General features: G+C 42.4%; 1 protein-coding gene and 1 long non-coding RNA gene across 4 annotated transcripts; one reads left to right on the top strand and one right to left on the bottom strand.

Annotated features, from left to right (window-relative positions):
* The first annotated feature begins 13879 nt into the window (after window positions 1-13879).
* LOC124007633 (protein NDRG2-like) lies at window positions 13880-50809 on the top strand. 3 transcript variants are annotated; one of them, XM_046318283.1, is made up of 16 exons: window positions 13880-14354; window positions 37419-37512; window positions 39592-39633; window positions 39767-39872; window positions 40135-40255; window positions 40380-40442; window positions 40694-40754; window positions 42401-42487; window positions 43587-43643; window positions 45208-45311; window positions 45856-45894; window positions 46046-46097; window positions 46203-46250; window positions 46869-46904; window positions 47020-47071; window positions 47490-50809. In XM_046318283.1, the coding sequence occupies exons 2-16, from the start codon at window positions 37438-37440 to the stop codon at window positions 47651-47653; spliced, it is 1107 nt and encodes a 368-aa protein (XP_046174239.1). In that variant the 5' UTR covers window positions 13880-14354; window positions 37419-37437; the 3' UTR covers window positions 47654-50809. The 3 variants fall into 3 exon arrangements, with proteins under 3 accessions (XP_046174239.1, XP_046174241.1, XP_046174240.1); XM_046318285.1 differs by lacking the exon at window positions 13880-14354 and adding an exon at window positions 23004-23192; XM_046318284.1 differs by lacking the exon at window positions 13880-14354 and adding an exon at window positions 32912-33044.
* Window positions 50810-64180: 13371 nt separating this feature from the next.
* LOC124007641 lies at window positions 64181-70643 on the bottom strand. Its single transcript, XR_006833982.1, has 3 exons — window positions 70505-70643; window positions 66230-66336; window positions 64181-65714 (listed from the first exon to the last, which is right to left on the bottom strand). It is a non-coding gene; the product is annotated as an uncharacterized LOC124007641 (long non-coding RNA).
* Window positions 70644-72089: the final 1446 nt, after the last annotated feature.

Below are 72089 nucleotides of genomic sequence, written 5' to 3'. Positions count from 1 at the left end.
GAGAGAGGGGCACAAAGAGAGAGGGAGGGGCACAGAGAGAGGGGGAGGGGCACAGAGAGAGAGGGAGGGGCACAGAGAGAGAGGGAGGGGCACAGAGAGAGAGGGAGGGGCACAGAGAGAGAGGGAGGGGCACAGAGAGAGAGAGAGAGGGGCACAAAGAGAGGGAGGGGCACAGAGGAGGGGGGCACAGAGAGAGAGGGAGGGGCACAGAGAGAGAGAGAGAGGGGGCACAAAGAGAGAGGGAGGGGCACAGAGAGAGAGGGAGGTGGGAGCAAGAGAGAGAGTGCAAAGCAGCGATAGGGACAGATATGTGAAAAAAGAAAGATTAACAGAGCAATGGAGACGAAGAGAGAGATTGAGGGACAGAGAGAGAGAGAGAGAGAGAGTGGGAAAGATGGAGCGAGGGGCAGTGAAAGACAGCCCTGATGTCATAGTGACTGCCTCTGCTTTAAGTAGGTCAGGCAGGATGTTGTGATGTCACTCCCAATCACAGTGGAGCAGGGACACACCCCCTAGCTGCCACTTCCTCAAGAAAACAAACACACCAGACACTCCCCCCTCTCTCCCTCCTTCCCTTCTCCTCTACACTTCCTCCTCTCCTCCCAATGTTATGCAGCTGTCTCAACAACACAAATCAAATGAAATGTTATTTTGTCACATGCGCAGGTGTAGACCTTACAGTGAAATGTTTACTGACAAGCACTTAACCAACAATGCAGTTTGAAGAAAAATAAGTGTTAAGTAAAAAATAGAAGAGCAGCAGTAAAATAACAGTAGCGAGGCGATATACAGGGGGTACCAGTACAGTCAATGTGGAGGCTATATACAGGGGGTACCGGAACAGTCAATGTGGAGGCTATATACAGGGGGTACCGGAACAGTCAATGTGGAGGCTATATACAGGGGGTACCGGAACTCCTTCAACTGGAGCTGTAAAGATCCCTGTGACAGAGAGAGAGAGAGAGAGAGAGAGAGAGAGAGAGAGAGAGAGAGAGAGAGACGAATTGGCGCGGGCACTAGAAAAGTCTGCAGCACCTGGCCTCCCCCTGCTAGAATCCGAAGTCAAATGTCTGCTGTTTGCTGATGATCTGGTGCTTCTGTCACCAACAAAAGAGGGCCTACAGCAGCACCTAGATCTTATGCACAGATTCTGTCAGAACTGGGCCCTGACAGTAAATCTCAGTAAGACCAAAATAATGGTGTTCCAAAAAAGGTCCAGTCACCAGGACCACAAATACAAATTCCATCTAGACACTGTTGCCCTAGAGCACACAAAAAACTATACATACCTTGGCCTAAACATCAGCGCCACAGGTAACTTCCACAAAGCTGTGAACGATCTGAGAGACAAGGCAAGAAGGGCATTCTTTGCCATCAAAAGAAACATAAATTTCAACATACCAATTAGGATTTGGCTAAAAATACTTGAATCAGTCATAGAGCCCATTGCCCTTTATGGTTGTGAGGTCTGGGGTCCGCTCACCAACCAAGACTTCACAAAATGGGACAAACACCAAATTGAGACTCTGCACGCAGAATTCTGCAAAAATATCCTCAGTGTACAACGTAAAACACCAAATAATGCATGCAGTGCAGAATTAGGCCGATACCCACTAATTATCAAAATCCAGAAAAGAGCCGTTAAATTCTACAACCACCTAAAAGGAAGCGATTCACAAACCTTCCATAACAAAGCCATCACCTACAGAGAGATGAACCTGGAGAAGAGTCCCCTAAGCAAGCTGGTCCCGGGGCTCTGTTCACAAACACAAACACACCCTACAGAGCCCCAGGACAACAGCACAATTAGACCCAACCAAATCACGAGAAAACAAAAAGATAATTACTTAACACATTGGAAAGAATTAACAAAAAAAACAGAGCAAACTAGAATGCTATTTGGCCCTACACAGAGAGTACACAGCGGCAGAATACCTGACCACTGTGACTGACCCAAAATTAAGGAAAGCTTTGACTATGTACAGACTCAGTGAGCATAGCCTTGCTATTGAGAAAGGCCGCCATAGGCAGACATGGCTCTCAAGAGAAGACAGGCTATGTGCTCACTGCCCACAAAATGAGGTGGAAACTGAGCTGCACTTCCTAACTTCCTGCCCAATGTATGACCATATTAGAGAGACATATTTCCCCCAGATTACACAGATCCACAAAGAATTCGAAAACAAATCCAATTTTGAAAAACTCCCATATCTTTTGGGTGAAATTCCACAGTGTTCCATCACAGCAGCAAGATTTGTGACCTGTTGCCACAAGAAAAGGGCAACCAGTGAAGAACAAACACCATTGTAAATACAACCCATATTTATGCCTATTCATTTTATCTTGTGTCCTTTAACTATTTGTACATTGTATATATATATATAATATGACATTTGTAATGTCTTTACTGTTTTTAAACTTCTGTATGTGTAATGTTTACTGTTAATTTTTGTTGTTTTTCACTTTATATATTCACCTTGTATGTTGTCTACCTCACTTGCTTTGGCAATGTTAACACATGTTTCCCATGCCAATAAAGCCCTTGAATTGAATTGAATTGAGAGAGAGAGAGCGGGGGAGAGTGGGAGGAAAGCGAGGGAGAGAAAGAGCAAGGGAGAGAGGAGAGCGAGGGAGAGTGAGGAAAGACAAATGTGGATAAGGGAAAGCATATTTTTTTATTAAATAACAATGAGAGAATTTTTTTTTTTTTTTAAATAAAATAAAAAGTACCTGTGTTTGTATCCGTTGCCAATGTCTATATTGACTTTCGTCTAGACGAATATGATTGTGGTGTCATGTGGCCCAAGAGTTTCACCTTGAAGTCCAACTGAAAAAGCTCCCTTTGTAGGTATAAGAGACAAGAACAGGAAACAAAATGTGTTTGTAGCTTACTGGTACCTACTGTTCACAAGGTGGAGACAACTGCACAAATAAGACTATTTTACATTTTCAGCACATTTTAATTCTGAAATTATGATAATGGAAACCGTGCTTCACATTTTTGTCATCTTGTGATTCCAATGTCTTTCTGCAGCTGGTCTCTCTGGTTCTCTACAGCTTTCATCTGGTTCTCTACAGCTTTCATCTGGTTCTCTACAGCTTTCATCTGGTTCTCTACAGCTTTCATCTGGTTCTCTACAGCTTTCATCTGGTTCTCTACACCTTTCATCTGGTTCTCTACAGCTTTCATCTGGTTCTCTACTCCTTTCATCTGGTTCTCTACAGCTTTCATCTGGTTCTCTACACCTTTCATCTGGTTCTCTACACCTTTCATCTGGTTCTCTACAGCTTTCATCTGGTTCTCTACAGCTTTCATCTGGTTCTCTACAGCTTTCATCTGGTTCTCTACAGCTTTCATCTGGTTCTCTACAGCTTTCATCTGGTTCTCTACACCTTTCATCTGGTTCTCTACAGCTTTCATCTGGTTCTCTACACCTTTCATCTGGTTCTCTACAACTTTCATCTGCTTCTCTACAACTTTCATCTGCTTCTCTACAGCTTTCATCTGGTTCTCTACAGCTTTCATCTGGTTCTCTACAACTTTCATCTGGTTCTCTACAGCTTTCATCTGGTTCTCTATAGCTTTCATCTGGTTCTCTACAGCTTTCATCTGGTTCTCTACAGCTTTCATCTGGTTCTCTACAACTTTCATCTGGTTCTCTACAGCTTTCATCTGGTTCTCTATAGCACCTTTCATCTGGTTCTCTACAGCTTTCATCTGGTTCTCTACACCTTTCATCTGGTTCTCTACAGCTTTCATCTGGTTCTCTATAGCTTTCATCTGGTTCTCTACAGCTTTCATCTGGTTCTCTACACCTTTCATCTGGTTCTCTACAGCTTTCATCTGGTTCTCTACAGCTTTCATCTGGTTCTCTACAGCTTTCATCTGGTTCTCTACAGCTTTCATCTGGTTCTCTACAGCTTTCATCTGGTTCTCTACACCTTTCATCTGGTTCTCTACAGCTTTCATCTGGTTCTCTACAGCTTTCATCTGGTTCTCTATAGCTTTCATCTGGTTCTCTACACCTTTCATCTGGTTCTCTATAGCTTTCATCTGGTTCTCTACACCTTTCATCTGGTTCTCTACAGCTTTCATCTGCTTCTCTACAACTTTCATCTGCTTCTCTACAACTTTCATCTGCTTCTCTACAGCTTTCATCTGGTTCTCTACACCTTTCATCTGGTTCTCTACAACTTTCATCTGGTTCTCTACAGCTTTCATCTGGTTCTCTATAGCTTTCATCTGGTTCTTTTTCATCTGGTTCTCTACAGCTTTCATCTGGTTCTCTACAGCTTTCATCTGGTTCTCTACACCTTTCATCTGGTTCTCTACACCTTTCATCTGGTTCTCTACACCTTTCATCTGGTTCTCTACACCTTTCATCTGGTTCTCTATAGCTTTCATCTGGTTCTCTACAGCTTTCATCTGGTTCTCTACACCTTTCATCTGGTTCTCTACAGCTTTCAACGTCGATGCTTGAGCTGTAATAAAATTAACAGCAAAAGGTCAATAACTTTTCAACCTTTTTTTATTTAACCTTTATTTAACTAGGCAAGTCAGTTAATTAAGAACAAATCATTATTTGCAATGACAGTCTACCCCAGCCAAACCCGGACAACGCTTGTCCAATTTTTTCCGCCCTATGGGGACTCCAAATCACAGCCCATTCGAACCAGGGACTGTGGTGACGCCTCTTGCATTGAGATGCAGTGCCTTAGACCGCTGCGCCACTTGGTAAGAAAGCTCAGCAATGCAACCGCGACAACGGCCATTATTTTTGTTGTTGTTGTTGTTGTTGTTGTTGCGGTGTCTGTCCTTTCTTTTATACTTTGTTGGAGTTGCTGAGTTTGTAAATTTTCCTGTAAAATTATATTTGATCTATTTATTTTAACAAATGTAGAAGGTGGATGTCCATAAAAAAATATCTTAGATGAGGAGAAAGTCAGGAAGGTAATCAGCGATTTCTGCAAAGTAATGCTAACTGGTTTTTCTCGTAACACATCTTTAAGGCTCACATCTTAAATAAAACAACTTCATTCAATTCATTTCAATACAAATAACTTGAAATTCCTGAGAAACCCCATAGACAAACCCCAAAGACCTTCAGATAATACAACAACCATACTGGAGTTAAAGCCTCTGACAGTACTGTGGTCCCAAACAGAACATCATATGAGCCATTTGGGTTGAGAGAGGGAGAAAGCTGTAGAGTGGTGAGTGGGCCTGGATCATTACCATTCAGTTGTTTCCTGTTGCTTTCCCCTTTCTGTGGAACTACAGATGCAGGATCTTCATTTGATCACTCTTATGTTGCTGAGAATAGGAAAAGCAAATGTATAGTGTATTTAGTTTACAAAAATGCCTCTAAAGTTTGTAATTTCCACTTTGCAATTCCAGACTTGATTTTCCCTAACGAAAAATACATCAACTCCCTACAAAAATGTCCATTCATTATAATCCACATAATAATTCACATTTCCTGTTGCTGCAGGATTATTTTCCTTCTTTAGCAAACTGGCTCAAATTAAGATCCTACATATGTACATTAACCCCGTTTCTCTGTAACAAGGACAGCAGGAACAGAGTGAAGCACGGGGAGGTTAAATGGCGATGGGGTAGGATGGAGCCGAGGGAGGTGGGCAAGGGGTGGTAGCGGGGTTGAACTAAACAGATTAACAGGAGCCTGCAGTTGATCAGGGGCATCAGAGAATGAGTGGAGCAAAGCAATCAGTCTGAAACACCACATCCAGAACATCTTCATCAACAATCCTTTGAGGTAGAGGAGGCAATATTCTGAAGATCTAAGAAACCATCAGGGCAAAAACACCAGGAGAGAGGGAGAGGGAGAGAGAAACGACCACGACGGGAAAATTAGGAGTCAGTTAAACGGATTAAACTGGGAACTTGCAACAAGATCAGGGATCAAGTGGAACAAAGCTCAGAGTAAGAGAAGAGGCAATATTCAAACACAATGATGATGAAGGAGATTGTCACGCTTAGGCCCAAAGTCCTGGTGATCATCATGTGGAACAAAGAATAAGAATTCACTGACTGAGTTTGCTGTGATCATCTGAAGGACAAAAAGAGAGAGGGTGTGAGTGAGAACTTTTGTGAGTGTAATGTTTACTGTACATTTGTTATTGTTTATTTCACTTTAGCTTTTTATCTATTGCCCTTGCTTGGCAATGTAAACATATGTTTCCCATGCTAATAAAGCACCTTAAATTAAAATGTAATTGAGAGAGAGAGAGAGAGAGAGAGAGAGAGAGAGAGAGAGAGAGAGAGAGAGAGAGAGAGAGAGAGAGAGAGAGACCAGAAGGATATCTGCCTGAAAGACTGGGATGGAGGGACATTGTGAACAGCTGGGATGAGATTTCTGACTATTCACTTGGCAGAAGAAGGACATGTTGTTATGAGGCTGGGTTAGATGGAAACATATATCATCAGTCAGACTGAAACAGGACTCTTCTTTGTTAGACAGAAGTCTAACAACAGCTCCAATCTCATCATCACTACACTATAATTGACTACAGCCCTGTCCAGCAGGCAAACCTGGGTTCAAATAGTATTCATAATATTTCAAAATGCTTTGAGTGTTGGATTAATCTGGAATGACAGACGTGCGGGTGGATGATTTTCTCTTTTGGGAATGTTACATTGGTTCCACTGTGCCAGGCAAAGCTTTATCAAGCACAGCGGAGGATTTGTACGATTTCTAATATTGTATGAACCAATGACTGGTGGATCAATACTGTGTGAGGACTGTTATTTGATCAGCACACATTCAGATAATGAAGTGGGGAGGTTGGGGGTGGGGAAATGAACTACATGGACACATGGATGGACTGCTCAAAAAGCTAACAGTTGAATAATTGATCAACGGTTTGATGTTTTTTAAAGTCCTGCACATGTTTTTTAAAGCCGAGCACGCATGCACACACACACACATTACTCGTTATATATTGCTGTACTGTCGGAACTAGAAGCACAAGCATTTCGCTACACTCGCAATAACATCTGCTAACCATGTGTATGTGACCAATCCAAATAGATTTGAAGCACACAGTGCTTTGCTTCTCAGTGCCAAAACAATTCCTACATTGTTTCATTTTCACTTCAGGTGGCTTTGTTCCTGGCTCAACAGTTGGTCTGCGACATCCTTATCAACAAAATAAATGAAACACCTTTTATTTCCCTGCTCTAAAGCCAACGGCTGTTCCTGTATTTCATTGTGTGATTAAGTAAGCTATGGTACCTCGTCAAATTGGACTGTTGATGATAATGTATTATCTTCTTGACTGTAACTAACACGGCTCATTTGTTGACATGAAGAGTTATACACTGACTTGGCAAACTGCGCTCTAAACTGAACTGGCATGTTTTCCATTGGGAGTTTCCATGGTTGACTTTCAAACCGTTTCCTGTGAATGATATATGACCTGTCCATGTCATAGTGACCTCTGTGGGATGGGACTCTAAAAACCACCTTCTGACACACGGTCAAGATCACTGTATTCATTTTGATGGGATGTTGAACGGTTCGAAGGATTTAGGTTTCCACTATCTGTGTGTCTTCGAGGTCGATCACGTTAACTGCCTACAAATTCTAATGCATCGATATGTCTCATGGATGTCACTGTTCAAATGAAGGATGGATTAGGCAGTCTATTTCCCAATCTTAATCGACCCCTAAGCCCTTTCAACCGAGTCGTGGCTGCTTGAGGCTGTTAAGACCAGTTGAATGGTTCTTGTGAGTTTACAACTGTAAATGATTGTGTGTTAGATGTTTTTTATAGCTTTTTTTTTTTTTTTTTTTTTTTTGAGAACTGAAATGATGTCTCATCAGATGCTGCTGTTGACTGGAGTTGGAGGTAACTGGAGGGAGACTGGGAGAGGTGTTTGTGGTGCGTCATGGCAACAGAAATGAGTGGTGTGTCACTGTAACTTAATGGGGATCTGTGTGTGTGTGAGAGAGACCGTGAGAGAGAGAGAGGGAGAGAGAGAGGGAGGAGAGAGAGAGAGAGAGAGAGAGAGAGAGAGAGAGAGAGAGAGAGAGAGAGGGCAACACAATTAGACCCAACCAAATCAAGAGAAAGCAAAAAGATCATTACTTGACAAATTGGCAAGAATTAACCAAAAAACTGAACAAACTGGAATGCTATTTCGACCTAAACAGAGTACACAGTGGCAGAATAACTGACCACCGTGACTGACCCAAAATGAAAAAAAGCTTTGACTATGTACAGACTCAGTGACAATATCCCTGTTATTGAGAGGCCGCCGTAGGCAGACCTGGCTCTCAAGAGAAGACAGGCTACGTGCACACTGCCCACAAAATGAGGTAAAAACTGAGCTGTACTTCCTAACCTCCTGCCAAATGTATGACCATATAAAATACACATATTCCCTCAGATTACACAGACCCACAAGGAAATTGAAAACAAATCCAATTTTGATGAACTCCCATATCTATTGGGTGAAATATCATAGTGTGCCATCATAGCAGCAAGATGTGTGACTTTCCACCTTAAGAAAAGTTGCCTGGCTACCCAGACTCCTTGCTCCGGCCACGCCCACAGACGTTAGTTTCTTCTCCGCAATGAGTCTGGATCTGATTCCCTCCCTGACCCTTCACCGAATTCGAACCCATTCGGGGCCATCTGATAGGTCCAGAAACCATTGGGTTGGGCCAGAGCCAGACCACACGTGGAAGCATCAGTGACTAGATCAATAGAAAAGTGGTCAGATGAAGCAGATGCTAAGCTACAGGACTGTTTTGCTAGCACAGACTGGAATATGTACCGGGATTCCTCCAATGGCATTGAGGAGCACACCACATCGATGACATCGTCCCCACAGTGACTGTACGTACATACCCCCAACCAGAAGCCATGGATTACAGGAAGCATCCACACTGAGCTAAAGGCTAGAACTGCTGCTTTCAAGAAGCTTATAAGAAATCCCGCTATGCCCTCTGACAAACCATCAAACAGGCAAAGCATCAATACAGGACAAAGATCGAGTCGTACTACACTGGCTCCGACGCTCGTCGGATGTAGCAGGGCCTGCAAACCATTACAGACTACAAAGGGAAGCACAGCCGAGAGCTGCCCAGCGACATGAGCCTACCCGAAGAGCTTAACTACTTCTATGCTCACCTCGAGGCAAATAACACTGAGAGTACCAGCTGTATCGGAAGACTGTGTGATCACGCTCTCCGCAGCCGATGTGAGTAAGACCTTTAGACAGGTCAACATTCACAAGGCCGCAGGACCAGACAGATTACAAGGACAGTGACCAACTGGCAAGTGTCTTCACTGACATTTTCAACCTCTCCCTGTCCGAGTCTGTAGTACCTACATGTTTTAAGCAGACCACCATAGTACCTGTGCCCAAGTACACTAAGGTAACCTGCCTAAATGACTACCGACCCATAGCACTCACGTCTGTAGCCATGAAGTGCTTTGAAAGGCTGGTCATGGCTCATATCAACACCATCATCCCAGAAACCCTAGACCCACAACAATTTGCATACCGCCCCAACCGAGCCACAGATGATGCAGTCTCTATTGCACTCCACACTGCCCTTTCCCACCTGGACAAAAGGAACACCTATGTGAGAATGCTATTCATTGACAACAGCTCAGCGTTCAACATCATAGTGCCCACAAAGCTCATCCCTAAACTAAGGACCCTGGGACTAAACACCTCCCTCGGCAACTGGATCCTGGACTTCCTGACGGGCCACCCCAGGTGGTAAGGGTAAGTAACAACACATCTGCCACGCTGATCCTCAACAAGGGGCCCCTCAGGGGTGCGTGCTCAGCCCCCTCCTGTACTCCCTGTTCACTCATGACTGCACGGCCAGACACGACTCCAACACCATCATTAAATTTGCCGATGACACAACAGTGGTAGGCCTGATCACCGACAACAACGAGACAGCCTATAGGGAGGAGGTCAGAGACCTGGCCGTGTGGTGCCAGGACAACAACCTCTCCCTCAACGTGATCAAGACAACGAAGATGATTGTGGACTGCAGGAAAAAGAGGACCGAGCATGCCCCCATTCTCATCGACATGGAGCAGGTTGAGAGCTTCAAGTTCCTTGGTGTCCACATCACCAACAAACTAACATGGTCCATGCATACCATGACAGTCGTGAAGCGGACATGACAAAACCTATTCCCCCTCAGGAGACTGAAAAGATTTGGCATGGGTCCTCAGATCCTCAAAAGATTCTACAGCTGCACCATCCTGACTGGTTGCATCACTGCCTGGTTTGGAAACTGCTCGGCCTCCGACCGCAAGGCACTACAGAGGGTAGTGCGAACAGCCCAGTACATCACTGGGGCCAAGCTTCCTGTCATCCAGGAACTCTATACCAGGCAGTGTCAGAGGAAGGCCCTAAAAATGGTCAAAGACTCCAGCCACCCTAGTCATAGACTGTTCTCTCTGCTACCACATGACAAGCGGTCCTGGAGAACCAAGTCTAGGTCCAAGAGGCTTCTAAACAGCTTCTACCCCCAAGCCATAAGATTGAACATCTAGTCAAATGGCTACCCAGACTATTCGCATCCCCCCCTCCCCACCACTGCCACTCTGTGTTGTCATCATTGCATAGTCACTTTTACCTACATGTACATACTACCTCAACTAACTGGTGCTTTGTAATTCAACATTGTACCGGTACTGGTGCCCCCGCACATATGGACCTTGCATTGTGCACGGGGGCATTGTCATGCTAAAAGAGGAAAGGGCCTTCCCCAAACTCTTGTCTCAAAGTTGGAAGCACAGAATCGTCTAGAACGTCATTGTATGCTATAAACCTTCTTAGGGATTAGGTATCCCATCAACAGGATGGCAGGTAGCCTAGTGGTTAGAGAGTTGGACTAGTAACCAGAAGGTTGCAAGATCGAATCCCTAAGCTGACAAGGTAAAAATCTGCCGTTCTGCCCCTGAACAAAGCAGTTAACACACTGTTCCTAGGATGTCATTGTAAATAAGAACTTGTTCTTAACTGACTTTCCTAGTTGAGTGACGGTAAAAACAGGACAGTTGTAAATCATGCAGCGCTGTGTCGTGATCGCAAATTTTACAGAAACAACAGTGTCTTATATTGGCTGAAAGCTTAACTTATTGTTAATTTAACTGCACTGTCCAATTTACAGTAGCTATTACTGTGAAAAAATGCCATGCTATTGTTTGTAGGAGAGCTCCTAACAACAGAACACTTTTTTCTTAGCGATAGCTTTGATAAATTTACCTCTGAAGGTGAAACGTGTACTTACATTCTGAAATCTTGCTCTGATTTATTATCCAAAGGGTCCCAGAAAAAAGATGAAGTGTCGTTTTGTTAGATAAAATCATTTTTCATATCATAAAAAGGTCCATATAGCATGCAAGATCGATTTTGTATTTCCACTCGTTCAATTTGCAAAGAAAGGAATATGTGAAAATCTAACCCTAAACGTTGTTTCAACCAGTCAAATCACGTTCGTAATTATTCCTTGGAGATCCTAAAACGTAACAAGACTTCACTATATCATTAGGATTGTAGTGTGTATCCTATAGGACACCAAATTTGGTCAGAGAGCGACGCCTTCATGGAGTGCCGATGACACGGGCTGTCTTCACTTGATTAACTTCGTCAAATAAGCACCAATCGGGGTCAAACAATGCTAGCTAGATAGCCAATGAGCTGGGCTTTACGGGAGTAAACATTTGCTAACCTTGTGTGACAGTAAGCCTTTTTGTTTTGGATAAAAATGACAAGAATAAGGAGACGTATGAATTTATGAAAACTGGGTGTTTTGCAAATGTTGAACTTACAATATGGCTACTAATACTGGAAAAGCTAAATCAAAGTCCAAGTATACAGATTTGACGATATCCTTGTAGAAAAATGTCATGTAAATGTCTCCTTTAAGATTTGCCCAAATGTACCTGGGTGACTTCACACTAAATGTCATGGAGCTTGCTCATACTACAGGTTATCAGTCTGAAACTTTGCACATCCACTTTGTGGACACCATCGGACACCATCGAATTACAACCAGAGTGGTAGATGGATATGGGACTTTTTTGTTGCATTTCAAAGATGGTGTTTTTTTTTAAGTTGTTTTTTTCTTCTACCAGATCTACTGTCTTATATACTCCTACGTTCAATTCACATTTCCACAAACTTCAAAATGTTTCCTTTCAAATGGTACCAAGAACATGTATATCCTTGCAACAGGGCCGGAGCTACAGGCAGTTAGATTTGGGTATGTCATTTTCGGGCGAAAATTGAAAAAAAGGGGGCTATCCCTAAGAGGTTTTAAGATTTGCCTTCATTGGAACTAAGGGGCATGGCTAGAATCATGACAAAGATCCCCAGATCATTATTCCTCATCCACCAAACTTTACTGTTGGTACTATGCTTTGGGGCAGGTTGAGTTCTCCTGGCATCTGCCAAACCCAGATTCGTCTGTTGGATTGCCAGATGGTGAAGCGTGATTCATCACTCCAGAGAACGCTTTTCCACTGATCCAGAGTCCAATGGTGGTGAGCTTTACACTACTCCAGCTGACACTTGGCATTGCACATGGTAATCTTAGGCTTGTGTGCAGCTGCTTGGCCATGGAAACCCATTTCACAAAGCTCCCGATGAACAGTTCTTATGCTGACATTGCTTCCAGAAGCAGTTTGGAAGGCGGCAGTGAGTGTTGCAACCAAGGATAGACGATTTTTACGCTCCACGTGCTTCATCATTCTACGGTCCAGTTTTGTGAGCTTACCACCTCGTGGCTGAGCCGATGTTTCCACTTCACAATAACAGCACTTACAGTTGACGAGGGCAGCTGTAGCAGGGTAGAAATTTGACAAACTGACTTGTTGGGAAGGTGGCATCCTATGACAGTGGCACGTTGAAAGTCACTGACCTCTTCAGTTAGGCCATTCTACTGACAATGTTTGTCTATGGAGATTGCATGGCGGTGTACCCGATTTTATACAACGATCAGCAACAGGTGTGCCTGAAATAGCTGAATCAACGAATTTATTGGGGTTTCCACATACTTGGTATATATAGTGTATATTATGGACATTTTCTGAAATTGCAATGTAAAAATGTTAAATGAAATCCTGTGTAGCACCTTTAAAAATTGTGAAATTCTCAGACTTAAGTATGTAGAGCAAGACAGAGCAGCAGAAGAATTGTGCGACTTGTCAAGCTACAAGAAAATGGCAACCAGTGAGGCACAAACACCATTGTATATACAACCCAAATGTATCGGTTTATTTTTTCCGTTTTGTAATTCAACATTGTTACAACACTGTACACAGCCATTTCAAATGTCTCTTTTAAAAGTTGTTTAGTGTAATGTTTACTTGTCGTTTATTTCACCTTTGTTTATGATCCATTTCACTTGCTTTGGCAACGTAAACATATGTGAATTGAGATTGGGATAGAGAAAGATTTATTGGGTATTGTATACCCAACATGTCACACCCCAATCACATAAAATCGAACAAAACAAAATAGCGTCATGTTTTAACACTCCAATGATCGAAAAGTTTAGTAGCGTTCAGTTAATCCGTTTATATCAAACCATTCCGACACAACACTTCTGTACTAAGCTTTCTAGGACCCAAACACCATTCCCTGCCTCGCTTTCCTACCCGGTAGCTTACCCCTTTGACATCCTTCACAAAAACATCCTTTGCCATTTCTCTGTTTTACTTTGAGGTGTGTATATTTGTTATATTTGCACATCTCCAATAGCACTGTTTTTCGAATAATCGTATTCACCTCAGAGCTGTAACCAGAACCTTGGAATGCGTGGGCGTTTTGTTCCACAAGCTATTTCAACAACGGGCGCCTACCATCACCCGTGAGAGGGGGGGAGCCGAGAGTTAGACGAAGAGCTTTCGCCAATATCACATCGCCATTTAGTCGTTAAATAACCATTGTAGTTGTCAGTTTAGGATAGTTTTGCTATTTGAACGCTTTTATTAAATATATACGAAATATTGACCTCCTAACGGATACTTTACATAAAAGCATAGTTGTCCCTCCCCTAAATCGTAGTAAAGTAACGTTATCCGTGTCTCTTGATTGACGGGTCCATATTTATTTTCCTGAAAGAACGGTAAAAAACATTTTTTTATTTTAAATAAAGCCCTGTGAAACTGAAGAACGGTCAGCGAAAAATAACGGAGGTGGAAAAAATTGAAATATCAAGAAAGATTGTTGGGAGCATCCGAGGGACAAGTGTGAAAGCAAGAAATCACTGAAAAAGAGACAAGAGTTGTGGCATTTGCATATTTCTTTAGACGTCCTTATTTTGTCAGAATTTGTTTGTTGACTTAGGGTGAGTACACTATTGTTATTTCACTAAATAATTGTTAATAACATAGTGTTAGTGTTTCGTTTTCTCGTGTCATTTTAGGCAAGTCTTTTGTCATAATTTTCAAATAACATCAACAGTCGTGCAGCAATGCAAGTAAAAAACAACCATTTAGGACAAAAGATTTTGATGGGCAGAGTGAGAACATGCCATTTATTCACCAAATTCGTACATAAATGCATATTATTTTACATTCTGCAACAGTGTGCATGATGAGAATAGTGTTAGTTTGTTATGATCATTTGAGCTGTGACCCCAGTCTTTACCCCGCTGTGTCAAAACATCCACTGGTATAGGCCAGCAATGCAAATAAAAAACAACCATTTAGGACAAAAGGTTTTGATGGACGGAGCGAGAACATGCCATTTATTCACCAAATTCGGGTATATAAATGCATTTTTTTCATATTCTGCAACAGTGTGCATGCTGAGAATAATGTTAGTTTGTTATGATCATTTGAGCTGTGACCCCAGTCTTTACCCCGCTGAGTCAAAACATGCACTGGTATAGGCTACTTGTAAACAGTGCCTGGTTTAGCATGGCGCTCTGTTTATTTTCACAAACAAAGGGATATAGGGATAAATGTCATATTTTCACGACGGCTCGAAGGGATAGGTGTGTGTGCGCGCGCACTTGTGGCGTTGCCATTGACGGTCTTTGTTCAGTGTTTTCACTCCCCAGACAGAAATAACCCCCACCCCCCCCCCCCATATAATATGGTTATACCTTCTGTTTTTGTCTGTGTATTTGTGTGTCTCGGGCTGGGGGATGGGGATAGACCCGCGCGAGGCTCTATGCGCGCAGTGTGTGTGCGAACCACAGGGGAAATGTGTGTCAATGTCAAATGGAGGTGTGTCGCGCTCTGCTCGCCCAGCATGAAGACTCATGTGCGTTCATGTTAATTTTCGGACCTTTCAGAGATTTGACATAGTTAGATTACAGCAAATTAATATATATGTGCTGCAGCCACAAACCATTGCATTGGCATGACGAAAATCAAAGTGTTTTGATTCAAAGAATGACACAGGCAATAGGGCAGGCTTCAGTTGTGCGTGCACATCTAGGCCTATAGGCTGCCTCCTTGCTCTGCTCACGGCAGCCACAGCACAGGCTTCCACAAGCATACACGCACACACGCGCACGCACACGCAATGTGTCATACAGCATTTAAAGACATATTCAATGTTGTTCACACACACACCACACACACACTTGCTTGCAAACATATTTGGCATAGAGATATTGAGACATTGGCATTCCCAGCAGTGTGTAGTGGGTGGGGTAGGTAGGCTACCTAAGGTCCATTTGGAGCGACTTATTTTTGTCTATATTGGGGTAGGCTATGTGTCTAGATCGGGGTAGCCTATGTGTCTAGATCAGGGTGTTGACTGTGTCAGTGTACATTAACTGTCTCTTAACTGTGTTCCCTGCTAGCTGTGTTGACAGTCAGTGAGTTTTCTGTCTGTATCCATGTGCAGTAGTGCATATCTCAGTATTTACACTGTGTTCCCTGTGGCCCAGGGCCAGACACAGATAGGCCAACCAGTATAATACCCTGTCTGTTCCCACACACACACACACACACGCTGCTCCTACAGCCACTCAACACAATCCTATTTATAACCATCACAATCCACCATGCTTCCCTCCTTCATTCATGTTTCCCGTGCTGGGTCCATTTGGCTATGGGTTGTAGGGTTGGATCTTGTGTTGTTTTCGTGCTGCCCTCAGGTGTGTGTGAGGGGGAGAGTGTGTTTGTGTTAGGGGGAGAGTGTGAGGGTGAGAGTGTGTATGTGTGTTAGGGGGAGAGTGTGTGTGTGAGAGAGAGAGACACGTGGTGTTTGTGTGGGACTGAGGCTGGTGTGTGTGTGTGTGGTGTGTGTGGATCCATTTTAGACCCCCCCCCCCAATGTATCTAATGATCTCTTTCACAACTCCTATTGACTCATGTTTTGTAATCCAGTCTCAACATGTCATGGCATTTTGAAAACACCATAACAGTTTAACTAAGGTTTTTTACAAAATAGCACCACATTAGGCTGCTGTAACAACACCCATTAGTTCCTGTATGGATGCATCCCAAAGAGCATACTAAGAGTTCCCTACACAGTCCCACAGGGCTCTGGTCAAATGTATGGGATGTGTTATATGAGTTTTGGTATTCCAGCCACACAATCTGTTATTCAGACAATCATATCTCCTTTTCATTTACATGTCATTTTACATAACCAACCCATCTCCAGCACATGAATCTCTGTATTGTTAATTTAGAGGCTTTACTGGTAATTGGTGTCCATAACTACACACACACACACACACACACACACACACACACACACACACACACACACACACACACACACACACACACACACACACACACACACACACACACACACACACACACACACACACACACACACACACACACACACACACACACACACACACACACACACACACACACACACACACGACTGGTTGAATTAACAGCATGAATGTAGATGGTTGCCATCCAGAACAAGACAACAACAGCAACTCAGTACTCCAACTCCCCGAACTAAAGCGTTCAGAGGGTACTCTGTGTGAAAGTAAAACAGGTGTTGTCGGTGCCTCTGCTAGTCTATAGACAGTAAGGCAAAATGAGAAAGGGAGACTCCTTCCTATTTAGAGAACAGTAATATGTTCCACATATCCTCTCAGAAAAAGGATGCAACGGCTAACAAATTACTCTGATTTAAAATTAAATAAAATGTTATTTGTCACATGCGCTGAATACAACAGGTGTAGACCTTACAGTGAAATGCTTACTTACCAGCCCTTAACCAACAATGCAGTTTGAAGAAAAGTACTAACAAAAAAATTAAATAAAAGTAAAAATAATTAAATAGCAGCAGTAAAATAACAATAGCAAGGCTATGTATAGGGGGTACCGGTACAGAGTCAATGTGCGGGGGCACCGGTTAGTCGAGGTAATATGTACATGTAGGTAGAGTTATTAAAGTGACTATGCATAGATAATACAACAGAGAGTCGCAGCAGCATAAAAGAGGGGGGTTGCAAATAGTCTGGGTAGTCATTTGATTAGATATTCAGGAGTCTTATGGCTTGGGGGTAGAAGATGTTTAGAAGCATCTTGGACCTAGACTTGACTTTCCGGTACTGCTTGCCTTGCTGTAGCAGATTGAACCGTCTATGACTAGGGTGGCTGGAGTCTTTGACATTTTTTTAGGGCCTTCCTCTGACACCGCCTGGTATAGAGGTCCTGGATGGCAGGGAGCTTGGCCCAAGTGATGTACTGGGCTGTTCGCACTACCCTCTGTAGTGCCTTGCGATCGGAGGCCGAGCAGTTGCCATACCAGGCAGTGATGCTCTCGATGGTGCAGCTGTAGAACTTTTTGAGGATTCGATGTCCAGATAAGCTCTCTATTTATTCTCTACGTGCATGGTGGATACCCTACGCTCCTGTGACCGTCCGGGATTTGAACCCCGGGCCTGTGTTGGCCCACTGAGCAAAAGCCTCCCATCAATTTTCTCAATGTACTATCAGTCCATAATCACAGCTCTCTACATTTTTTTTTACTGTCTAGTCAGTAGCTATCAAGCCCTATCAGTAGATTACAGATCACATTGCCGTTGCTCATTTCTGAAAACGTTGTTGTGATGCCACTGTCTGATGTAAGCTACAGTCAAATTTGTAGAGATCTGATGGAAATTGTGGTTTAAAGGTAAATGGTTTCTGTTGCGATCAGCTATATATATATATTTTATAAGCGATTGGACTTCACGGTGTTGTTTACACTGTAGGTATTAAGTATTAATTTCAAGCTTTCATAACAATTGGTAATCGGCATTTTTGGACACCGATCATGGCCGATTAAATTGCACTCAAAAAAAGACTGCGTGGCAGGCTGACTACCTGTTATGCGAGTGCAGCAAGGAGCCAAGGTAAGGTGCTAGCTAGCATTAAACTTATCTTATAAAAAACATTAAATCTTAACATAATCACTAGTTAACTACACATGCTTGATGATATTACTCGTTTATCCAGCTTGTCCTGCGTTGCATATAATCGATGCGGTGCCTGTTAATTTATCATTGAATCACACCCTACTTCGCCAAACGGGTGATTTAACCTTTTAAGGCTAGGGGTCAGTATTCGGATGTTTGGGTGACTGCGGTGCCCAAAGTAAACTGCCTGTTACTCAGGCCCAGAACTTAGGATATGCATATGCATGGTGGTATTGGATAAAAAACAGTCTAACGTTTATATAACTGTTAAAAGAATGTCTGAGTATAAAATAATTGATTTGGCAGGCAAAACCCAGAGGACAATCCATCCAGGAACTTTTCTTTTTGAGGTCATTGGACTTTTCAATGCTTTTCTATGGGAAAGTCTAATAATTAGGACCCAAATTGCAGTTCCTATGGCTTCCAATAGATGTCAACAGTCTTTAGAAATTGTTTCATGTTTGTTTTTTGAAAAATGAAGAAGTATTCGTATTCTTTCTAAGTTTCCCTCAGAAGGACTCTTGTCTATTGGCGCGCATGAATGAGTGTGCGCTCCTCGTTCTTTTTCTCCTGGATTGAACACCGTATATTCTGTCTTAAATTTTATCGATTATTTACACATTAGGGTACCTGAGGTTGGTTTAGAAATGTTGTTTGAATTGTTTGGACGAAGTTTACAGGTAACTTTTTAGATTCCTTTGTAGGCATGTTGGGCGAGTTGGGACAGGTGAATTTATAAATCACACACCAAATAAACTGACATTTGGGATATAAAGAATGACTTTATCGAGCTAAACAACCATTCATTGTGTAACTGGGACCCTTTGGATTGCAAAAAGATGAAGATCTTCAAAGGTAAGTGATTTACTTTATCACTATTTTTGAGTTTTGCGACACCTGTGCAGTTTATGAATTCATGTTAATGCAGGAAGTGGGTGAGGCTCTGTCCTCAGACGATCAAATGCTATGATTTCGCCGTAAAGCCTAGTGTAAATCGGACTAAGAGGTTCGATTACCAAGATTCTAAGCTAAAGAATGGTGTATAACACTTATATTTTTATGAATGTTTAATAATACTACTTTTGTATTTTAAATTACGCGCTCTGCAATTTCACCGTATATTGTCGAGGTGGGACGCTAGCCTCCCAATGATCCGAATGAAGTTAAACTTTTTTACATGGCACATATTGCACTTTTACTTTCTTCTCCAACACTTTGTTTTTGCATTATTTAAATTGAACATGTTTCCATATTTATTTGAGACTAAATTGATTTTATTGATGTATTATATTAAATAGAAATAAGTGTTCAATCTCTATAAATATATAGATTAATCGGTATCAGCTTTTTTTGGTCCTCCAATAATCGGTATCGGCGTGGAAAAATCATAATCAGTCGACCTCTAATAGGTATGGTTTACTGTATATTGGGTTGGTATCATTCACTTTCTCACTATTGTTAACAACATAGCATTATACAAGCACAATGTGCATTTGATTTGTAGAGACTAATTTAGATTCAATTTGACATTCACACTGAAGTTAGGCGTTTGATTTATTTTGGCTTTGCTGACTTCCTCACTGAACGCTGCCAGGTGGTGGCCTCCTATAGCTACTGTTCATATCTGGCTATCTGGATCGGCTACAGATGCAAGACCTTAATTTGATCACTCTTTTGTTGATGAGAATTTTCCTGCATGGTAGGAAATGCAAACATGTCTATTTGAGTTTTAAAAAGGCTTCTGAAGTTTGTAATTCCACTTACATTTTTAGACTTGATTTGCTCTAACGAATAATGTATCAATCCCTACAAAAATGTTAATTATTTATAATCCACATAATCATTCACATAATTCACACTTCCTGTTGTTGCAGGATTATTTTCATGCTGTAGCAAACTGTCTCAAATTAAGATCCTACATCTGTATAGCAATATCCCCTAACGTGAAGGTCAAATATGTTTGTGTGTGTGTATGTATGTGCACGTGTGTTTGGGGAGAAGGGGGGGTCTGCGTGTGTGTTTGGAGAGAAGGGGGAGATCTGCCTGTGTGTTTGGAGGGAAGGGGGTGGGGCTCTGCCTGTGTGTGTGTGTGTGTGTTTGGAGGGAAGGGGTGGGGGGTCTGCCTGTGTGTGTGTGTGTGTTTGGAGGGAAAGGGGTGTGTGTGTGTGTGTTTGGAGGGAAGGGGGTGGGGGGTCTGCCTGTGTGTGTGTGTGTGTGTGTGTTTGGAGGGAAAGGGGTGTGTGTGTGTGTGTGTGTTTGGAGGGAAGGGGTGGGGCGTCTGTGTGTGTGTGTGTGCGTGTTTGGAGGGAAGGGGGTGGGGGGTCTAACTGGTGTGTGTTGGTCAAGGAAGTGTTTGTAGCACTATGGTTAGCCCTGGTTTGAATCATTGTAAATGAGTGATATTCATGAACAGGTTCACCATAACGGTCTCACTGAAATTAAAAGAAAACCATGTGAAGACTTGAGTGACAAACAGAAAAGATTGATATTGAGAGAGAGAGTGGAGGGAGAGAGATAGTAGTCCTTTTCTACAGTTTTTCCTTTAGAAGCATAGGCAAACTATGTTTCCGAGAGAGAGCGGGAGAGAGAGCGAGCTTTGGCACCTCTCAATATCTCCATGGTGGCTAGAGTCGCTTGTTCTATTCCTTTAGACATTTTGTCCTTCTTTCTCTCTCTCTTTGTTTTGCCTCTTCTCAAAGGCATACTTGTTCAGAACCGGACAGATCTTTACTCTCACACGCTTGCAGACACAGAAAAGCTTATACAGACACACAGTATGGAAGACAAAGAGCAGGTTGCTGTATCTGTGTCAGCTGGAGACCACTCTGCAGAGCTGCCTCCAGGGCAAAATTCATGACAATAAATGACAACCTGCAAACACATAGCGGACGTGTTGGAAAAACAACAACCCCCTGAATACTGAAGACTGAGATTTGAAGCAATATCTTCATTATTATGATCCAATATACAGTATATCCATGTAGTAATCTCAATTACTGTGTGTGTTTTAACCCTTCACTTCTGCTTAGATGTTTGTGCTATTCTTAGAAGATCAGCACAGCTGAGGAATTATTTTGGGAGAGAGTTTATTATGGGCAGTAAAGATGTAGGATCAGATCTCCATAACTTCCGGCAACGACAGAGATGGCCGCCTCGTTTCGCGTTCCTAGGAAACTATGCAGTATTTTGTTGGCTCACTCGAGACACGCTATCGGAGTCTGTACAGCCAGCTGGTTTCTTCATGCATCGCGCCGACAGAAACCAGCATCTTTCTGGTAAGAAGAGGGGCGGGGGGGTATGCCTTATGATTAACGAGACGTGGTGTGATCATAACAACATACAGGAACTCAAGTCCTTATGTTCACCTGACTTAGAATTCCTGTCCCAGTCTGCTGTTCCCACATGTTTCAAGAGGGCCACCATTGTTCCTGTTCCCAATAAAACTAAGGTAACTGAGCTAAACGCCAACCGCCCCGTAGCACTCACTTCCGTCATCATGAAGTGCTTTGAGAGACTAGTCAATGACCATATCACCTCCACCCTACCTGACACCCTAGACCCACTCCAATTTGCTTACCGCCCCAACAGGTCCACAGATGACGCAATTGCAACCACACTGCACACTGCCATAACCCATCTGGACAAGAGGAAAAAATGTTTGACCCAAATTATACAATTTAAAGGCAATGCTACCAAATACGAATTGAGTGTGTGTAAACTTCTGACCCACTGGGAATGTGATGAAAGAAACAAAAGATTAAATAAATCATTCTCTGTACTATTATTCTGACATTTCACATTCTTAAAATAAATTGGTTATCCTAACTGACTTAAAACAGGGCATTTGTCAGGAATTGTGAACAACTGAGTTGGAATGTTTTTGGCTAAGGTGTATGTAAACTTCTGACTTCAACTGTATATAACCGGCCATGTATTCTTTGAAGCACAGCCCTTCCTTTGCGTTGTATAACAAAGTTGAACCTGGAAGAACTGTCTGAGATTCTCTGAGTCGCCCCCACTCCCTCTACAAATCTAAAATCTTATTTAGCTATTACTACCCCTCTCATGTTGCATACCCTTGAGAACAAACACAACACACACACACACACACACACACACACACACACACACACACACACACACACACACACACACACACACACACACACACACACACACACACACACACACACACACACACACACACACACACACACACACACACACACACACACACACACAACACAGCAAACAGTTTAACCTTTAACATCTCAACCTTTCACCCTAAATTCCAAATTTAGACTACCTCAGTGTATGTTGTTTGTCAGACTCATAGCCAGTAGAGAAAGAGAAGCCAGATGAGAAAGGGGAGCCCCTGCCAACGTGATTGTTTACCCTGCTTTCCATTACACTGGAAGCTTGTTGTTGGATGAAGAGCGGGAGGGAGAGAAAGGGATAGATGAAAAGGAGCTGGAGAGGGAGGGAAATGGAGCGATAGGGGGGGGGGGATAACAAGGGCGCAAGGGGTGAAGAATAGGGGGTTAGCAATAAAATACAGAGAGAGAAGGTGACAAAGGTGGAGAGAGTGAAAACAGACAAATAGACGAAGGTATTAGAGAGAGGGAAAAGAAAGACGGATGCAGAGGGCAAGAGAGAGAGAGAGAAAAAAATAGATATATTATTGAGAAAAGAGAGCGTGAGATCCAGGTGCTCTGATAGTTATTCAGCTCATGTCTGACTGCAGGTGTTTTAGAGACTGACTGGCCTCTCAGAGGGGTTGAACAATGCAGGGTGAGTAAGCCACACACACACTTCCACACACACCTGGGTGTGTGAGCTGTATCTGTACAGTCGTGTTATCAGCACCCAGCAGAAACATAGCAGTACAGGGACACGCCTCAGTGAACAGCAGGACGTATAGATCAAGGTAGAGACCGAATATCCTGGATCCACACAGAAAAAAGTTAAAATAATGGAAAAGTAATGTACGACTCCAACTCTGATATTCTCCCACAGGGATTCACTTACTGTAACAGTGCTTTTTCAGAGAAATAAATACAGAAAATAATAATTCTTGATTTCGATCGGCAGAGACCTCTGTTAGGGTAATTCTATTAGAATGGATGGCCATAGCTCTGGTCCTTGAGGGCTGTAGAGTCCACAGGTTTTCATCAGGCTCTGTTCACTATGGCCTATAATAGGTCAGATGTTTGACGTCTGTTGACTAACGGCCAGGGGAATGTCATCTGTTGACTACAGGCCAGGGGTAGGTCGTCTGTTGACTACAGGCCAGGGGAATGTCATCTGTTGACCACAGGCCAGGGGTAGGTCGTCTGTTGACCACAGGCCAGGGGAATGTCGTCTGTTGACTACAGGCCAGGGGTAGGTCGTCTGTTGACTACAGGCCAGGGATAGGTCGTCTGTTGACTACAGGCCAGGGATAGGTCGTCTGTTGACTACAGGCTTGGGATAGGTCGTCTGTTGACTACAGGCCAGGGATAGGTCGTCTGTTGACTACAGGCCAGGGCTAGGTCGTCTGTTGACTACAGGCCAGGGCTAGGTCGTCTGTTGACTACAGGCCAGGGCTAGGTCGTCTGTTGACTACAGGCCAGGGCTGCTGTCTGTTGACTACAGGCCAGGGTAATGCTGTCTGTTGTCTAAAGGCCAGGGGAATGCTGTCTGTTGTCTAAAGGCCAGGGGAATGCTGTCTGTTGACTACAGGCCAGGGGAATGCTGTCTGTTGACTAATGGCCAGGGGAATGCTGTCTGTTGACTACAGGCCAGGGGAATGCTGTCTGTTGACTACAGGCCAGGGGAATGCTGTCTGTTGACTACAGGCCATGGTAATGCTGTCTGTTGTCTAATGGCCAGGGGAATGCTGTCTGTTGTCTAAAGGCCAGGGGAATGCTGTCTGTTGTCTAATGGCCAGGGGAATGCTGTCTGTTGACTACAGGCCAGGGGAATGCTGTCTGTTGACTACAGGCCAGGGGAATGCTGTCTGTTGTTTAAAGGCCATGGTAATGCTGTCTGTTGACTAAAGGCCAGGTGTGTGGAGTTGGCTCTCTAGCCAGTCAGTCAATGATTGATCAATGAAGGGTGAACAGACAACCAACAGAGACCGGGAAGGGACACCGCAGATCTCAAGGGCACTGACCTGTATTACGTTGTATAAAAGCAATATTTACTGTAGCCACATAGTACCATCCACTCCACAACAGAAAGATGTGATTTCTGGAAAGCTAAAGAATTGCATCCACTTGAGGAAGATTGGACTCTGTGTAGGGAATAGCATCCAGAAAGATGTTTCCTCAGATTAATTACTGATCTTTTAGCTGTGTTTCTGTGTTCTTCTCTTCTGATTCATGATCCTCTTCTGTTGGCAGAACCAATCGAGAGATCAGGGCTCATATTTGTCAAGCGTCTCAGAGAAAAAGTCCTGTGCTGATCTAGGATCAGTTTTGCGATTTAGATCATAATGAATCAAATTATTATGGACAGGGAGGACCTGATCCTAGATCCGTTTATCTACTCTGAGACGCTTGATGATCACAGGCCCATATCTGTGTCACTACTGTTGTAGCACTTGGTAGTCTGTGTAGTGGAAGAAGTCTATCCAGTTTGCAGAGTACTGAGGTAGAAATGGTCCGAAAGGTTGTTGACATTTCACATATTGGTTCAAGGCTGCCTGATAGCAGTTCAAAGACCTGGCACCGTGGCAGTCGAAGCTCACTTGAGAGAGCTGAACTATTTTATCACTGAGTAATATTGTAGTCCTTGATGGTGAATCAGCAAGTGTTTACTTCACTGAAGCTACACTTACAGTATTCCTCATACCTGGGTTGCATTCACTGGAGAGCATAATAATATAAGAAATAATATCAGATCGATCAGATAGAAATATACTATGTAGAACAGATATGCTTCTATGGAGTGAGCATATGGAATTGGCCATTGTTACCTTGTGTTGATTTTATAGTGTACAATTTCTAGTGTTGATTCAGGTGTTAAATTAACACTAATTTGTGTAAAATAACCCCAGTGTTGGTGTTAAGACAACCAGCGTTAAATCAAAACCACGCCCGTCATTCTCATATTTTCCAGCAGGCTCTTTCAATATCTATACTTATTGCACCCGTTACTGAAATTGTTGTTCCAGTTTAGATACTTTAGGGCATGGTTTCCCAAACTAGGTCATGGAGACCCCAAGGCGGGCACGTTTTGGTTTTTGCCCTGGCCGTCATATTGAAAGCTCAGAGCCAACTTTGCTATTTTATGATTTTGTCTATTTTCACAAAAGGTATCCGCTATCATTTCTTACAACCAACTTGCCAATGTACAGCCACTTGGTAATAAAATGGATGACCTCCGATCACAGATTTTCTACCAACCGGACTCTCGAAACTTCAATATTCTCTGCTTTTCTGAAACATGCCTCTTGAACAAGATAAAACTCGATGGCTTACCCATTCACCGTGCGGACAGGACAGTGCAGTTGGGGAAATTGAGGGGAGGAGGGGTTTGCCTGTTCATCAACAACAGCTGGTCTGCTGACTCGTTCACCCGTCTTAGAATACCTGATGGTCAAATGCTGACTCTTTTACCTCCCGAGGGAGTTTTCAGCTGTTATTGTGACGTTTGTATATATTCCACCTCAGGACAAGACAAATAACAAGCTGGCATTTAACAAACTTACCAGGCTAAAACTACGCAGTTATAGCCTGCACATTGACGTCGGTCGCCAGTTTACGGTGTTTCCTCCGACACATTGGTGCGGCTGGCTTCTGGGTTAAGTGAGTACTGTGTCAAGAAGCAGTGCAGCTTGGCAGGGTCGTGTTTCAGTGGACGCATGGCTCTCGACCTCTGCCTCTCCCGAGTCTGTGCGGGAGTTGCAGCGATGGGACAAAACTGTACCTACCAATTGGGGAGAAAAAGGTGTACAAAGTAAAAAATAAAATGATTAAAAAAAAATAAAAAATGTATTTTTTTATATGAAATATGAAAACATTTACAGAGGCTGCTATTCTGGTTGCCGGTGAATTTAATTGCACGTCGTTAAGAAACGTGATACCCAATTTACATCAACACGTCTCCCTCACCACTAGGGGTGATAGTCCTAGGACACTGTTATTCTACCCACAAGCAAGCATGCAAGGCCCTCCCTTGTCGGCCATTCGGCATATCAGATCATGACTCCGTACTTCTGATTCCTGTTTACAAGCAGAAGCTCAAATAGGAATTACCTGTCACTCGCTCTGTTGTGAAATGGTCTCCAGAATCCTAGATTATGCTACAGGATTATGCTGATTATACTGATTGGAATATGTTTCGGGACTCTGCCGATTACATCAACGTGCTAACCACCTCCATCACCGGCTTCATTAGGAAATGCATTACCGACATTTTCCCCACAGTGAAGGTTCGCTGCTTCCCCAATCAAAAGCTCTGGATTAACACTGAGGTTGGCTGCCGCACACAGGGCTGTCACAGGCAACCTTGAGGCTACGGCTGAGGACTGAAACAAGTACACAATATGACGTTCGCAGAGCAAAAGGTCAATATAGGAATTCGGTGGAATCATACTACATAGGCTCTGATGCCCGCTGCATGGGGCAGGAGCTACAGTCATTACCGATTACGAAGGAAGACCCAGCCATGATCTGCCCAATGATGCCTTTCTACCAGACAAACTCAATGCATAATATGCACACTTTGACAATAACAAGATCATGCCGGATGTGAGAGCCGCCACTGACTTAGAAGATTGGATGATCTCGCTCTGAGGCCAACGTAAGTGAAGTCTTTAATCAGGTCAACCGATGGTATTCCAGGGCGCGTTCTCAGGAGCATGTGCAGAACAGCTGGCAGACATATTCACGGCCATTTGCAACCTCTTGTCCCCGTCTATAATCCACACATTCATGTCCCCATTCTTGTCCCCCAGAACACCATTGTCCCCTCCAAACTCGTCACCAAGCTTAGGAACCTGGGACTGAACACCTCCCTCTGCAACTGGATCCTGTACTTCATTCCAGGCCAACCCCAGATGGTGAGGGTAGGTCACATCAACTCCGCCATGCCGACCCCCAGGAGTGTGTGCTGAGTCCCCTCCTGTACTCACTGTTCACCCACGACTGTCTGGCCACGCATGACTCCAACACCGCCATCATGTTAGTTAACGAAACGACGGTGGTAGGTCCTGATCACCGGCGACAATGAGACAGCCTACAGGGAGGAGGTCAGTGACTGGAACAACAACCTCTCCCTCAATGTCAGTATGACCAAGGAGCTGATAGTAGACTACAGAAAACGGGGGTCGAGAACGCCCCCTTCCACATCGACAGGACTACAGAAAACGGGGGTCGGGAACGCCCCCTTCCACATCGACAGGACTACAGTAAACGGGGGTCGAGAACGCCCCCTTCCACATCGACAGGACTACAGAAAACGGGGGTCGAGAATGCCCCCTTCCACATCGACAGGACTACAGTAAACGGGGGTCGAGAACGCCCCCTTCCACATCGACAGGACTACAGTAAACGGGGGTCGAGAATAACCCCCTACCACATCGACAGGACTACAGAAAACGGGGGTCGAGAATGCCCCCTTCCACATCGACAGGACTACAGTAAACGGGGGTCGAGAACGCCCCCTTCCACATCGACAGGACTACAGTAAACGGGGGTCGAGAATAACCCCTACCACATCGACAGGACTACAGAAAACGGGGGTCGAGAATGCCCCCTTCCACATCGACAGGACTACAGTAAACGGGGGTCGAGAACGCCCCCTTCCACATCGACAGGACTACAGAAAACGGGGGTCGAGAACGCCCCCTTCCAGATCGACAGGACTACAGAAAACGGGGGTCGAGAATAACCCCCTACCACATCGACAGGACTACAGAAAACGGGGGTCGAGAACGCCCCCTTCCACATCGACAGGACTACAGAAAACGGGGGTCGGGAACGCCCCCTTCCACATCGACAGGACTACAGAAAACGGGGGTCGGGAATGCCCCCTTCCACATCGACAGGACTACAGAAAACGGGAGTCGAGAATGCCCCCTTCCACATCGACAGGACTACAGAAAACGGGGGTCGGGAACGCCCCCTTCCACATCGACAGGACTACAGAAAACGGGGGTCGAGAACGCCCCCTTCCACATCAACAGGACCTTTGTGTCTAAATCACTAGGAACTTAAAATGGTCCACACACATGCTTACAGTCGTGAAGAAGGCGCGACAATGCCTCTTCCCCCTCAGCAGGTTGAAAAGGTTTGGCATGGGCCCTCAAATCCTCAAAAAGTTATAGAGCTGTACCATTGAGAGCATCTTGACTGGCTGCATCACTGCTTGGTATGGAAGTAGCACCGCCCACGATCGCATAACGCTACAGACGGTGGTGCGGACAACCCGGGACATCACTAGGACCGGGCTCCTTGCCATCCAGGACCTCTATACTGACTACACACGTGCACAACAACTCACATACAATCATCATGTACGCACGCTTCTGCTACTCTGTTTATCATATATCCTGATGTCTAGTCACCTTACCCCTATACATATCTATCCATCCAGTATCCCTGCCCATTGTAAATATGGTATTGGAGCTGACCGTGTATATAACTTACTTAATTGTGTTCTTCTTATTTTATAACTTGTGTTTTTGTTCTACCTTGTTATTTTTAGTATTACATTGTTATTGATTACTGCATTGTTGGGGTTTGAGCTTACAAGAGAGGCATTTCACTGTACTTGTGCATTTGACATTGAAACTTGAATTACACATCACTTTGCAAGTCAGGATAATGTGACTTGGAGGTCTGATGTTGCCTGTAAATCATGAGTTTCAGGCCACTCTATTAGGGTAAAACTAGGCCCTCAAAATAAGTCCTTATGAAATATGTGTTGTATTGTGTTAAATCCTTTAATTTTAATGATTGTTTTTCTTTTTTTTCTTTTGGAAAAGTTTTATTGTTGCATTTCCTTTAAAACAGCTCCTATTTTTGCACAATTTTATACACATAAAAAATGGCATAAAAGTATAAAACCCAGTATTTGAATTTTACATTTGTTAAAAAGTACATGTTAAAAACAATAGAAACAACTGTGAATAAAAGTACTTTTTCTTGTAAAAAACCCCATCAAATTCTATAAAAGCAATTTAAAATGTGTACAAATGATTTAAAAGGTAAAACATTTTTAAGACATGAAAAACATGTCAAAAAGTCACTTTGTTAAAAGGCTGTCTTCGGTCCTTTGCCAGGAACAGGGTGAGTCCTTATCAAACTTGCCTCCTGCTCCTCCGAATCAATTACCGCCCTGTCTGTCGGTGCCCAGAGGAGATCCCTCCCCAAGGCGCTGCAGCGCTGTCAGGCCTTGGCCGCCGGGGCCTTGGGTATTGTGGGGAACCCTTCGCTTGGGGTCGAGGCCCCCTTTCTTCTGTACCACCCCAGGGTTTCCGTGGCTACCATGGCCACTGCCTGGGGGGTGGTCTCTACTCGTTTCGCTACCAGCAGGTTGCGGGAGGACCACAGTGCATCGTTCAGACACGTGAGGATAGGCCAGAGCTTGGTGAAGGCCTTCGGTGGAATAGGCCTTCGGCCCACCCCATACAGCACGAGCTCGGGTGTTAGATCCTCCCCTCCTGGCAGAAACAGGGAGACCAGGGGGCCTGCTTCCTTCCACAGGTCCCTGATGGCTGACCCCTGGTCGGGGGCATGCGGGTGTCCTCACCATGCCCCGGGAGTGCATAACGGCCCTGACCGGGAGGATCTCATGGGTGACCATCCAGGACTGGTCCCGGTGCCGGTTCAGCAGAGCAGGATGGGCCACGTTGCGCCAAACCGTTGTGGGCTTGGCTGTAGCAAGCCCGTGCACTGGACAATGGTTCCCGCTCCTGCACAAGAGAGAGAAGAGAGCGGTGTTTAGTTAAATCCGTGACTGGCTCTTTTTCCAGTTTAACATTTCTTAAGAACTTTTGGAGCTGGACGTAGTGTGTGGAGAGCAGGAAAGAGACTGGGGCTCGGAGGTCGACTGGGATCAGCCTCAGGGTTCTGAGGTAAGATCCCAGCCAGAACTGCGCGAGGGCCTGGGTCTTGTTGTTGACCGGGGAGGTGGCAAGAGTGAGATGTAACGCTGTGTAGCAGCTGCCCAGGAACAAGTAGAGGTCAGGCAAGCCTTAATGATAAAATATTTGATAAGGATCTTACTTAGTGAAGGTCACAGTACTGAAAATGGATGAGTGCAACAACAAAATCTCTCTCTTCACTAATAAATACAGTCATGGGTGATAACGATACAATTCACTCGAAAGGCAAGGCACTCTGGGGAAATATTCAAATAAGGCTTTACACAAAGCAGTGTGTTAATTTAACACTGAAAAGTGTGGACCTGTATAGATACTGGACCAGTTTTATACTTGACACTCTATTTCTATCTCACGTTTTCAGAATGTTGCGCCCTCCTGAACGCAACCATGCCGCCTACATAAGCTTCATGATTTTTAAACGGAACACATTTAGTTACATATGGCAGCTGTACTGACTACTCCACCGAACGGTCAGATTATATCCAAAGCCTGTGTAAACACAATTATCCAGGGAGAGCTATTTCCTGATGCGGTAAAAGCTGATTTTGCGTGTCAGGCTATCAAGCGCTTCAGGACCGATAACGCAAGCTAAGCAGCTGTTGAATAACATCCATAATACAAAGAGCAAACTGTTGAGAGCTAGAGATAGAGGAGGGGGGAGGGGAGAGGAGGGGGAGGGGAGAGGGGGGGGGGGGTCAGTTCCCCCATAGCTCTCTCCCTCGCTCTCTCCATCTCTATGTAGTGACAGACGGTCCCTCCTGTGCAGTTTAACCATTTTTACACGCTCTAGAACACACTGACTCACACACAGGGAGAAAGATAGATTGAGGGGGAGAGAGTGTGATTGAGAGGGGGAGAGAGTGTGATTGAGAGGGGGAGAGAGTGTGATTGAGAGGGGGAGAGAGTGTGATTGAGAGGGGGAGAGAGTGTGATTGAGAGGGGGAGAGGGTGTGCTTGAGAGAGAGAGAGAGAGCGGGCAAGAGAGAAAGAGAGCGAGAGAAAGAGGGGCGGAGAGAGAGAAAGAGGAGGGTGGGAGCAAAAGAGAAAGGACAGAGATAGCAAATGACAAATTGGCTGTATATACATACAGTGCCTTAAAGTATTCATACCCCTTGAATTGTTTTAAAAATCACGATTGTTTTGTCACTGGCCTAGACCAAATTAAAAGTGGAATTATGTTTTTCAATAGTTTTACAAATTAATTACAAATGACAAGCTGAAATGTCTTGAATCAATAAGTATTCAACCCCTTTATGGCACCCCTAAATAAATTCAAGAGTAAAACTGAGCTTAACAAGTTACCTAATACGTTGAATGGACTCACTCTGTGTGCAATAATACTGTTAACATTATTTTTTTTATGACTACCTCATCTCTGTACCCAACTCATTAAATTATCTGTAAGGTCCCTCAGTTGAGCATCGAGATTCAACCACAAAGACCAGGAAGGTTTTTTAATGCCTCGCAAAGTAGGGCACCCACCATGAGGCCAGTGTTAACATTAAAACAGTTATAGAGTTTAATGGTTGTGATGAGAGAGAGAGAGGCTAATGCATAATCAACCTACCCGTTAGTCGCATGACTGAATGACTGCCACATTCCAGTCAATAGCTAACCAACTAGCTCTGGCACATGACACATTGTGGCTGATCATTTTGTGAAACAGTGTGATGCAATGCTGCTGCCTGTGTAGAGCTCCGGTCTGAAGTAGTGCACTATATAGGGAATTTGGGATGGATGTCACTGTTTGTTGATTTGCAGAGAGCTGATTCATATTGTTATCCATGGCTTGTATTGTAATTTTATTACTTGTGTACAACCAAATTGTACCGGGTGATTGTCTCTCGGAATAATTATCAGTTACCATTCCATAAAATTACTTTCATGTCATGTGGCATTAGATTGGACATCTAGTCGCTCGCTATTAAAATGTTAATTTCAGTATTTGAAAGTAATAATATTATGAAGGCGATAAAATATCTTCTACATTCTGAATAATAGAGTGGAATAAAGACGCTTGTGAAGTGGTAGCATTGCCGCCTCCGGCTCACGTATATGCTGTCAGCAAGGGTTGGAATCCAGCCAACTGTCCTTTAAAACAACCTCTCTCTATCTTCACCCATCGTCATCCTCTCTCTCTAAAAATGGAAAATGTCATACAAATCTATATATGTGACCCAGCACCCCTTTTCAGTCTTATGTAGCAACATTTGAAATGGTGTTTTTCACATTGGATAAAAGTTGAGATTCTACAAAAACAGTTGAGCAACGTCGGGAAAGTAGTTCTGCTTTGAAAGGTGATAAACTTGTAACCCTACTTTTGACAAAATTGGCTTTGAATGTTTTGGTACACATACTGGAGAGATCTTCTTTGCCTACACCCATTCAGCATCGTTCACACCCTCTTAAGCCTTAGCCCCACCCATCTCTTTAAGGATTCACATGTGTAACCATGTGCTTAGCAGAGAGCAAGGTAGTGTAGTAAACAACCAAAGATTTCAAGAGTAAACGTGGTGAAGATGGTAGCCGACAATAAGGAAAACCTCCAGGTAAAATACACTCTATCTAGTCTTTGGCCTATATCCTAATCTGACTTTGGTACAGGTCATGTTGTCCTTCACATTACCGTCTCTGGTAAACACACACTATATCAAACAAATATGTTTATTTGTCACATGCACAGGATATAGGTGTATTTTTTTAATGTGTTAAATGGTTACTGGCATAGTCGCAATATCAAATACAGAAAGTGTCCAGATAAATATTTTATAATTATTAGATCATGCTTACCCAGACACACTTGCCTAAATTGATGGGTCATGTGAAAGAGAGGCTATAGCCATCCCCACATCTAGCTACGTGGATGGGCTTCAATTGTCTACACCTGTTCACATGTTCATGAAATAAAATAAATGGCCGTAATCACCCCAAGACACACCTGGCTAACTTGATAGGCCGTGTATTCATCTGGTGAAGTGGAGTCTTGCTTGGACATGTAAATTAGCTGCTAAACAATGAACCATAATGCAGTACTAGCAATACAAATGGATGGTCATATTGTAGCACCCCGTATTATCGGCATATTCAACAGCGTTTTTAAGAAGTATATTACCTTCAACACTGTTATCTTGTGATCAAGCCGTCAATGTTTTGTGATTATTGGTGTTGTAAAAAGGTTAGCTAACGTGTTAGAAATTAGCATGTTTAACATTTCAGTGGAAATACTACTATTTGATAAGCGGTTCAGTGAAAAAATAATAATTCCGGTATTATCGGCATACGGACCCCACCTTACTATTTTGTTCAGTTACAAGATATGTCTGTTTAATTTTGTTCAAAAAAGAGACAATAACCTCATATCCAAAGTTTTTACTAGATAGTTGGCTAGTCTTCCAGTTAAAAAAAAATGAAAATCGGTGGTCAACTAGCTCGAAGGGTGTCTTTAGTCTCAAAACGTACAGTTATTTTCCAGTCCGTTTAAATGTTGATCAAGGTGATTTAATTCTCCAACCGCTAGAGAGTGTCTGAAGTTGGGGGGGGGGGGGGGTGTCCGATGTTGGGGGAAAATTAGCTAGCTAGCCACCATGCATGAAATTCTGTAGTATGAATCTGCAGGTAGCTAAAGCTAACCAACAAGGTTCTATGTTAGCTAGCTAGCTGACATTAGGCTATAACTAGCAATGCAAAAGATTTCTGAGATACAAATAATATTACTACACAGATCATACATGTAATGTCAGCTAGCGAGCCAGCCAGCTAATGTTTCACTGATTTCAAAACTTCTTCTATGACAACAACACTGTTGATCAGCATTTCTTCCCCATCACTGTCATCAAATCACATTTTATTTGTCACATACACGTGTTTAGCAGATGTTATTGCGGGTGTAGGGAAATGCTTGTGTTTCTAGCGCCCAACAGTGCAGTAATATCTAACAAGTAATATCTAACAATCCAAAGTAAAGGAATGGGATTAAGAATATATAAATATTTGGACGAGCAATATCAGAGCGGCATAGACAAAGATACAGTAGAATACAGTATATACTTATGAGATGAGTAATGCAAGATATATAAACATTATTAAAGTGACTAGTGTTCCAATTATTGAAGTGGCCAATGATTTCAAGTCTGTGTATATAGGGCTGTGGCCTCTAATGTGCTAGTGATGGCTGTTTAACAGTCTGATGGCCTTGAGAAAGAAGCTGTCTCTCGGTCCAAGCTTTGATGCACCTGTACTGACCTCGCCTTCTGGATGATAGCGCGGTGAACAGGCAGTGGCTCAGGTGCTTTTGGTCCTTAATGATGTTTTTGGCCTTCCATGTTTCATCGGGTGCTGTAGGTGTCCTGGAGGGCAGGCAGTGTGCCCCCGGTGATGCGTTGGGCAGACCGCACCACCCTCTGGAGAGCCCTGCAGTTGAGGGCGGTGCAATTACCGTACCAGGCCGTGATACAGCCCGACAGGATGCTCCATTGTGCATCTGTAAAAGTTTGTAAGGGTTTTTACGTGCCATGCCACATTTCCTCTTCCTCCTGACTTTGAAGAGGCGCTGTTGCGCCTTGTTTCCTTCTCCACTGTGCTCCAGTCGATGTGGATAGGGGGCGGCTCCCTCTGCTGTTTCCTGAAGTCCACGATCAGCTCCTTTGTTTTGTTGACGTTGGGTGAGGTTATTATCCTGGTACCACACTCTCAAGGCCCTCACCTCCTCCCTGTAGGCTGTCTTGTCATTGTTGGTAATCAGGCCTACTACTGTTGTGTCGTCTGCAAACTTGATGATTGAGTTGGAGGCGTGCGTGGCCACGCAGTCATGGGTGAACAGGGAGTACAGGAGAGGGCTGAGCACGCATCCTTGTGGGGCCCCAGTGTTGAGGATCAGTGAATTGGAGGTGTGCGTTTCCTACCTTCACCACCTGGGAGCGGCCCGTCAGGAAGTCCAGAACCCAGTTGCACAGGGCAGGGTTCAGACCCAGGGCCGCGAGCTTAATGATGAGCTTGGAGGGTACTATGGTGTTGAATGCTGAGCTGTAGTCAATGAACAGCATTCTTATATAAGTATTCCTCTTGTCCAGATGGGCTAGGGCAGTGTGATGGCGATTGCATCGTCTGTGGATCTATTTGGGTGTTAAGCAAATTGCAGTGGGAATAGTGTGTCACGTAAGGTATAGATCCTTGACTAGTCTCTCAAAGCACTTCTTGATGTCAGAAGTGAGTGCTACAAGTCGATAGTCATTTCGTTCAGTTACCTTTGATTTCTTGGGTACAGGAACAATGCTGGACATCTTGAAGCAACATCAGAAGACTACAATGTCCGGTTCCTTTTTATATATATATTTTTTTTATACCTAAATCAGGGATTTCCACATCGTCTCGTTCATTTTAGAAGTCAGAGAGATTCAGTATGCACGATCTTCCTCAGGAAAGTAGTCCATCACAACTTTTTCCCACTGATCTTTGTCAATAGCACCTGCTAAATTCAGGGCAGCAATGTTGTTGAGAGCAGTAGCAACACTTTTGCAGTTCTCCATGATATCTTTCAAAAAAGCTGCGGTAGCAAGGATTATCTGCACATACTGAGAAGCTCATGTTATAGACTGTCACGCCCTGACCTTAGTCTTTTTATTTCTCTATTTGGTTAGTCGGGGTGTGATTTGGGTGGGCATTCTAGTTTTTCTATTTCTTTGTTGGCCGGGTATGGTTCCCAATCAGAGGCAGCTGTCTATCATTGTCTCTGATTGGGGATCATACTTAGGTAGCCTTTTTTCCCACCTTAGTTTGTGGGGTCTTGTTTTCGTGTGGTGCCTGTGAGCACGCCAGTCGTTACGTCTCGTTTGCTGTTTATTGTTTTTGTTGGGGAGTTTCATTTTAATAAACATGTGGAACTCTATGCACGCTGCGCCTTGGTCCGCTCATTTCAATGAACGTGACATAGACAGAAACATGCTACATGGCAGACCAATCCGAACTCATCTCATGGGCATGTCCAGTCCATCCGTGGCTAGCGGGATGGTTCTTGTATTTTTCCGTGGCTGAACCAACTAGGCTTGTAAATTTAACAATTTATTTGTATTTACAGATGGTATACAAGTTTGTTATTAAGGCACATGAAAGTTCACATGTTCCAAGAGGCGTTTCTGCCAAAAAACACATATTGATGAGAATGATTAATTTCCTTAAACGGGTAACATATTTAAAAATGTAACCTTCTTCTTCTCTGAGGGATATCCTGTCCCTAAATTGCAACAGCCTGACGGAATAGAAAACACAAATCTAGGGAAGGGATGTGCCAATGGTTAGCCACAAGCCAAGCTACAGCCCGCCATGTCATCATTCATCAGCCTTCAATGTGCACTTCCTCATTTCAGACAGGCTACTGTTTTGAGCATGGTCAATTTGATACGGAAAGAATACAAAAACAGGCTATATTATTAGGCTCACAAGTTGATGTGGTATTTTTCAAACAGGTGGCAGTGATGATTATATTAAGACGATTCAGGAGTACTCAACCTCCAAGTCGCTGTGGAGAGAGATATGTAGGGAGATAGGGAGAGATGGGCAGAGTGTCGAGGGATGTTCTCTGTGTTTGAGACACACAGAGACACAGGCACCTTAGGGGCCACACACACACTGGGATTACAGTTTAATAATGTCACCTTGGCACTGCATTCTGCCTAAAGTGGCCTATGTACGTCCCTCTCTGCTTGTTCTGTTTCTCTCTCTCTCTCTCGCTATCCCTCCATCATCCCTTATTCTTCCCAGTTAATTATGTTGCAAACTTTAATTAGTAAATCACTTCCATGAAGTCGTGCGGAACGGCAAAAGTCCCAGTGGATTAAGGCAGAGTGTGTGCGTGTGTGCGTGCGTGCACGTGAGAGACTCTCGAATTGTAATGCGTTTTCATTCATAAACGTGTGTATCTTCTCTAGGGCTTGAACAAGTGACGCCATGACGACGGAGATGCAGGAGATCGCCATCACAGAGGAAAAACCTTTACTTCCTGGTCAGCCCGATCCTACAAAGGTACACACAGGCACATACACACACATACATACACACTGCCACATGCAGGCTGACCCATCCAGACTTCAGAAAGTATTTACACCACTTGATTTCTTTCACATTTTGTTGTTACATGGTGGGATTCAAATTGATTGAATTGTCTTTTTTGTTGTCAACGATCTACACAGAATACTCTAATGTCAAAATGGAAGTAAAAGTATAAGATTTGTAAAATAAAAAATACTAATATATCTTGATTTTGATAAGTATTCATCCCCCTGAGTCAATACATGTCAGAATCCCCTTTGACAGTGATTACAGCTGTGAGTCTTTCTGGGTACATTTCTAAATGCTTTGCACACGTGGATTGTACAATATTTGCACATTATTTAAAAAAAAATCAGGCTCTGTCAAGTTGGTTTTTGATCATTGCTACACAGCCATTTTCAAGTCTTACAATATATTTTCAAGCTAATTTAAGTCCGTACTAGGCCACTCAGGAACATTCAATGCCGTCTTTGTAAGCAACTCCAGTGTACATTTGACCTTGTGTTTTAGGCTATTTCCCTGCTGAAAGGTGTTGGAAAGCAGACTGAACCAGGTTTTCCTCTAGGATTTTCCCTATGCTTATCTCTGTTCCGTTTATTTTTATCACAAAAAAACGAGTCCTTGCCGAAGACAAGCATACCCATAACATGATGCAGCCACCACCATGCTTGAAAATATGAAAAGTGGTACTCGGTAATGTGTTGGATTTGCCCCAAACATAACACTTTGTATTCAGGACATGAAGTACATTTCTTTGCCACATCTTTTTTTAAACTTAAGTGCCTTATTTCAAACAGGATGCATGTTTTGGAATCTTCCTTCTTTTCACTCTGTCAGTTAGGTTCATATTGTGCAGTAACTACAATGTTGTTGATCCATCCTCCGTTGTCTCCTATCAGCGCCGTTAAACTGTAGCTGTTTTAAAGTCGCCTTCATTTCCGGCAACTGAGTTAGGAAGGACGCCCTTATCTTTGTAGTGACTGGGTGTATTGATACACCATCCATAGTGTTATTAATAACTTCACCATGCTCAAAGGGATATTCAATGTTTGCTTATTTCTTTTTTTGCCATCTACCAATAGGTGTCCTCCTTCGAGTGGCGTTGGAAAACCTCCCTGGTCTTTGTGGTTGAATTTGTGTTTGAAATTCACTGCCCGACTGAGGGACCATACAGAAAATTGTATGTGTGGGGTACAGAGATCAAAAATCATGTTACACACCATTATTGCACACTGTTAGCCCATGCAACCTATTATGTGACTTGTTAAGCACATTTTTACTCCTGAACATATTTAGCCTTGCCATAACAAAGGGGTTGAATACTTATTGACTCAAGACATTTCAGCTAGCAATTATTATCATTTTTTTTCTCCTAAAAACACAATTCCACTTCGACATGGGGTATTACGTGTGACAAAAGCATCTTTAATTAATCCATTTTAAATCGACAACAAAATGTGGACAAAGTCAAGGGGTGTGTCTTTGTGTGTGTGACTGCATGTGTTCTCGTGTGTGTACTTGTGTAGTTGCTGGGCTAGGCTGGCTCAGACATGAGAGCTTGGTTGATGTCATAGCCCTGAGGGTGTGTAAGATGAGAAGCTCTTCTGTTGTTGTGCAGAACAGAGCTGAAGAGGAGGGTTGAGATGTGTTGTCTCACTGCTGCCATCTGCTGACGGTGGACTGTTAGGGGAATTACAGACTCAAATGCATGAACCAGGACCATATTCCAAGAGTCTCAGAGTAGGAGTGCTAATCTAAGATATCAGGTCCGCTGTGTCCAGGATCATAATACATTGATCTTATTCATTATGATGTAAAAGATAGAAACTGACCCTACTTTGTGAATACGGGCACACGGCTCATGTTAGTGGGTTGATACTGTGAAAAGTATTTTCCAATGAACAGCTGTACATAATCATTTCACAATTATCTTCCCAGAGAGGTTCCCAGATGTATTTCACAATGATATTGTGTGTCAGAAATATGTCTGGTTCTGCCTACTGTTGTACCCAAAACCAATAGAGACCTGAACGGTTTTCTCCATCTTTGTAGGATGTTGAGGCTGCAGCTCGGATACTGTTGGACCAGGGCCAGGTAACACTGTTTCTGAATAAATGGCCGTGTCGATTTCGATATGTGGAAGAATGTTCACTGTATATTTGTTTGTGTGTGTGTGTAGCTTAGTGTTATGGTAGTATATGTGTGTAACTCTCTCTCCCCCTCTCAGGAACACAGTATTGAGACTCCACATGGTCTCCTCCACGTAACTCTCCATGGAACCTCCAACACACGCCGTCCTGCCATCCTGACCTTCCATGACGTGGGCCTGGACAGTGAGTCTCTGTCTCTCTCTCTCTCTCTCTCTCTCCTTCTATTACTCTGTCTTTACCTTTCATCTCTGCTTTGTTTCCCATTCCTCAGTCATCCCGTAGAGCAATATGCCTTTTTTTTTTTTTGAGTTTCTCTTCAGTTCTGCGACTGCCTTCAGTTTTTTTCTTTTTTATGGTGAATGATTTATGCTTTTCAAGTTCTGACTTTCACTATTTCTTTCTCTCTCGTTCCCGTTCTCTTTCTCCTAATCTCTCTCTCTCCCAGGTAAAAGCTGCTTCTCTCCTCTGTTTAAGTTTGAGGAGATGCAGGAGATAGTGAAGAACTTTACCCTGGTCCACATCGATGCTCCAGGCCAAGAGGAGGGGGCTACCGCCTATCCTATGGGGTGTGTGTGTGTGTGTGTGTGTGTGTGTGTGTGTGTGTGTGTGTGTGTGTGCGTGTGTGTGTGTTGTGTGCGCGCATGTGTGTTTAATTGTTCATATAAACATGTTCTTGCTCATGTGTTTTAGATACCAATATCCGTCCATGGAACAAATTGCAGAGATGATCCCTGCTGTCCTGACATATTTCAAGTGAGTCAGACTTATTTCATCTTCATTACATAATACTTGCTTGTTTACTGTCTTGTCCACCACAAAAAAATGTATTACTTAGTATTCTCAAACGTCTACTGGCATTCACAAGAGACGTGGTCACTATCAGAAACTCTGTCACTAAGTCGGTACTCTGTACTGAAATACAAATGTATATTACAGTCCAGACATGTCTATCCATGTTGTCACTATCAGAAACTCTATCACTAAGTCTGTACTCCCTGTTCTAGTTTCCGTACTGTCATCGGAATTGGAGTGGGATCTGGTTCTTACATTCTCTCCAGATTCACAGTGAGTGTGTTCTTATCATGTTACTTCCCCCTGTATCAGTTCATACAGCTGCCCTGCCATAAATCACATTATAAACACGGTAGTTCCAGCACTGAATGCTGATTGGCTGAAAGGCGTGGTATATCAGACCTTATACCACAGGTATTACCAAAAATGACCTTTTACTGCTCTAATTAAGTTGCTAACCAGTTTATAATAGCAATAACAATAATAGTAATATTGCTTAAGTATACCATGCTGTTAGTTATGTTATGTAGTCTCTTGGTACTAGTCTGTGCATTGAAATAACATGGGTTAGTGTAGTGGGGTAATGTTTATTATATAACCATATTATATATATACCCCATATTAGACCCATAATAAGACTAAGCAATTAATGGAAATATATCTGACTCCATTTAACATTCTTGTAGTAAACCCTCAAATGTGATCCGTGGTAAGACTAAGCTATTAGCCCATGAAATGAATTATCTGTCTCCATAAGATGAATCACAATAGGCCAGAGCCTAAAGTTGAACCAGGTGCAATCAGCTCTTATGGGTTTAGCTGGCTAAGATCAAGGAATGGTAATGAGAAGTGAATATCAAATCAAGTATTATTTGAATAACTTTGTAAAATGAATGGATTCACATACAAGGTATAAAGCTGAAGTTACAAACCATTAACAAGCATGTCTATGTGTAGTGAGAATTGTGTTTGGTTGCTATATTATGTCCATGTTCTCCAACAACAGGTCATAAGAGCAATTGCAATTTCTAATTGATTTCTATAAGAGCAGAGAGTCTGCAAAATAAACATGTTAAAGTGTGTTTAGACCCAATCAGGAAGTAGAGACTTGACTGCATCTTTAAACATGGATGAAATGGTATATGACTAAATCACTGTTCTGTCTCGAGAGACAGAGCTGTCAACAAAATGTATTTCAAACCTGACAAAATCACATTCAAAGATCAGTTTAAAACTATGCTATCTTTAGCAGGTCGCCTTCTATCAGGTGAGGATGACAGCAACATTCAGAATAAAACATGTGAGATCTAAAGCTCACCCACTGATTGTGTGAATCAAATATGATTTTACACAAGTTTGTAAACCCAGTCTGAGCAGAGAGAACATAGTTTAGGTTGAACCTGCATTAGCAAAATCGTGCTATATGGTTATCTCCTCAGTGTATCCCAGTGCTTGCTTCTTTTTGTCAATTCATACAATTCAGCAGTCTAAACAGTCATTTTTATTATTAGATGTATTTTTATATAACTAGACAAGTCAGTTAAGAACAAATTCTTATTTACAATGACAGCCTTGGTGGTTCCGAACTTCTTTCATTTAAGAATGATGGAGGCCACTGTGTTCTTGGGGACCTTCAATGCTGCACCTGATCTCAATTTTGGGTCTCATAGCAAATGGTCTGAATACTTTCGTAAATAAGGTATTTCTGTGTATCTAAAAACCTGTTTTGGCTTTGTCATTATGGGGTATAATGTGGCTAAAAAAAAAGAGAAGAAGATTTAATCCATTTAAGAATAAGGCTGTAGTGGGTCTGAATACTTTCCAAAGACCCTGTTAATACTGACAAATGTTTTACTCTCGCTTTTATTCTCTCTCTGTCTCTCTCTCTCACTCTCTCTCGCTCTCTCTCTCCTTCTCAGATGGCCCATCCAGACTCAGTTGAAGGTCTGGTTCTCATCAACATGGATCCTGAGACCAGAGGGTGGATGGACTGGGCGGCCCAGAAGGTTACTGTCCATTTAATATGTTTAAAAATATATATTTTAAAGTCTTTTGTATTAAATATTATCATTACTCAGAAGCCCAGAAGGTTCTTTTGTATTTGTTATGGATCCCATTTGCAACTACACTTCCTGGGGTCCAGCAAAATAAAGGCAGTATATACCATTTTAAAGACATTACATTTAATTCACAGCACATTAAGTGTGTGCCTTCAGACCACTACTCACCACATATCTACAACACAAAATCTATGTATGTGCATAGTGCGTATGTTATCATGTGTCTGTGCCAATGTTTGTGTTGCTTCACAGTCCCCACTGTTCCATGAGGTGTATTTTTTTAATCTGTTTTTTAAATCTAATTTTACTGCTTGCATCAGTTACTTGATGTGGAATAGAGTTTCATGTAGTCATGGCTCTATTTAGTACTGCACGCCTCCCATAGGTAGGAATTATTTTTGCTTCCCTCCAGGCCTGAGGGCACACACTTTCTAGTAGGTTTAAATTGAAGATACGGCAAAAAGGAGTGGCAAAATGGTCTGCTATTTTTCTCAATAATTTTATTGACCACCAAATCCCCTAGATTCAGACTCCTAATTATCCTCACCCCTCTGAAGATTCCATACCAACTTCCACGCCAGTCAGGACTGACGTGTTTTTATCTCTGAACACTATAAATATTGGTTTCTCCATGACTGTAGGATAAGGGGAACAGGGGGTGTGTTCATGAATGTTTATATGTTCATGAATACTAGCAGCATTTCCATCAATTTGACTATTAGATCAAATATCAGTCCAACATCTTATTAAATTTGATAATTTCTCTTCTGTGTGTGTTCATTTTAAAATTAAAATAGAAACTCAATTTTCACCAGAAATGTAAAAATTGCTCTCATAAACAGCCATTACGTTCTTGGACAATGGAGTATTTTGATGAATATTGTTATTGTGAAATGACAATTTGATAAATTAGCGTTTAGAGGAGGATAACAGCTAGTGGAATTGTATTCATGGTGGTTGTACTGTGCTGTATGATATTAACTAAGCTGTTATTACTTTGTCTTATATCTCTCTCTTTCTGTCTCCTCTGTCTGTCTGTCTCTAGATCACTACCCTGACCTCCTCCATCACAGAGCAGATCCTGAGTCATCTCTTCAGCCAGGTGTGTGTGTGTGTGTGTTTGTGTGTGTGTGCAAAAAAATACTATGTTATTATAGAATGTAACCTGATGTGTTTTTTAAAAACTTTTGAACTATCTATCTTTATCGTATAAAACACACAATATTTGACATAGTAAGGACATAAACTCAGCAAAAAAAGAAACGTCCATTTTTCACGACCCTGTCTTTAATAGATAATTTGTAAAAATCCAAATAACTTCACAGATCTTCATTGTAAAGGGTTTAAACACTGTTTCCAATGCTTGTTCAATGAACCATAAACAATTAATGAACATGCACCTGTGGAACGGTCATTAAGACACTAACAGCTTAACAGACGGTAGGCAATTAAGGTCACAGTTATGAAAATGTAGAACACTAAAGAGGCCTTTCTACTGAAAACACCAAAATAAAGATGCCTAGGGTCCCTGCTCATATGCGTGAACGTACCTTGGGTATGCTGCAAGGAGGCATGAGGACTGCAGATGTGGCCAGTGCAATAAATTGCACTGTCCGTACTGTGAGATGCCTAAGACAGCACTACAGGGAGACAGGATGGACAGCTGATCGTCCTCACAGTGCCAGACCACATGTAACAACACCTGCACTGGATTGGTACATCCGAACATCACACATGCAGGACAGGTACATGATGGCAACAACAACTGCCCGAGTTACACCAGGAATCCCTCCATCAATGCTCAGACTGTCCACAATAGGCTGAGAGAGGCTGGACTGAGGGCCTTTTGTAAGGCAGGTACTCACCAGGCATCACCGGCAACAACGTCACCTATGGGCACAAACCCACCGTCGCTGGACCAGACAGGACTGGCAAAAAGTGCTCTTCACTGACAAGTCGCGGTTTTGTCTCAACAGGTATGATGGTTGGATTTGTATTTATCGTCAACGGACTGAGTTTGTTGTCATTTCAGGCAATCTCAACGCTGTGCGTTACAGGGAAGACATCCTCCTCCCTCATGTGGTACCCTTCCTGCAGGCTCATCCTGACATGACCCTCCAGCATGACAATGCCACCAGCCATACTGCTCATTCTGTGTGTGATTTCCTTCAAGATAGGAATGTCAGTGTTCTGCCATGGCCAGCGAAGAGCCCGGATCTCAATCCCATGGAGCACGTCTGGGACCTGTTGGATCAGAGGGTGAGGGCTAGGGCCATTCCCCGCTGAAATGTCCGGGAACTTGCAGATGCCTTGGTGGAAGAGTGGGGTAACATCTCACAGCAAGAACTGGAAAATCTGGTGCAGTCCATGAGGAGGAGATGCACAGCAGTACTTAATGCAGCTGGTGACCACACCAGATACTGACTGTTACTTTTGATTTTTACCCCCCCCCCCTTTGTTCAGGGACAAATTATTCTGTTTCTGTTAGTCACATGTCTAGAACTTGTTCAGTTTATGTCTCAGTTTTTGAATCTTATTATGTTCATTCAAATATTTACACGTTAATTTTGCTGAAAATAAACACAGTTGACAGTGAGAGGACGTTTCTTTTTTTGCTGAGTTTAGTAAGGACAATACTGTTGTGTAATTTCTGTCTTGGGTTATAGGAGGAGATGTCAGCAAATGCAGACCTGGTGAGGTCACACAGAGATCGCATCTGTAAAGCCCCCAACCTCATCAACATTGAGCTGTTCTGGAGAAGCTACAACAGGTACACACATAAACAGTCCCATTCAAAATACTTTTTTTCCCCTAAGCCCTAACCCGTGCTCTTTCACTAACCTTAACACGTGGGGGCAGCAGCGTAGCCTAGTGGTTAGAGCGTTGGACTAGTAACCGAAAGGTTGCAAGTTCGAATCCCCAAGGTACAAATCTGTCGTTGTGCTCCCGAACAACCCACTGTTCCTAGGCCGCCATTGAAAATAAGAATTTGTTCATAACTGACTTGCCTAGTTAAATAAAGGTTTTTAATTTATTTTTATTTTTATATATAACCCCCCCCCATAAAGACCCTACCCTGGCTTCTAAACCTAATTCTAACCCTAAACACCCTAGAAATAGCATTTGACCGTGTGGGGACCAACTAAATGTCCCCAGTTGGTCAAATGTTGTTTTATTTACCGGAAGTCCCCACAAGAACACACACACAAACACACACACAAACACACACACAAACACACACACAAACACACACACAAACACACACACAAACCTACACTAGTGTAACCTCCCCTTCCTCCTTTCCTCTCTTACAGCCGCAGGGATCTGATCATTGACCGTAACAGCAACTTCAAGTAAGTTTTTTTTTTACCCCTTAAATCAGCTGTGACAACAGTGTGGAATATGTCTTTCACTCTATCTCTCTCTTTTTCTCCCTCTTTCTCCCTCTGTCTTGCTCGCTCTCTCCTCTCTTCTCTCTCCTCTCTCTCTCTCTCTCTCTCTCAGGTGTCCCGTGATGCTGGTGGTTGGGGATCAGGCACCTCACGAGGAGGCTGCTGTAAGTCTTCTACATACGTTAGACCTACAATGTAACCACGAATACAGGTAATGTGAATGTCGTGGTGTGATTTAATTAACATGTTTTTCTGTTCTTGTCCACCAGGTGGAGTGCAACAGCAAACTGGACCCAACAACAACCTCATTCCTCAAGGTACTCAAGCTCTACTCATCCCTTTGGTCTGGCATAATAGTCTTGTTTATACTTGCTGCTGACATGCATCGTTTGTTCTGATCTTGTCCACATTCTGATTGTGCCCACGTTTTCAGAAGTATGGTATTAAAATGTGTCTCATATCCGGCCACTGTCTACATTGCCACCAGATTTCCTGGTCCCTCCCTATATCCATATATTTTTTTTTACAGCTATTCTGTCAAAATAATATTGATTTTAAGACACATATTGATGCCATAAGTCAACGGTGCCACCTGTCAATGATTTTAGAAGGCAGGATAATTATGATGGATATGGACACAGTGAAACTATTTCAGTCTACACTTGTAAGATATCCAGACACAATGCATGCCTGACTCCCCCGGAGGTGGTCAGGAAGATGTGATCACAATCGGATCACAATGTGTCTTTAATTGTCTACACCTGTCTGAAAATATGGGCACAATCAGAATGAGGACAACATTAGGACAACGGATACAAGTTCGAACCAGGTATAAACGGGGCTTTTAGTTGCTGCCACATAGCTCTGGCATCGGTATCAGACCTCTCTGTCAATGCAATACATCCCAACTTTTCTGTCATCCTCTTCTTCCTCAGATGGCCGATGCTGGTGGTCTTCCCCAACTCACCCAGGTAACACATTTCACACTTAACTGTGTTACGATTCAGATACACCACACAATATTTATCTAAACATTACATATACATTAAGTACAATATAATGTATCTTCTTATTGTCTGCTTACAGCCCAGCAAACTGACTGAGGCGTTCAAGTACTTCATCCAGGGGATGGGCTACAGTAAGTTCTCCTCCATTTCTAATCTGTGGCAATGAGGAACTGTTGTGACCTATAGTGCTACTGTCTCTCTATATCAATCTAATAATCCTCTCCCTCTCTCCCCTCGTCTCGGTGTCCCCTCTCTCTTTTTCGTCGTCTCCCACCGCTCTCTATCTTATTCCCTCTCTCTTTTACCCTCTCCCTCTCTCTTTTACCCTCTCCCTCTCTCTTTTACCCTCTCCCTCTCTCTTTTACCCTCTCTCCCTCTCTTTTACCCTCTCTCCCTCTCTTTTACCCTCTCTCCCTCTCTTTTACTCTCTCTCCCTCTCTCTTTTACCCTCTCTCCCTCTCTCTTTTACCCTCTCGCCCTCTCTCTTTTACCCCCTCCCTCTCTCTCTTACCCTCTCGCCCTCTCTCTTACCCCCTCCCTCTCCCACAGTGGCATCGTCCATTATGACGCGTCTGTCTCGTTCGCGCACCGCCTCACTGTCTTCCTCCTACTCCATGGATGGGGAGCGTCAGCGTTCTCGTACCCTGTCTCAGAGCTCTCAGGGTGGGCAGATGCCCCCCAGCCCCTCCCATACCATGGAGGTGTCCTGCTGAAGAGCGAGCGAGAGAGAGAGAGAGAGAGAGAGAGAGAGAGAGAGAGAGAGAGAGAGAGAGAGAGAGAGAGATGGATGGAGAGCTAAAGGGATGGAGAGCAAGATGTATGGGTGTGGTGGGTGAGAGTGGGACGATAGCATTTGTCACTAACCCACTCCCACATCTCTTAATCCTGTCATTCCCCCAGACCAGCTAACAGAAAGAGACAGAGAGACAGAGGGAGAGATATGCAAAAGTAGATATTGTAAAAGTAGAGGGACAGAGGGAAAATGTAAGACCGTTAATGAAACACTGTCCTCCCACAATTCATCTCATTCTAAAACTGTCCTCCCACAATTCATCTCATTCTAAAACTGTCCTCTCACAATTCATCTCAACCTCACCTATTCATCTCTTTAGAGAGAAAGAGAGAGAGAGATCTTCACCTAGACAGCGAAGGATAGAGGGAATGGATAAATGAAAATAGGGAATGGAAGAAAGGGAGAATTTAGGAACAAGGGAATATAGAAAAAGGGTAGCAAGGAAAGGGCATTTTAGGGGTGTCGGCCAGTCCTCTCTCTCCCTCCCTCTATCGGAAAGTCTGTCAGCCAATAGAGCCCTTTAACCTATGGAGTGGGAAGGGTCTGTTAGTGACCTCACCGTAGTGTTAACTAATAGTAATAATTATGATACTGAGAATTATGACTATGATATTAATGCTATTAATAATTATACTGACAATGATGTAATAGTAACGTTATAACAATTTTTCTCTTTAATTTTAAAGTTTGAAATATTATGAAATAGAAGAAAAGACGTTAGCAGAAATACTTATAATGAAAATGTGTGTGTGTGTGTCAACTCCTTTAATCAATTTGTTATGATTTTTTGTATTGTTGCTTTTTGTAACCTGCCTCAGTGAAGGGGTGAGGCTTCTCATTGGTCATGTGAACCTTAACCATAGCAACAGCCAATGAAAGTCTACTTCCGCCTCGCTGTTGCCGGGTAGATCATGTCTTCCATTAGCCCTGTTCAAGTGACACATTTTTGTTCCCATGACGGGATTGGGGTGGGCGGGTAAGGGGGGTGTGGTTGTTTGACTGTGTGGAGCATCTGCATGCCTGATCTGATTTCAGCCAATGTGAATATAGACGGAATGTTTCCTTTTCTTTTGTATGCAAATATGGGTTTGTTGGTGTGTGTGTGTGTGCACATGTGTGTTTGTTATTAAGCTTTTGGGCAAAGATTAGCAGATGACGATGATGAGGATGGATGAAGAAGAGTGACATTGTTAGTGAGTTATCAGTAACAAGTGCTTCCAATGCTGCTGGCAGTCCCAGACTCGACCAGCAGGGTTCACTGTGTTTGTCCAATAGTCTTTATGACGACATACATACATGTACCTGCATGCTATGGAGTGAAGTTTACCTCTAGCTACAGATCTAGGATACGCTTCCCCTCTACCAATCCTAACCTTAACCAATAGTGAAGAAAATGCTGAACTGACCCAAGATCATCATCTGTGGGACAACTTCCCCCTATTCCAGCCTGCATATACCTCACTACTAACATACTTTAGTCTTCATCAAAGAGATAAGATAGAAAATTCCTTGTTGAACAAGCACACTGTACATGTTGTGTGATAGCTAGATGTAGGCATTGCATAGCCCTATAGTGATGCACTCACCGATCAAGACTGACAGCTCAGAGCACCAATACCAAGTCTATGACTTTGACTGACAGCGCAGCGAACCAATACCATGTCTGTCTGTTTGACTGTCAGCTGAGAGAACCAATAGCATGTCTCTCTGAAGTCAGGAGGTATGTGGAGTGGACAGTACTGGACTAGAGTATAGAGGTATCCGTATAGAGCAGGGAGTGTGAAATAAGGCATTATTGTGTGGCTCTTTGTGTGTTCCAGGGTGTTTGTGCGTGTTTGTGACTGTGTTTATGTGCCGTGCAAGTGTGTGTGCATTTGAACGCTCTCATACCTTCTAAGCACAATTTAAGAGACAAGATGAGGAAAGGATAGAACCCATCCCCTCCCATTGGACCTTATAAATCAACAATGAACCAGCCCCTACACTGCCAACTCCCTAACCCTTACGCTACACCCTAACCATAGACCTAGAGGATGACTGTCCACACTCATCAATTCATACTATAGGAACCCTTCTCTGTATGGATCTCAGAACAGTTACAAGTGTTGTAGACTTGTCATATCCTCAAAGTCAAAGCTAAAAACAGTTTTATAGGATTGTTTTATAGGATTGTAATACACTTTCAGTGAAAACTGAATGTTAAATTGTCAATGTGATCTGCATATAGTAAAAGGTACATCCATGTGAAGCTTAACACTGCCCTGATCCTAACCAATGGACTGAACACAGTTATTCCACCCAATTACAGAAAACACTTGGGAGAGCTGTGTGTATGTTTTCCAGTGTGTGTGTGTGTGCGTGCAATGTGTGTGTTTGGTTTCCGTAGTTCCGTGCAATCATTAATATGGCTTATATAACGTTTTAAAAGTATTACTTTCAATTTGAGAAACCTGTTTGCTCGTTTCCGGTTCTCTTCAGAGTTCCGCCCCCTTCCTCTCTTTTTATAGTAGTCTGGCTGGATGGTTGTTGATGGAGATACTGAGGATAGGTCGGTTAAGGGTATTCTGATGATGATGTTCCTAGATAATAATTGGAACATTATGTTAATGATATTTAGGCTCCTCCTAGTCTTGCATTGAGAATCAACCAATCTGGAATGGGAGCCTCGACTAACAAATGAGAAATGGGTGGAGCCTAATAGTTTACCAATAAAGGGAAATGGGGGGCTTACTGTTTGAGTTGAGTGGGCTGGGCTGTGTGAATGTATGCTTGTCCATTTCTTCTTTTTACTCTAATTTTTTCCTTCAATCATACTCTTTTGTCCTATTTTGTTGTTGACCATTTAGTTTTATTAAGTGAAGTGTTAGTTTACCGCCTCAGTGTGCTCACAAGTTAGACAAGCGTGTTCGTTCTTGTGTAACTTTTTTTTAGCAAAAGCACTAAACAAAAGGGAGAATAATATAAATGATTTTGAAACAGAACACAATCAAATTTACTTGTGTGGCTAATTTGTCTGTGTAATAAAATAAACCTAAAACATTAATGAGTAGTAATAAAAGACAAGAATAAATCTTGACTGTTCTTTTCTTTATTAGTCCAATTTGTGATATTCAAAATGACATTGGAGTGAGTTTACATCAGAGAGGAGATTGGGAATTGCTTGTACAAACGTGTATATGAATGTCTATAAGCCATGTTTTTGTTTGAGAACGGCTTCAACCAATCAGGCGTCTTCTGCTGTACTTATCCATATACTTGTTATGTTGCCGTGGTTCACCTCGTTGCTAACCGACACAACCCACCACACGCTGCATTTTCCTACAGAGAACAGTAGTACTTCCTGGCATAGCAAGAGAAACCCAACTCCTCTCTGTAAAACCGGTTATCAGTGGCGGTTCTAGAAGAAAAAGAAACACACACCTATTTAGGCGAGGTGCTGGCTAGCGGAGTAGAAAACATGAAAATAAAGGAGAGCCGCACACTCTAGGAGCTCAGATGCAAAAATGTAACGTAAACTCATACATCGCCTTGGTCCGTACAATTGCCCTTATTTTAGCACCCAAAAAACGTAATACTTCCAGATCAACTGTAATTTCAATACCAGGGTAAAGCACAATTTCTCCCCTTTCCAGCAAAATAAATGACATGACCTAAACACTGCCCGTTTCAAGCAGGCAATGAGCCCCTTTGGGTCTTTAAAACAAATGGCATGTGGGGAAGCGAAACTAATGCGTTATAGTGAGGAGAGATGTGTGGGAAAATTGCTTTTTTTTCACTCGATCTGTTCAACTTATCGCCTCTAAAATGTAAATAAAACACTATAAAGAGTTGATAATGTGTCATTAGATACCGATTTGAAGGTTTTTGTCGAATTTGAATCGGGTTTTTAGGGCGGTGCTAAAGTGATCTTAGAAGTAAAACAGAGGCAATGATGATGCAAAAAATGACAAGTTACCCCCCCCCTGACCCAGTCACTGTCCATTTCTTGTTTTTAAACGAGAGAAATGATACACCTGGTGGAGAGAGATTGTAAGACAGAAATAGTTGCTTTATGCGTGCTGTACGTTACGACACGCCACGATGTAACGAAGGGTCCATTTTTCTCAACATTTCTCCAATACTATAGAGCCATTACCATGTCGATCAACGTTTGAATAGAAGTTCAAACCCAACGATTTTGAAGTCAACACAGTCACTACAGTCCCATTAGTTTTCTTTGTAGCCTCGTTTGAATGTCACGGTTACGCACATTTGTACAGAATCAAATCATCGTCTAATCACAAACACTGCTGGAATACTCGTTTATATGGTGTCTGTAATCATGGCCAAGTGTGGCCTAATATCATTGGTTAATTCTCAAATATAAAAATGGCATACAAAGAGCAGCATACAAAAAACAAATGGATAGCATACGATCATAGATTAATTTTAGACTGCACAAGTTTACAAACAATTACAATGGCAAAGTCACAATAATCACAAGAATGGCTTCAGATTAAAGTCTACGTTGAGACTGAAGAGAGCAAGGGTCTTTAAATTAAAGATCCAGGCAGCCTCTCGTTTTAACAATAATTATCAAGGTCACCCCCTATCCTAGGGAGGGTGACCTGTTCGATGCCAATATAACGCAGAGACGAAATCGTGTGGTTTGCTTCCAAGTGGGCCACAACTGGGTAAGTCAAGTTTTTGCACCTAATGGTGTTACGATGCTCTGAGATACGTACTTTTAATTCACGCTTTGTTTTACCCACGTCATTTGTACCACAAGGACAAGTTATAAGATAAATAACTGCCTTATTACGTGCTCCACTGACACCTTTGATTGGGATCGATTGCCCTGTTTGTGGGTGTTTGAAAGATCTACATTTATAAGTGCCATTGCATTGAGCACAGCCATTACACTTGTAATTTCCATCCAGTAGGGGCGCAAATAGACATAGTTCAGGAATATCTTGGGGTGGTAAATCAGAGTTTACCAATTGGTCTCTGGGATTTCTGCCCCGCGAGAATACGACCAAGGGAAGGTCCGAAAACACATTACAGAGACTATCATCGGATTTGAGATTGTGCTAATGTTCAGTGGCGGTTCTAGCTTGTATGTCTCCCTGGGCTAAAAAGCACCAGTCAAATCAAATCACATTTTATTGGTCACATACACGTAGCGGAATGCATGTGCTTCTAGTTCGGACAGCGCAGGAATATCTAACAAGTAATCTAACAATTTAACAACAACAATCTTATACATTCACACACAAGTGTAAAGGGATGAATAAGAATATGTGCATATGTGGATGAGTGATGGCCGTGTGGCATAGGAAATATGCAGTAGATAGTATATAGAACAGTATATACATATGAGATGAGTAATGTAGGGTATGTAATCATTATATAAAGTGGCATCGTTTAAAGTGACTAGTGATACATTTATTACATTCAATTATTAAAATGGCTAGAGATTTGAGTCAGTATGTTGGCAGCACCCACTCAATGTTAGTGATGGCTGTTTAACAGTCTGATGGCCTTGAGATTGAAAAACAGCTTCTGTCTCTCGGTCCCAGCTTTGATGCACCTGTACTGACGTCACCTTCTGGATGATAGCGGGGTGAACAGGCAGTGGCTCGGGTGGATGTTGTCCTTGATGATCTTTTTGGGCTTCCTGTGACATCGGGTAATGTAGATGTCCTGGAGGGCAGGTACTTTGCCCCCGGTGATGCATTGGGCAGACCACACTACCCTCTGGAGGGCCTTACGGTTGTGGGCGGAGCAGTTGCTGTACCAGGCAGTAATACAGCCCAACAGGATGCTCTCGATTGTGCATCTGTAAAAGTTTGGGAGTATTTTCGGTGACGAGTCAAATTTCTTCAGCCTCCTGAGGTTGCGCCTTCTTCACCGCGCTGTCTGTGTGGGTGGACCATTTCAGTTTTTCTGTGATGTGTACGCCGAGGAACTTAAAACTTTCCACCTTCTCCACTACTGTCCCGTCGATGTGGATAGGGGGAGTGCTCCATCTGCTGTTTCCTGAAGTATACGATCATCTCCTTTGTTTTGTTGACGTGGAGTGTGAGTTTTTTTTCCTGACACCACACTCCGAGGGCCCTCACCTCATCCCTGTAGGCCGTCTCGTCGTTGTTGCTAATCAAGCCTACCACTGTAGTGTCGTCTGCAAACTTGATAATTGAGTTGGAATCGTGCATGGCCATGCAGTCATGGGTGAACAGGGAGTACAGGAGGGGGCTGAGCACGCTCCCTTGTGGGGCCCCAGTGTTGAGGATCAGCGCGGTGGAGATGTTCTTTCCTACCCTCACCACCTGGGGGCGACTCGTCAGAAAGTTGAGGACCCAGTTTCACAGGGTGGGGTCGAGTCCCAGGATCTCGAGCTTAATGACGAGTTTGGAGGGTATATGGTGTTAAATGCTGAGCTGTCATCAATGAACATCATTCATACATAAGTATTCATCTTGTCCAGATGGGATAGGGCAGTGTGCAATGTGATTGCGATTGTGTCGTCTGTGGACCTGTTGGGGCTGTAAGCATATTGGAGTGGGTCTAGGGTGTCAGGTAGGGTGGAGGTGATATGATCCATGACTGGTCTCTCAAAGCACTTCATGATTCCAGAAGTGAGTGCTATGTGGCGATAGTCGTTTAGCTCAGTTACTTTAGCTTTCTTGGGGACAGGAACAATGGTTTTCCTCTTGAAGCATGTGGGCACCGCAGACTGGGATAGGGATTGATTGAATATGTCCGTAAACACACCACCCAGCTGGTCTGCGCATGCACTGAGGACGCGGCTAGGGATGCCGTCTGGCTAGGGATATACACGGCTGTGATTATAATCGAAGATACTTTTTTTGGGAGATAATGCGGTCGGCATTTGTTTGTGAGGAATTCTAGGTCAGGTGAACAAAAGGACTTGAGTTCCTGTATGTTATGATCACACCATGAGTCGTTAATCATAAGGCATACACCTCCAATGTCAGGTTGGTGGATGTAGCTGGTGTATAAAGTCAGGTGCAGGAGAGCAGAGATGAGTTGAAACAACGCACTTTACTCAACAGCACAAAGTGCAAAAAGTATGGTTGGTAGCCTAGTGGTTAAAGTGTTGGACTAGTAACCGGAAGGTTGCAAGATCGAATCCCCGAGCTGACAAGGTACAAATCTGTTGTTCTGCACCTGACAATGCAGTTCCTAGGCTGTCATATGAAATGACTTCTACACAAAACTTGAACATGTTACCTAAATTGTTTCAACAACCACACCGTTTACCACCACTACAACAACAGTATGTCTATATCTATAGAAACAGTTACTACATTCATATCTGTAACTACAGCAACAAGTACAAACACCATCTCTCCATTTTCAACCACGTCTGATGAGACAACCACCACAGAGGATACAGCTGCATACGTAAATGCAACGGCCAACTCAAGAGTTACAACTTCCCATGTTGTGACACCCATATCAACAGCTACAACAAGAGCAACGACTGAATCTAGTGTAACAACCACAGCTGTCACTATGGCAACAACAAACCCTATTCCTCTAACAACATTCAAAACGGGTCATTTATTTACATGGTCAGTTTATACTACGATCAAGACTACATCTACTGGTAGGAGTACCACTTTATCAACTACCCAACGTCTCAAAGAAAACAGCTTTAACTAGTACTATAATGATGGAGCAGAGATGAGATGTCAACTTCACAGGCAATACTCAACTCCTCCAGTCTCCAAGAATCTCAACCTACTCTCACTGGTGAGTGGTTGTTGACAGTTTGAGTGCATTTGTTTTCAGAACTCACTTGTAAATTCCTTCTCTGTCTCTCTCTCACACTATCTCTCTCTCTGCTATTGGAATAAACCATAGTATATTGTGAACTACACTGTGATCAACATTTGGCATCGAAGGAGAAACACACCTCTCCAGCAGAAACTAAACGTAGCCTATATATTCACACTCAGTCACAAATGTTACACATATTTCAGTTCAAGTAGATGTTCAATCACCTGTGCATCATACAGATGTTAGGCACCACAGCATTGACAAATGAGAGCAGTTTATTCAATCAAGAAGAAGCGGACCAGCAATAATTCCTCCTCCTTTAAATGCAGAATGACCATTATTAGGCAAATAATGGGGGCCTCAAGATTAAAAAAATACAAAATGGGCCGGTGTGTGGGCCCCTAAGAGAATGGTCTGGTGTGTTAGAAATGCCAGATCTGATTTCAGTCACATTGAGTCCCTGGTCTCTTTATATTCTCACATCTATCATGACCTGATTGTTTTCAGTTTCGAGAAGCTTCTAAGCAATCTGACAACTTGTCAAATTCTCCTGTCATTTCTTTAAAGTAATTTATACTCTTCTGACACATCTCAGCTGATGTTCTGATCTTCTAAACAAACTCTCTTTCAAGAGCATCATCCTTACGTATCCTGAAGATGGCCAAGAGCATCATCCTTACGTATCCTGAAGATGGCCAAGAGCATCATCCTTACGTATCCTGAAGATGGCCAAGAGCATATCAAGAATACGTTGGAGAGTAACTAACACCACATTCAATTCTTCTTCTCGACACCCAATTATGTCACTCAGTTCAGCCACTCTCTCAAGCAGACAGATGACTTTTTCTGCCCCACTCAGACCTCCAGCTCCCGTCATGGATGTACTGGAGGGCATTTCCTCTAATGCTTTAATATTTATTTTGATTTGTTTCTGGCATTCAACAATTTGTTGAATACTATCTTGGAATTCTTATACAACTTTCTTAACATCGTCAATGTTGACTAAGAACGGAAATGATCTCCACCAGCTGCAACCAACACAGCTCCAACAAGCAGGGCCACAGCTCCAACAAGCAGGGCCACAGCTCCAACAAGCAGGGCCACAGCTCCAACAAGCAGGGCCACAGCTCCAACAAGCAGGGCCACAGCTCCAACAAGCAGGGCCACAGCTCCAACAAGCAGGGCCACTGCTCCAACAAGCAGGGCCACAGCTCCAACAAGCAGGGCCACAGCTCCAACAAGCAGGGCCACAGCTCCAGTAAAGGGGGCTAGACATACTGCCACTAAGCCACTTACCCCAATTCAAATCCCAGCCTTCCTGACTGTAGAAGCATTCTCCTGAATGTGTTCAACATCATCGGCTGTCGTTTTAAACTCATCTGCTATTTTTTGTAAATATTTTGTTGTTGAGTTTCTTGAATGATGTTATGCTGTCATTGAGTTTTTGTTGATCGTTAGTGAAAAACAGAAGATGTAGTCAGGCAGTATCATCCAGAGGAAAAACATAAACCCACAAACAATAAGTTTGATTTCCTGAACTTGAAGCCTACATTAACATGCACCATATCTTTAATTTTAATCAACTTTTAACATTTCAGGTAGTGTTGAAAAATATTTTTTATTTAACTAGCCTTCTGCCTACACATTATACAGAATTACTCTTAATTATGTATTTAAAGAGAAAAATAGTTTTAAAAAATCATAGTCAAATGTTTTATTAAGTAAATAAATATTACTTACTAAGGGGGGGTCTCCATGCTCCCTTTCCTTGCACCAGTTGCCATATCTGACTTTGCTAAGTTGTATTCCTGTAAGACAGTTCACCAGACTGAAGCTGCAGCACTTAGTTGTGTTCTGGAGAGAGAGGAAACAGATGCTATTGCTCAGTGATAAACCTTTTAATCATACAGCGAGACATTGTGAAGGTGTGTGTTCTAATGTCTATTGATTACAGTTAGATATCAATGACCACTTTATCTGAGGATTAAGCAGCTAAATATGAACTTTTAGGTCCGCACTACGCCTGTGGTCCTGGAAGTGAAAGTAACTTGATCAGGGTGAAATGTCATAGAATCAGTACTTGTTTTCAAAAGTACAGTCAAATACATGTTTAGGCACATACATTTACTGTGAGTATTGTAATTATATTGTAATTATATGTTACAGTCTGCTTAATACATTTCTTAGATTTTGGCTCACTAAAGGTACCGAACAAGCACAGTCAACTCATCTAAGAGTTACTCTCCCCTCCCACCACTACCAACAATACTGTAGTACCACTTGACACCACAGAGGGGCAGCACCAAAGAGTAGGGGACAAAGTATTCTTGTATTTCTTGCTTCCTTGTAATTAACCTGATAGTATGTTTTTATTATCCTGTCATTGTTCTAAAGTCAAGTGATCTAGATTTGAGTTATGTAATAATGTAAAGAAAACTGGGTAGAGTGTGGCCTGACACAAAAACTTTAGGACATTGGCACACACACACACACACACACACACACACACACACACACACACACACACACACACACACACACACACACACACACACACACACACACACACACACACACACACACACACACACACACACACACACACACACACACACACACACAGAGGATATTTCTAAAAAAATATATTTCACCCCTATTTAACCAGGTAGGCTAGTTGAAAACAAGTTCTCATTTGCAACTGCGACCTGGCCAAGATAAAGCGTAGCAATTGAACACATAAACAACTCAGAGTTACACATGGAATAAACAAAACATACAGTAGAACAAAAGAAAACAAAAAGTCTACATACAGTGAGTGCAAATGAGGTAAGTTAAGGAAATAAATAGGCCAGGGTGGCGAAGTAATTACAATATAGCCATTAAACACTGGAATGGTAGATCGGCAGAAGATGAATGTGCAAGTAGAGATACTGGGGTGCAAAGGAGCAAAATAAATAAATAAATAAAAACCAGTATGGGGATGAGGTAGGTAGATAGATGAACTGTTTACAGATAGGCTAAGAACAGGTGCAGTGATCTGTAAACTGCTCTGACAGCTGGGGCTTACATCTAGTGAGGGAGATGTGAGTCTCCAGCTTCAGAGATTTTTGCAATTCGTTCCTGTCATGGGCAGCAGAGACCTGGAAGCAAAGACGACCAAAGGAGGAATTGGCTTTGGGGGTGACCAGTGAGATATACCTGCTGGAGCGCGTGCTATGACTAGGTGCTGCCATGGTGACCAGTGAGCTGAGATAAGGCAGGGCTTTACCGAGAAGAGACTTGTAGATAACCTGCAACCAGTGGGTTTAGCGATGAGTATGAAGCGAGGGCCAACCAACGAGAGCGTACTGGTCGCAATGGTGGGTAGTATATGGGGCTTTGGTGACAAAACAGATGGCACTGTGATAGACTGCATCCAGTTTGTTGAGTAGAGTGTTAGAGGCTATTTTATAGATGACATCACCGAAGTCGAGGATCAGTAGGATGGTCAGTTTTACGAGGGTATGTTTGGCAGCATGAGTGAAGGAAGCTTTGTTGCGATATAGGAAGCCGATTCTAGATTTAATTTTGGATTGGAGATGCTTCATGTGAGTCTGGAAGGAGAGTTTACAGTCCAACCAGACACCCAGGTATTTGTAGTTGTCCACGTATTCTAAGTCAGAGCCGTCCAGAGTAGTGATGCTGGACGGGCAAGCAGGTGCGGGCAGTGATCGATTGAATACCATGCATTTAGTTTTGCTTGCGTTTAAGAGCAGTTGGAGGCCACGGAAGGAGAGTTGTATGGCATTGAAGCTCGTCTGGAGGTTAGTTAACACAGTGTCCAAAGAGGGGCCAGAAGTATACAGAATGGTGTCGTCTGCGTAGAGGTGGATCAGAGAATCACCAGCAGCAAGAGCAACATCATTTATGTATACAGAAAAGAGAGTCAGCCCGAGAATTGAACCCTGTGGCACACCCATAAAGACTGTCAGAGGTCCGGACAACAGGCCCTCCGATTTGACACACTGAACTCTATCAGAGAAGTAGTTGGTAAACCAGGCGAGGCAATCATTTGAGAAACCATGGCTGTTGAGTCTGCCAATAAGAATGCTGTGATTGACAGAGTCGAAGGCCTTAGCCAGGTCAATGAATACGGCTGCACAGTAATGTCTCTTATCGATGGCGGTTATGATGTCGTTTAGAAACTTGAGCGTGGCTGAGGTGCACCCATGACCATCTCTGAAACCAGATTGCATAGCGGAGAAGGTACGGTGGGATTCGAAATGGTCAGTAATCTGTTTGTTAACTTGACTTTTGAAGACCTTAGAAAGACCGGGTCGGATATATATTGGTCTGTAGCAGTTTGGGTCTAGAGTGTCACCTCTTTGAAGAGGGTGATGACCGCGGCAGCTTTCCAATCTTTGGGAATCTCAGACGATACGAAAGAGAGGTTGAACAGGCTAGTAATAGGGGTTGCAACAATTTCGGCAGATCATTTTAGAAAGAGAGGGTCCAGATTGTGTAGCCCGGCTGATTTGTAGGGGTCCAGATTTTGCAGCTCTTTCAGAACATCAGCTATCTGGATTTGGGTGAAGGAGAAATGGTGGGTGCTTTGGCGGGTTGCTGTGGAGGGTGCCGGGCAGTTGACCGGGGTAGGGGTAGCCATGTGGAAAGCATTGCCAGCTGTAGAGAAATGCTTATTGAAATTCTCAATTATAGTAGATTTATCGGTGGTGACAGTGTTTCCTAGCCTCAGAGCAGTGGGCAGCTGGGAGGAGGTGTTCATATTCTCCATGGACTTTACAGTGTCCCAGTACTTTTTGAGTTAGTACTACAATATGCTAATTTCTGTTTGAAAAAGCTTGCCTTAGCTTTTCTAACTGCCTGTGTATATTTGTTCATATTTTGAATATGAATATGCATATAAATACTGTCCATATAGATCCCTAAAACTGACTTGATTGCAAATAGTAAAAGTCTCAAAAGAACACACTATACATACATTCACCGCAACAACCCCAATGATAAACTCCTGTCTAAACTTTCTCAGCTGAATAAATGCAGGTCTGATGGTAGTAGAATATCCAGAGGTGATGACGGTTGAGGTTTTGTCTGAGAGAAACTGAACTCTACTGTACGGGAAAGAATGAACTTATGTGTATAGGTGTGTCCTGTAGCATTGTGTGTTCACCAGCTGTACTGAAAGTCATTTCAGGCACCCACTGTATGAACAAACAGAGTGGAAACTACATTCTGAATTATGTATATCTTTGTTTTTGAGCATCCCTTCTGTTATTCTATCATTTTCTGTATTTCCACCAATTAATTAAAAAGCATTTATCAGGACAAATACATTTCTTTTTTTCCATGTGTGTTTTGTGTGACTTGGTTTACTTCAAAGTACACTGAGCATATCAACCTTTTGGAAAACCGTCCTACTATTGAGTTGCACACCGCCCCCCACTTTGCCCTCAGAACAGCCTCAATTCTTTGGGATATGGACTCTACAAGCATTCCACAGGGATGCTGGCCTATGTTGACTCCAATGCTTCCCTCAGTTGTGTCAAGTTGGCTGGATGTCCTTTGGGTGATGGGTCATTATTGATACGCACAGGACACTTTACTTTGTGAAAAACCCAGCAGCGTTGCAGTTCTTGACACAAACCAGTGCGCCTGGCACCTCCTACCATACCCCATTCAAAGACACTTAAATATTTTTTCATGCATATTCACCCTCTGAATGGCACACACATAATTAATGTCTCAATTGTCTCAAGGCTTAAAAATCCTTATTCAACCTGTCTCCTCCCCTTCATCTACACGGATTGAAGTGGATTTAACATGTGACATCTATAACATATTATCGCTTTCACCTGGATTCACCTGGTCAGTCAGTCTATGTAATGGAAAGAGCAGTCATCCTTAATGTTTTGTAACCTCAGTGTATATTGTAATGTTGGGCGTGGACTGGAGAGTGACTTGAACAATAATCCCATATTTTGTGTGTGTGGTTTTACAGGGGTCTGGATGTGGGCCCTACGGTCCATTTGGAGCAGGTGATGAGGAAGTGGAGAATACAACACAGGATAAAACTGTCAGGTCACTCGTGTTACAAGTCAGTATTCGAAGTCCATCCATGTCTGAGGACGTTAGGTGATGACGTGGAAACTGGCCACTAGGGGCACCATTGAGCACCGTTTCCTTCAAGTAGGTTTTGGACAAAATAATTAGACAAAAATAGGCTTTTATGTTGTGAAAAAGCATCAGCAAATACATTTGTTATACAATATTTAGTACCGGAGCGCCAAGTCTAGGACCAAAAGGCTCCTCAACAGCTTCTACCCCTAAGCCATTAGATCAAATCAAATCAAATGGATTAAAATAGCCCTTCGTACATCAGCTGATATCTCAAAGTGCTGTACAGAAACCCAGCCTAAAACCCCAAACAGCAAGCAATGCAGGTGTAGAAGCATGGTGGCTAGGAAAAATTCCCTAGAAAGGCCAAAACATAGGAAGAAACCTAGAGAGGAACCAGGCTATGTGGGGTGGCCAGTCCTCTTCTGGCTGTGCCGGGTGGAGATTATAACAGAACATGGCCAAGGTGTTCAAACCTTTGCAGCATACTGGAGGCTGAGACAGGAGGGGTCAGGAGACACTGTGGCCCCATCCGATGACACCCCCGGACAGGGCCAAACAGGAAGGATATATATCCCTACCCACTTTGCCAAAGCACAGCCCCCACACCACTAGAGGGATATCTTCAACCACCAACTTACCATCCTGAGACAAGGCCGAGTATAGCCCACAAAGATCTCCGCCACGGCACAACCCAAGGGGCGGGGGGACGCCAACCCAGACAGGAAGATCACATCAGTGACTCAACCCACTCAAGTGATGCACCCCTCCTAGGGACGGTATGAAAGAGCCCTAGTAAGCCAGTGACTCAGCCCCTGTAATAGGGTTAGAGGCAGAGAATCCCAGTGGAAAGAGGGGAACTGGCTAGGCAGAGACAGCAAAGGCAGTTCATTGCTCCAGAGCCTTTCCGTTCACCTTCACACTCCTGGGCCAGACTACACTCAATCATATAACTCCCTGAAGAGATGAGTCTTCAGTAAAGACTTAAAGGTTGAGATCGAGTTTGCGTCTCTCACATGGGTAGGCAGACCATTCCATAAAATGGAGCTCTATAGGAGAAAGCCCTGCCTCCAGCTGTTTGCTTAGAAATTCTAGGGACAATTAGGAGTCCTGCGTCTTGTGACCGTAGCGTCCGTGTAGGTATGTATGGCAGGACCAAATGAGAGAGATAGGTAGGAGCAATCCCATGTAATGCTTTGTAGGTTAGCAGTAAAACCTTGAAATCAGCCCTTGCCTTGACAGGAAGCCAGTGTAGGAAGGCTAGCACTGGAGTAATATGATCACATTTTTTGGTTCTAGTCAGGATTCTAGCAGGCGTATTTACCACTAACTGAAGTTTATTTTGTGCTTTATCTTGGTAGCCGGAAAGTAGAGCATTGCAGTAGTCTAACCTAGAAGTGACAAAAGCATGGATACATTTTTTTGCATCATTTTTGGAAATAAAGTTTCTGATTTTTGCAATGTTACGTAAATGGAAAAAAGCTGTCCTTGAAACAGTCTTGATATGTTCTTCAAAAGAGAGATCAGGGTCCAGAGTAACGCAGAGGTCCTAAACAGTTTTATTTGAGACGACTGTACAACCATTAAGATTAATTGTCAGAGTCAACAGAAGATCTGTTTGTTTCTTGGGGCCTAGAACAAGCATCTCTGTTTTGGCCGAACGTTTGCAGCCATCCTCTTCCTTATGTCTGAAACACATGCTTCTAGCGGGGGCAATTTTGGGCCTTCACCATGTTTCAATGAAATGTACAGTTGTGTGTCATCCGCATAGCAGTGAAAGTTAACATTATGTGTTCGAATGACATCCCCAAGAGGTCAATTATATAGTGAAAACAATAGTGGTCCTAAAACGGAACCTTGAGGAACACCGAAATTTACAGTTGATTTGTCAGAGGACAAACCATTCACAGAGACAAACTGATATCTTTCCGACAGATAAGATCTCAACCAGGCCAGAACTTGTCCGTGTAGACCAATTTGGGTTTCCAATCTCTCCAAAAGAATATGATGATCGATGGTATCAAAAGCAACACTAAGGTCTAGGAGCACGAGGACAGATGCAGAGCCTCGGTCTGATGCCATTAAAAGGTAATTTACCACCTTCACAAGTTCCGTCTCAGTGCTATGATGGGGTCTAAAACCAGACAGAAGCATTTCGTATACATTGTTTGTCTTCAGGAAGGCAGACTGCTGAACAATTCATAAAATTGCTACCGGACTATTTACATTGACACATCCCCCTCCCTTTTGTACACTGCTGCTACTCGCTGTTTATTATCTATGCATAGTCACTTTACCCCAACCTATATGTACAAATGACCTTAACTAACCTGTACACCCTCACACTGACTCGGTTCCGGTATCCCCTGTATATGTTATTGTGTTACTTATTATCATTTTTTTCTTTAGTCTATTTGGTAAATGTTTTCTTAACTCTTCTTATGCTGCACTGTTGGTTAAGGGCTTGTAATTAAGCATTTCACAGTAAGGTCTACACTTGTATTCGGCGCATGTGACAAATATAATTTTATTTGATTATCCACTTGTATTTGTTCAATAATACTTTAATAACAATTTCAAATTTGCTTTACATTTGCTGTTAATGTACTTTTCATAAGAGACATAAAAGTTAAGTTTAATCAAACTTTGTTTATATGGGACATTTCTTACAGATGATGAATTTCAAAGTGCTTCAAAAAATTTAAGGAGAAAATAATCAATAATGAACATTGCTTAGCTGACTTCCTCAAAGTACTGCTAAGGCATATATGGTACATTGGGAGCTAGCTGATATTATGTTGATATTTACAGTTAATTACTTATGAAATGCATATTTTACATTTAGGTAAAAATTTTACTTGTACATCCTCAGGACACATACTTTAGCTAGATTACAAGCAATTTACATTTCAATGTATACATTAGTCATATATTCTTTCAATTCAAGTTAGATAAAAACCAGTCAATCAAACACACATTAGCACATTTCTTTCAACAAATTCAGTTCAAAGTATTTAACAAATAACATTATAAAAGGTAAGAAAGATCAAACACAATATATTTCTGTACAAATATAAAATCAACATAGACCATATGTCATGGATAATACCACCATGTATCTTGATATGTCCATATACATAGTTCATACACTACAATTCCAAACCCAGGATACAGTTACCTTGTCGAATACATGATCTAATCTGAACATAATGATAAAATCAGACTCATTTCAAGAAGTATAATCTGATTAAGAAAAAAATAGTATGAAAACAATGTTTTTCAGTTCATTCTTTTTCAAGTTCTTCCTTTGCCTGTTTAAACGTGTCAATAGCCTGCTTATACTGTTTAGCCATGTCCCTGATTGTCTGAATAAACGGCACTGTGTCAGACTGAATTTGGTTTCCATTTTCCATTGCATCAAGTTCCTTGACGTCCTTGACAATCAACATTATGTCAAGACCTAGGAGTAGGCTAGAGAGCACCCCTCTCAATGCTGCTGCCGCACGGAGAGATTTAGAAGATGAGGCACCTAGTGTGGCAATATTTGCAAGCTTAGCAAAAGAGACAACGTGTTCTAAACAATACAGGCTAGATGCTATCTTATAAAGTTCAGCCCCTGGTTTAGCTGGATCATTGGCCATTGCCTTTAATTCTTCAACTTTCGAGTTGATTTTTACTCAAACTTTCCTCAATTGGTTTGACATTTTCCAGAAAATGTTTCTGAATGCACTGAATGTTGTCTCTGTCATTTTTTTGACTCACCATGCTGGTGATGGTAGAAGCAGCGCCAGTAATCCCACCAGTTACACCTATTCCCATACCCACCGCGGCAACAACCATGGAGGAGCCGAAATTTAATAAAGCCAGGGCAAGGCCTACTAAAATAGTGATCCCTCCAGTCGCCCCAATAATACCCCCTACCTGACTACCTCTAGTAGTGGCACGGTACCAAGTCTCATAACTGTCAGCTATCTGACGAAGCTCTTTCACTTTTGCCTGAAGGTCCGTCAAATGTTCATCAAGGAGGTGTCTGAATACTTCAACACTTTCCTTGAATTCCTTTCGTGCTTTTGTCCATCTCTCTGAAAAACAGAGTGATTATTTAGACATTGCTCCATGAAATGAATACAAAAGACTTGCCACATCCCATTTAGGTAATAAAAAAACAATCACTTTGCTAATTGCTATGTAAACACATAAGTATTGACAACATGAAGACAATTTCCTTACGCAAAATAATAAATCAAATGTGAATCATGGATTAAATATAATTTTCTTTGGTCATTCCTGTAAACGTCCAATAATTCAGTACCATACAACGGACACAAAACTTATGGGTTGCAACTAATGTTGATTATGGGGAGAAACGATCAGTTGAACAATGCGTTAATCACAAATGAAACCTGCAAATAGTTGAATAATTGTGCAAATAATACTGGATTACAGATTTTTTTTAAAAATAGTATTTTAGTATTCTTTGAATTTTGTTCAAGCATAGTCCTAGACATTATTTAAGCAATGTCCACAGAAATTTGCCTCGATAATATAATGTTGTATTGGGCTTACAGGTGAAACTGCTCCATAAAATCTTACTCACTGTCATGTGATGATGACATACTGTCGTCACTTGAACCCCTGATGATGGACTGACTGGTTATTTACTGCTTTGATGGATGTGGGGGGGAGCAGATGACTTCAATCCCACTGGAGAAAAAGACCAACAACAGTGTTAAAATATACATCTATTATCTCAGTCATATTTTAAGTGCTTTAGCATGTGTAGATAGTTGAGAAAACAGGATCTGAGCATGTGCTATAAATAAACATTCATTTATTTTATAGAGAAAACTGCTTCTCTCATCTCTTAACCCCCGAGAGCATAATAAAAAAATCCCCCCCAAAAATCTGTCTTTTCAAGACAGAGATATCCTTTTTTTGTTGCATTGGATGCATCTCAATCTACCACATCTGCCGATGTCACACTTCCTCATCTGAGGTGAAAGGTGGCAGAGCTAGGACGGAGTTTGTTAATTAAACCATGAGACATCCCGAAAATCAGTCTTCTCATAATATGATCTGCAGCGTCCGAACAAGTGTCATATAGGACAGACACTTCAGAACAAACTTGCTTTAGCTTTTTTGGGGACCATCTGTTGTTCTGTTATTCAATGCGTTTGTATGGGATAATTGGCAGTAAGGCCAAATTACATTTTACAATCTTTAAAAAAATAAAAAATATTCAAGGGGTCTTGAAATTCTAAATCAAATAGCTAAATGATCCTAGTATGACCTTAAAACTGTTCCATATGTTAGCTTAGGCAGGGCTCAGACTGTAGAGGGTTAGGAAAGCTTGCTTAGGCAGCAACATCCAGGGCCTGCATGGAGACTGAGAAACTGGCTTCGGTCCCAATTGAAAACCACATTTACAGTTTACTTCTTTCCCATATAAGTTACACTACACACCCACCCTATAACCAGATGGGGTCCCTCAAAAAGACCAACGTGAACCCACATAAAGACCAACATGGCAACCACATGTGGGGTCAAAGGGGATACTGAGGACAACATTATGTGGCTTCCTGTTGAATTTCTCTCATGGGGCCCTTGGAACAGTCATTCATTAACCCATATGGGCCCCACATGGAAATGTTGGTTGCATAAGCTCTCAGTCGTATTCTAGAGAGAGGCTGTATAAGCAGATGGAATGTAAGGATCATCAGACAGGAGGGTGTAGTGGACTAAAGTGTAGCTACAGCGCCTTCAGAAAGTATTCACACGCTCCACTTTACACATTTTGTGTAACACAATGGGGTTCAAATGGATTTGTCATTTTTGGTCGACGATCTACAAATATGACTCTGCAATATTAAAGTGGAAGAATTCTAACATTTATACAAATAGAAAGAAAAGAGAAACAACTAATAGATCTTGATTAGATAATTATTCACCCCTGAGACAATACATTTTAGAAACACCTTTGGCAGCAATTACAGCTGTGAGTATGTTTGGGGGAAGTCTAAGATTTGCACATTATTCTTAAAACAAATGTCAAGAACAATCAAGTTGGTTGTTGATCATTGATAGAAATACATCTTCAATTCTTGCCATAGATTTTCAAGATGATTTAAGTCAACACTGTAACTAGGCCTCTCAGGAACATTCAATGTTGTCTTGTTGGCCTTGTGTTTTAGGCTATTGTCCTGCTGAAAGGTAAATGTCTCCCAGTGTCTGTTGGAAAGAAGACGGAACCAGGTTTCCCTCTAGGATTTTTCCTGTGCTCAGCTGTATTCCATTTATGTTTATCCTACAAAGCTCCCTGGTCCTTGCCAATGACAAGCATACCCATAACATGAAGCATCCACCACCATGCTTGAAAATATGAATAGTGGTACTCAGTGATACCCACAAATATAATGCTTTGTATTTAGGACAAAAGTGAATTTCTTTGCCATGTCTTTTTTGCAGGATTACTTAAGTGACTTGTTGCAAACAGGATGAACGTATTGGAATATTTTTATTCTGAACAGGCTTCCTGCTTTTCACTGTCATATACGTTAGTATTTTGCAGTAACTACGATATTGTTAATCCATCAGTTCTCATATCACATCCATTATACTCTCTAGCTTTTTCAATGTTTTAAAATCACCATTTGTCTCATGGTGAAGTCCCTGAGCAGTTTCCTTCCTCTCTGCCTGTATCTTTGTAGTGATTGGGTGTATTGATAAACCATTCAAAGCCTAATTAATAACTTCACCATGCTCAAAGGGATAATCAGATTTTTTTGTTCTCTAACAATTCTTTGCAAGGCATTGAAAAACCTCCTAGGTCTTTGTGGTTGAATGTGCTTAAAATTCACTACTGATTGAGGGACCTTACAGATAATTGTATGTGTGGGGTACAGCGATGGGGTAGTTATTCAAAAATCATGTTCACCACTTTTATTGAACACAGAATAAGTCCATGCAACTGATGTGACTTTTCCAGCAAATGTTTACTCCTGAACTTATTTAGGCTTGAAATAACAAAGGGGTTGAATACTTAGACTCAAGACATTTCAGCTTTTCATTTTTTTTTTAAATGCAAAAAAAAAATCCACTTTGAAATTGGTTATTGTACGTAGATCAGCGAGACAAAATCTCAATTGAATCCATTTTAAATTCAGGCTGTAAAACAAAATGTGGGAAAAGTCAAGGGGTGTGATTACTTTCTGAAGGCACTGCATTTATAGTGTATTTGTACTGTGTATGTGCATTTCATTTATAGATATTTATAATGTTTCTATATTAATCAATATGTATGGGAAGTGAAAGGCAGTGTCACGGGATACTAGGAGTGGTGGGTTGGAATCAGGCGCAGAGAGCAGGGTTCAGTAAATCCTGATTTATTCTCCGGCCAAAAAACGGTCACGCCAACATACAGGGCGCATAAAACAGACCAGCCCAAACACAGGACCAAACAGTCCGGAGAATACAAACATGAAAACCACAACCAACAGAGTAACAAAAAAAAACAATCCCGCACAAAACAAGGGCGGGACAAACTACTACATATAGGGAAGCTAATTAAACTAAAATACACACAGGTGAAACTAATAAGACAAAACCAACAGACAACCGAAAAAGGGATCGGTAGCGGCTAATAGGACGGTGACGCCGACCGTCGAGCACCACCCGAACAGGCAGGAAAGCCAACTTCGGCGGAAGTCGAGACAGGCAGTTTGAAATTGCCCACAGGTGCAGTCGAATCATTTCAACTAAACAGTTACTATTCTGGTAAAAACTTGCCCAAGGAAAGAAATGTAGAATTAGTTAACTGTAGGATTGAGCTTCCATCAACCTACATAGCCACACAGCACATGTTGTTGAAGTCAAATAACTAGATACACTTACATCACACATTACCACCAGTTAGTTGAAAGTATCATGGTTCTCACTATAAAATATGTATGCGGGGGGAAATTTACAAGTAGGCTGTCATTGTCAATAAGAATGTTCTTAACTGACTTTCCTAGTTAAATAAAGGTTAAATAAAAAAATTAATTACAAAAAATGTATATTAAAACAATTGTGGGAAAGGTGCATAAAAAAAATCTGCACTCAATCTCAAGAATTAAATGATGGTTCACTGACTGTAAGTCCAAGTAACCCCGTCCTCCTACAACCTACACTTACCCCTCAAACTGCAGTACAGTTTATTACAGTATTAAGTGGGCGCACTATAATTGGTTCAGGTGTAACAGGGTTCGAAGGCCTGTTAGGGTGTACAATGTAAAGCATTCTAAAAAGCTGATTACAGCCATATTGCCAGCAGTCAAGACAGACTCAAATTTCAACAAACTGCATCTAGGAACAATTGTCCAGACAGGCACAAATACAGTACATGCAGCCCATAAGAGACACTGGATTCAAAATAGGGTTTCATTGAGAAATTACACTTCTAATTGTTATCAGTACAACTTCACATCCTCAGTATTCGATCATCAATCATTAATTGTGTATTCCATGGGGAATTCTTCATCAACTACTGCACACTTCAGCTTTAGGGAGGTACAGTAAGGAGAACTAGAGGCCAAGTGTTATGTTAGTTACAATCTGCTATATTTACTGCTGTTCAAATGTCTTTTCAATGAATGATATACCCTATTGATTCTTGAGGAACAACACCCGACTCATTATACTAACCTAAAACATATAATACATCTCACACGAATCTCACATCAGATTTGGTGCAAGGAGTGGCTTGAAACAATGTATGACGTAGAAACACACTTTTACATATACAGTATTTTCAGGAATAGTTCTATATTAATGCAACATTAGAACAGAACAGTTTACATTTCCTACAGCTACACCCGTGAAAATAATTTCATACTCAGTGTTTCATTAGGTCCAGTGGAGGAACAATGGGATATCCAGAGGAGTAGCAACTTGACTGTGTTGGAGACAAGGTGATGCTGAAGAACAACCAGTTGTGTCCAATCACGAATCAAGGTTCATCATTGATGAGGAGTTATTTTATGACCTAATGATGAGTGAGTGTATTATTTGTTCACTTAAGACTTTGTCAATGCATGTATCAGGAAACACCTGTGTTTACTGCTACACTGTGAGGATTTTACTACAGTAGTTAAACATTAACATTTACAGGTCTGCCCCATGACTGACTTTAGGAGTCAAAGTAGCTTGATCACGGTGTAAGGTCAAACAATATCCATTGCTTGTTTTCAGTCAAAGACATGTTTACCCAAATGCATGTTATTGTGAGTATCATAATCTTTTTTACATTTACCAGAATAGGGATGCGTGGGAAAAAAGCAACAATCCACTTAATTCACCTTTCACATTATGGTTCACATGACTTGATAATGAGGTCCACACTCTACCAAATACTGTAGTATCCCATAACACCAGAGACAGTACCACCAAATACTGTAGTATCCCATAACACCAGAGAGACAGTACCACCAAATACTGTAGTACCCCATAACACCAGAGAGACAGTACCACCAAATACTGTAGTACCCCATAACACCAGAGAGACAGTACCACCAAATACTGTAGTACCCCATAACACCAGAGAGAGACAGTACCACCAAATACTGTAGTACCCCATAACACCACAGAGACAGTACCACCAAATACTGTAGTACCCCATAATACCAGATAGAGACAGTACCACCAAATACTGTAGTATCCCATAACACCAGAGACAGTACCACTAAATACTGTAGTATCCCATAACACCAGAGAGACAGTACCACCAAATACTGTAGTATCCCATAACACCACAGAGACAGTACCACCAAATACTGTAGTGCCCCATAACACCAGAGAGACAGTACCACCAAATACTGTAGTACCCCATGATAGAGGAAAATATAGTTTAGATGGTCAATTATGTATACATTAATGATTAGAAACATTCATGCTAATACTATTATATAATGATTTGAAAAGTATGGGTTCTTAATTGTACTGTTACTGAAAATGTAAGCAGAAATGAATTGTGTCTGTGTCTCCTGGGAAAGTTTTAAAGCAGAGATAAGATAGTACTTCAAACAGATAAGAATGTTTTGGTTGTATTCCATTAGCAGAGAGAAGTATATCCTTTAGGCAGGTTGGAATGTAGTTTATGAGGGGAGTGAAACTATCTCCAGGACCGAATACTACGCTATTGTAAGGCTGGGAGAGGGGGTGTAACTGATGACGTCATTTTATGTCTTCTTCAGATTTAAAATGTAATGTTCTTTGTATTTTGGGTCAGTACTCATCAAGAATAAATGCTGAACTTGTTTTTTAAGACTGGTCTCTTGCTAATTCATGCAAATGATAAACTTACAACTTATCATGAATTAGAAATGAGTGCGAATTTAATTGGTTTTGGCAATAAAACATAAAGGGATTAAGAATTCCTCTATCACCCCATAACACCAGAGAGACAGTACCACCAAATACTA

Source organism: Oncorhynchus gorbuscha, linkage group LG21 (assembly GCF_021184085.1).
Source record: "Oncorhynchus gorbuscha isolate QuinsamMale2020 ecotype Even-year linkage group LG21, OgorEven_v1.0, whole genome shotgun sequence".
NCBI lineage: Eukaryota > Metazoa > Chordata > Actinopteri > Salmoniformes > Salmonidae > Oncorhynchus > Oncorhynchus gorbuscha.
The sequence above is the reverse complement of the archived record's forward strand: the minus strand, read 5'-3'. Positions and strand labels throughout refer to the sequence as shown.

What these genes read in the sequence shown, in the direction of transcription:
- LOC124007633 (XM_046318283.1), top strand. Translation starts at nt 37,438, where the DNA reads ATGACGACGGAGATGCAGGAGATCGCCATCACAGAGGAAAAACCTTTA. An exon ending in TGAGTCATCTCTTCAGCCAG is followed by an intron (nt 43,644 to 45,207) that starts GTGTGTGTGTGT and finishes CTTGGGTTATAG; the next exon opens with GAGGAGATGTCAGCAAATGC. An exon ending in CACCTCACGAGGAGGCTGCT is followed by an intron (nt 46,098 to 46,202) that starts GTAAGTCTTCTA and finishes CTTGTCCACCAG; the next exon opens with GTGGAGTGCAACAGCAAACT.